Consider the following 72,089-nt stretch of genomic DNA (forward strand, 5'->3'; position numbering starts at 1 on the left):
TCTCCAGTGTGTGGCCGAGCACTGGTGGACCTCCGTTACTCACGTTACAAGGCCTGATTTCCTCTAAACATGGGAGGATTTTGTCGACCGATTCGAGCAACAGTACTTTCCAATCACATTCATTAACAATGAGCATTAGAGTTCAAGACCTTAGTACAGGGAGACATGTTTGAGGATAGTACGTGGCTCGTTTTGTTGCAATATCAAGGTTTGCACCATATTTGATTGTTAATGAGGGGCGAAAGGCCCACCGTTTCGAGAACGGCTTGCGTTATGATCTTTGAGGTTGTGTTATTAGGCATGAGCTCCCATCTTTTCAGGAGGTAGTACAAAGGGTTCAGATTTATGAGACTGAGTGAGCCAACATATAGAGCGATCGAGATCAGAGGAGAGGTCGAAAGAGGCAGGCCCCATCCAGTAGCTCCCAGAAGCATCGACGGCGCAGAGGCACAGGAGCCACCCATCTGCCAGAGCATCAGCAACACATCCAGCGCCACCCCAGTAGTCGTTTACAGGGACTTGTTATGGATGTGATGGGATAGGGCACCACGTGTATGAGTGCCCTCGCCCTCATTTACAGCAGCCGAGAGGACCATAGCAGCCTCCAACACAACAACGACCACAGCAGCAGCGACCCCATCTGTAGCGACCGCGACCACCTTAGCCATCGAGGCCCTATCAGTAGCAGAGATAGATGTATATGCCGCTGCAGAGGTAGTAGCAACACCAAGGACCTCAGAGGGGACAAGCACCTCCCCAACCAGCTCAGGCTAGGTTCTATAAGGCTCAACAGGATCCGCAGTCCTCCGAAAGAGTCATTGAGGGTATACTTCCAGTCTTTGCATGCATCGCTCGAGTTTTATTTGATTCCGGTGATTCACACTCGTTTATGTTCGAGGGATTCTACCGTTCGACTGGATTGCTGACAGAATCTGTTCGAGAGAGGTTGACTGTATCGATGCCCTTGGGGAAGACTACATTATTAGGCCGCTTCTTTTGGTCTTGCCCCGTGTTAGTGGGAGAGATTTTCTTGCCCGTCGACTTGTATGTGCTGCCAATATCAGATTTTGACGTTATCTTGGGCATGGATTGGCTTGTCGAGTACCACGCCAACTTGGACTATTCCGCAATGACATTCACATTCTGCATACCAAGCTTGCTACAGTTTCAGTTTGTTGCCGAGCTCAGAGGAGAGCCATTGTGTTGTTTGATATCTTGTGCCGTTGAGGAGTCTGTTGCCGCATGTATTGATCAATTGCCAATTGTCTGTGATTTCCCTGATGTGTTCCAGGAGATTTCGGGGTTGCCACCTCATCGGCATATTGAATTTCAGATCGATCTTGTGCCCCGTACCATGCCTATTTCGAAGGCCCCATATCATATGGCACCGATGGAGTTGAGGGAGCTACAGCGACAGTTGGACGAGCCGCATGAGTTAGGATTTATTCGTCCAGTAATTCACCTTGGGGAGCGTCAGTACTCTTTGTTAGGAAGAAAGATGGCTCGTTGAGGCTCTACGTGTATTATCGCGAGCTCAACCGGGTCACGATCAAGAACAAGTATCCACTCCCAAGGATAGATGATTTGTTTGATCAGCTGCAGGGTGCACAGTTCTTTTCAAGATTGACATACGTTCCAGTTGTCATCAGATTTGGGTCCGAGAGAAGGACATCCTGAAGACAACTTTCATGACGCGTTATGGTCATTTTGAGTTTCAGATCATGTCCTTCGGACTAACCAGTGCACCCATAGTATCCATGCAATTGATGAACGAGGTCTTCCGTCCGTATTTTGATCAGTTTATTGTGGTATTCATCGACGACATTATAATATATTCGAGTACCCGTGAGGAGCATATGCAGCATCTGGAGATCACATTACAGACCCTCCGTGCCCACCAGCTGTATGCGAAGCTGGAGAAGTGAGAGTTCTGGCAGGATGAGGTGAAGTTCCTCAGTCATGTGGTGATGAGGGAGGGTGTCGCAGTGAACCCCTCGAAGGTAGAGGCAGTGCTTCAATAGGACCAGCCCACGAGCGCGTCCGAGATCGGTAATTTTCTTAGTTTATTAATACCGGTGTTTCATTGGGGGCTTCTCTCGTATCGCAGCCCCATTAACCAGGTTGACTCGGAAGGGCGCAGAGTTTGTTTAGAACGAAGCCTGTGAGCCAGCATTTATGGAGCTGAAGGACCACCTCATGTCCGCTCTTGTCCTTACTCTTCCTTATGGGAGTGATGAATTTGTTGTATTTACCGATACTTTGTGTATTGTCTTGGGTGTTGTCCTGATGCAGCATAGGAGAACAGTGGCTTATGCTTCTCGCCAACTCAAGGTCCATGAGCTGAACTACCCCACACATGATTTGAAGTTGGTAGCAGTCATCTTCACACTGAAGGTATGGAGGCACTACCTCTATGGGGTTAGGTTCGAACTCTTCTCTAACCACAAGAGCTTGAAGTACATATTCTCTCAGTCTAAGCTGAACATGAGACAGAGGTGTTGGATGGAGCTCCTAAAGGTCTATGATTTTGATCTCCAGTATCACCCAGGCAAGGAAAATGTGGTGGCGAATGCCCTCAACCATCAGCCATGGGGCCTGGTGGCACCATAATGATTTCGAAGTGGAGGATGCTCAAGGATATAGAAGAGTATGACTCTGATTTTGGTCTGCAGTCTTCTATCGTTCAGCTATCGAGCCTATCGATTCAACCCTCTCTTGTCACAAGGGTGATTGAGCCTCAGCAGATAGACAAGTTGTTACAGGATTACCGAGCAGAGAAAGCATTTGAGAGTCAGACAGATTGGCAGATTGGTTCTGATGGTGAACTTCATTTCAGAGGCCGATTATGTGTCTCGGATATTCCTGAGTTGTGCAGAGATCTTATGACCAAGGCACATCGATCACAGTTTTCTATCCACTCCAACTCGACGAAGATATATCGTGATATGAGGAGAGTATTTTTGGGTGGGGATGAAGCACTAGATCGTCAGTTTTATGGCTGAGTGTGACACATGCCAGCGTGTCAAGGCCAATCAACAAAGACCCCCTAGTCCATTGCAGCCGTTAAGCGTCCCGACATGGAAGTGGGAGCACGTATCTACCGATTTTATCATAGATTTGCCGAGGACTCAGCATGGTCATGACATTATCTGGATTGTCGTGGATCGCCTGACGAAGTCGGCACATTTTCTAGCAATTCGTGAGACTTGGCATTCGGACCAGCTTGCTAAGCATTTTGTTGATGAGATCGTGAGACTGCATGGTGTTCTAATCTTGATCATTTTTGACTGAGACCCGAAGTTCACATCTTAGTTTTGGGGGAGCTTTCAGAGGGCGATGGGGTCTGCCTTACGATTCAGCACCGTGTATCATCCATAGACCAATGGGCAAACCGAAAGGGTTAACCAGATCCTTGAGGATATGCTCAGACTTTGCGCAATCTACTTCTCAGGTAGCTGGGATGAATATTTACGATTGGCTAAGTTCACATACAGCAACAGTTATCAGGCGACCATTATCATGGCTCCTTTCGAGGCTTTGTATGGTAAACCGTATAAATCTCCCAGTTGTTGGATCGAGGTCGGAGAGCGGCGTCTCCTAGATCCTGAGCTTGTGCAGCAGACGTCAAAGACTATCTATATCATTAAGCAGATGATGTGCATGGCTTAGAGCCGGTAGAAGAGTTTTACTGATCACCAGCGTCGTCCCTTGGAGTTCACTATTGGGGACAAAGTGTATCTCAAGGTCTCACCCATGAAGGGCGTAGTTTGATTTCGAGTGAAGGGAAAGCTTGTCCCGAGATTCATAGGACCTTTCGAGATCAATGGGTGTGTTGGCACCATAGCCTATCAACTTGCCTTGCCATCTCAGTTGTCTGGCGTACACAATGTTTTCCATATCTCGATGCTAAGAAGTGTGGGTCAGACATAGTTCCTATTATTGATTGGAAGCCATTGGAGGTTCGTGAGGACACTTCTTACATTGAGCAACTAGTTCGTATACTTGATCGGAAGGAGCAGGTCCTCCGGACCAAGGTCATTCCCTTGGTGAAGGTTCGGTGGGATCACCATTCTGTGGATGAGGCATCTTGGGAGCACGAGGTTGAGATTCGAGAGTGCTATCTCCATCTCTTTGATAATTGATTATATGTTGTAACTTGTATGTTGTCTCTATTTTTATATGATGATGTTTTGTTTCCTCTTCTATTTGAGTTATGTTTACTTGCAATGATAATGTAAATTTCAAGAATGAAATTTTTATTTGGAGGAGAGATTTGTAAGGCCCGTATCATAGTCCGTACCAATTTGTAGGCTTTCGCGGTCCTCCCAGTCAAATTCTGGCAACCCTCAACCTGTATCAAATGTTTGTGCATGATCCTATGCCGAGTCCTACATATTAGAGTCGACTTGACTCGAAACTTGTACCTTAGCGACCGCATCATCGCCGCGGTTTCAACACCGTGACTCACGCACCGATCTGATACCTAGGCCAAGAGATGTGGGCTCACGTTCATTCTGAAGAAATGCCGTGCATTGCGAATTCTGAGAGAATATTTACAACATGTCCCATCAATCAAGTCAAGTACATCCTCCATACCCCAATGCCACCTCACCTTATCCTAAGTACAAGCACCCATTCCCTCTTTTCCTCAAGTTAACTCTCTCTTTCTCTCTCTCTCCCCTTAACCATTCCTCTTTTACACAATTTTCAACTAAATCCACACCTTCCCATCCTCATTCCTTACAACACCCATTCCACCATTCTTTATCAATCCATCATTACTCTCTCTCTCTCTCTCTCATTCTCTAAGCAATCTCCCAACTCCCAATAGAGCTTCCAACGTCCAAGCTCTCTCTCCCAAATCCAAGTGTGGCCCATTTGCCTACCCTCTCATCTCCCATCTCAACCATTCATTCATCATCAACCTCCATCAAGATTAAAGATAAGGAGCCATGAGTCCAAGGAGCTAAAGAAGAAGGCCGATAGATGGGTGATCCACTGTAAAATTTCATTTTTTGGGACCACATGTGGTGGGACCCGTTTGAAGCATGCAACGTAAGAAATGGAGGGCACATAGTGGCGGGGTCCCTCCTCTCCATCATAATCTCTCTCTCTCTCTCTCTCTCCTTTCCAAGTATTGTGGCCCCCATTGTGATGTATGGTTTATGTATTTGATTTAGGCCATCCATGGGCCACCATGGTGCACGTGTGAATCCACGCCATTTAGCACCTTAATATGGGGCCACCTTGACGTATATAGCTCGTGGGCCACTTGTATGCAGACCCCACCTTGATGGACGTCCAGCCATGGAGTGTCTAGCAGCTAACGCTACTGGACCGCATGTAGCTGGTGGCGCATGGAAAGAAAACCCCCTTCCTTTTTATGATTATTATTATTATTATTATTATTTTATGATGATGGCCCTCTGTGGGACCCACCATCTTTAATCTGGCATTTGGCTCACCATGATGTCATACAGTAGCTATATAGCTGTTGTATTGACATCAACAGGGTCTGTGGGACCCAGTTGACGTGGTGCCCATCCCCACCGTCTAAGACAACAATGGTGGGGCTAGCTATGATGAGTGTGGATTCTCCACACGTGGGACGTGGGACCCACTTCCCATAACATATGCATTATATCCCAGCCGTCTATCCATTTGATGAGCTCATCTTAAGCTTGAGACTAAAAATGAAGCAGATTCATGTCTCTGGTGGGCCACGTACGTGAACCCCACCCTGATGTATATGGTTCATCCAACCGTCCATCCATTTGGTGAGCCAGTCCTAAGGCTTGGGAAGAAAAATAAGACAGATCTAGTATTAAGTGGACCACACTATAGAAAGCAATGGAGTTAAACGTCTACCATTGAAACCCCTTTGGGTTACAGAAGTTTTGAATCATTATAATATTTATTTTTCCCTCCTTGTTCAGGTCTTAGTGACCTTATGAACAGTCTGGATGGGAAATAAATGGTATGGTGGGCCCTTTAAATTTTTAACTGTGGGAATCATTATCACCACTGCCATTTGTGGTATGGTCCGAATGATCCTATGGATATGATTCATTTTTTTAATGCTCTATAATGATCTCTAACTATGGATGAACGGTGCATTTGAATCGACCCATTTGACTTGGCCCATTGATTTAGCCCATTTGAATCGGCCGTGTAACGTCTCGAAAAAATCTATACAAAGAACGGAGTATCACCTTAGGTAGAAATACCTAAGGACTGTACCCTGTCGTAATTTAGACAGAAATTAATTAAGTACTAAACTGAATTAATCGGTGGATTTAGCTCTAACCACCATTTACACAAATGGTAAGACCCAAAACCATCAATACCGCTAACTCCACACTACCTAAAAACCTAGGAGAAACCCCATGAGCCTGTCGCTCACGGGAGTACATTGAAATTTCATATCGGACCTAGACCGCATGTCAAAAGTCCGATGACCGTGAAACTATAGGGTTATATCCATCCTACTGGCTTGACAACCTTCACAGGAATCGAGCTCAGATTCTGTCCAAAAATGCATAACTTGAGCCCTGAGTAAAGTGTGTGGGAAATACGAATATCTTTAGAAAATGTAATGAAACTTAAGTGAATGGGGCCATTCACTCACAGGCAAAATAGAAGATTTCAAACCGTCAACTTCTGACTAAACTTCACCCATGGAAAAAGGAAATTTCCCTACATGTATCTGTATACTTGTGGCCCCGATCGACTAAGAACAACCGTTGATCTACGCAGGTCCTCCACGGTCGATCGGCCTATCTGATCCTACTGAAATCACATCCTTGCCTAGATCCATTGTCAGGGGACTTACCCTACGACGTAAGTGAATAATGGGCCTCCCCATGTGCCCTGTTTGTCAAAAACAGTCACCTGTTGGATACAAACTAAGTATACCAGGGCCCTGGGGCCAATTGCATCACTTCTGGGCCTATATATAGCCCTTATTTCACCCCATTTCTATTCCATACGAATTCCTCCAAACCTTACGAGAAAGAAGAGAGAAAAGAAGAGAAAAGATGAAGGAGAGGAGAAATCTTTAGAGATTGCTGCAGTTGTTCTCTCCCACTACTCCACGCCTTGAATAACCTTCCCATTTCGCTACACCATCAGTTTCAGCTACGATTTGGGTAAGAAATCCTAACCCTAATACCGTAGTTAAGATCCAGAATGATTGTTTATCAACCAAGCTAATTGATTTCACCATTTAGGTACCCGACATTCTGTTTTCGGGAACGTAGAATTTGAACTGAGTTCGAATCGAGTATTCCGACGAAAGGTGCGGACTATAAATGTTTAGGTTATGGTTGTTAATGCTTTTAATGTTAGCTAATGATTTATATCTAACTTGATTGCTGCCATGTTAGCTTAGATACGCTGTTTTCGATATATTTTACATGTATAAGCTATGTTGAACAAAATATGCATTCCATGTGTTTGTTGAAATGTTTGTTGTAAGTGCTATAGTTTATATCCCTGTCTGTTGTCAAATTTGTGGTGCCAAAATCACTGTTATGTTATATATAACTTGCATAAGTGAAGCTCTCTCAAGGATCAACATTCATGAACAAGCTAAGCTCACATCAAGCAAAGCTCACAAGTACAAGAATCAATCTTGAATGAAAGAACTGCTCATAAGACAAGACTCAAGCTGCAAGACTTCAAGAAGAGTACAAGGCAGTTGGTAAAGAACTCAAGACCCTTTCAAGATTGAGCTACATCAAGATTTCAAGATTGAACTCATCAAGACTTCAAGGCTCATACTTCAAGGTCACTTGTTCCGATTGTTTCAATGTCCTTTACTTCAGGATTGAGGTTTGATTGACCATAGGTTGACCTTAGAAGTAGGTCATTTTGGATACATAAGTCGAATGTTTATTTTACATGAGTTTTCTCTGTTCTTCGACTAGTCCTAGGTCTTCTTCGACTAGTCCTAGACTTGCTTCGACCAGTCTAAGAAATTCCTCGATCAGTCGTGAGTTTGTTACAAATTTTGGATGAAATCTGTTATACTTCGACTAGTCCAGGAAATTGTTCGACCAGTCGTAGGAACAGTGTCGACTGCATCTTCGACTCGAATTCCAGCGAAGTTTTTCAGGACCTACGACCAGTCGTAGGAGAGCTTCGACCAGTCGTAGAACGGTCAAAGCATATCCCGCCGAATTTTTCAAATATCTGTTATTGCTTCGACTAGTCGAAGAGCACTCTAGACCAGTCGAAGACCCGATCTTCTCACTTATAAATAGTGCACGAATCTCAGAAGAAATCATCGAATTAATTAATCCATTCAAGCCAATCTTCGTCGAACTTCTGAGAGATAATTCTGTGCTCCGTCTAAGCTAAGTGAGCTTATTTAATATTCACTTTCTTTAGCTTTATTTTAATTGATTTTGTTTCTGCTATTCCAATCTGATTTGATAAGAGGAATTATTATTCCCTTTCTTTGGAATCAAAATCAATTAAGGCAAGCCCTATTCGGTTTAATTTAAAATCTATTAGAATTAGAACCATTGTAATTGAGTACTGGACATTGAACTTGGACATTCAATCATCTGCTCTGATTTGGTTTTACTAAGCTGCTACAACGAAGGAGATATCAGGTATTTTACATTTAATTGTAAATTCCTTTCTGTTTTGGTTTCTTTCAAGATTTCCCAGAAAAATCTTGTTGTATTGGTTATCTGAGGATAGCAAGGAAAACTCAGAAGTGGAGTTTTTTAATTGTGTAAGCCCACAGACAAAGACACAATTGTAAAGGTTTTGGGTGAACCTGGGAAAACCTATTTTTAGTGAACACTAATATCCCCTGTGTGAGGATATTAGGAGTGGAGTAGCATTTTGTGTGGCTGTTATTTAACAGTTGGTGAACACACAGGCGAACCACTATAAACCCTTGTGTTGTGGTTGATTGATTTATTTTTCTAATCTTTAATTATTTTGTGGGATGTATGTATGGTGGTGAATGTTGTAATCATTTAATTCAAGCTTTGTGAGAATGTTGTAATAGTTTAGAATTTATTTTCTGCTATTCCTTTATCAGCTTGATATTTCAATTTCTTTTGAAAGTTGTTCCAGCAAGGTTGCCCTGCCATTTTTATAGTGTATGGCTGTCCCTAGAACAATACATTTGTAATTGAAATTTATTTCAATTCAGTTTGTATTTATTTCTGTATTCCTCTTTGGTTTGAGATTTGATACAAAGATCTTTCTAGAAATAAGGTTGTCCTACCATAAACTCTGGTTTTTGGTGTAAGGTTGTCCTTAGAACAACGTTTGTATCAACCTCTCAAGATCTGAATTTTGAGGTTATTTTACATTCCTGCATTGTGCTTTACTTTGGCTATCATATTCTTTTTAATTCCGCTGTTTTAAGTTTTATTTGGCATTGTCCTATTCACCCCCCCTCTAGGACAGATAGCTTGGCCTTTTCATTTGTATGAACACGTAAACATGATTTATGCTTGACCACTAATCTAGGATTCATCATCGCCATATGCATGTTAATCTCTCTGCATAAGGATTTGCTAAGATATATGTTGTAACTAATCTAGTCTATGCATTGGGTGAAGTATAGTTTAAGTGTTTAAGGAATTGCCTGAATGAGAAATTAACGATAATTTATATGTAATAAGAGTATTAAGATAGGATTTTTAGTTACCTCACTCATATGTATGGCTTCTTTCATGTGATCATATTTATCGCTACGCAATTTTGGACAAAAGTGCAAGTGTTTACTATTATGTGTAAGGTGTTTGATGAAATGCTCAAATGAGGAATTTACTCGGATTGTTTGTTAAATGCTGAGATATTTATCACATGTGTTTACTTCCTTCATCTGAGTAAGATTGGGGCTACAACGTGGCCCAAGCAATCGGTAACCGTCTCTGTTCGGGTGGCTGAATTAGTCTTGCCACACTGGATAAATTCGACGAATCCGGGTCGCACAACGATTATCGGCAGTGGTTAGGCCACGAGGGGTGCTTATGCACTCGATGTTGATTAAGTCAGCGTGTGCTCGTACCAATTGAACTTGTCTAATAAACCGATTGGCCCATTGCGCGTTTACCATGTATGGACACCACTGCTTGAATCTGAGGTACCCCCACTGATGTAAAGGCCCGCTTTAACCAAGGTACCACGATCTGCTAAGACTCATGAGCCAAGCATGGTGGTATGGGATACCGTGTTCAAGCTGTCGGCCTATGCCGAGGTGATTAGCCATCCCATACTGACCAGTGAGCAAACTCAGACTCATGAGCCGAGCATGGTGGTATGGGACACAATGTTCGAGCTGTCGGCCTACGCCGGGGTGATTAGCCACCCTGTAGTGACCATGAGTATAAACTTATGAATTTACCTATCCACTGCTTTCCATTGGGAGTGATGACGCCATAACTTTCCTATTGTATGTGCTTGACTAGGAGTGACAGACCTAGATGGATCCTTCAGTTCGGGTCAATGATATAAAGGGAGGTACCCTAACTTCCCAAATCTATTATATGAATAAACTTACTTAACCACTAGGCTAACATGACCATGCAGTACTCTACATTAGTTATGACATGCTTTAAAGGCGTGGAAGTTGCACAGGAGGCAGTGTTGTCATATGCGATATGGTGTCGGCATCGCTTGTCGAGGGAGGTTCTGATGTAAGCGCATGCATCATTACTTATACTTTATCCTGTATTAACAAGAGTAGCTAGGAAGTGATTGTTATGTTGCTTTATCATTACTTCTTGAATGACTTGATAACATGTTAACCTCTGCCTTATAGTACCACTTAAGTTGATCACTCACTCCCACTTTGGGACGGTGTTTTAAAATACCAACCAGACACTAGTTTAGATGCAGATGATGTTGAGGTCTATGCGGCGGAGCAGGACTTCATGGACGAGGAGGAGGAGTTCTCCTACTATTAACTTTTGGGTGGGTTTATATAAATCTTAAGCTGCTTTGCCAGGATACTGGGATACTTATCGAGTGGGACATCTTAAGTTTCCATATTTTGTACATTTTGAGATAGTTTTTATTTATATTAAACCCTGTTACTTCATCATACATTGGAGGTTGTGAATTGCTTACTTATTTTAATACATGTACGTCAGACTTCCATTTTCTTAATTACATTATCTCTGTAGTATGATATGTTGTTTTAGTATAATCTCACTCATGCTTAACGCATTGATATGGACGAGATCTAAACATCATTATCCATGTTGCATAAGTGATGTGCTGGATCTCGGGAGTAGTGCTTTGCTCGACCCTCGAAATTCAAGGCATTCAGGCCCATTTGACTTGGCCCATTTAATTCGGACCATTAATTCAACCCATTTTAATTAACACATTTGATTCGGCCCATTTGACTCGTCCCATTGATTCAACCCATTTGAATCAGCCCATTTGATATGGCCCATTTGATACAGCCCGATGTTATATATATATATATATATATATATATATATATATATATATATATATATATATATATATATATATATATTGGCCCATGAGTGAGGCCCAATGTGATGCATATATACCCCATAAGCGAGGCCCATGATGATGTATATTAGGCCCTTGTATGAGGCTATGGGCCCATTATACGATTGGACCTATGAGTGTCATTCCTTGGGAGCAATATTGGTTAAAGGTCCACAATGATGGGCAATGATGGTTGGACATTCACGTTGTGACCTTCCCTTAGGCCTTGTTAGGCCCATTCTCATCATTCTCTAATAGGTTAACCCAAATGCTTGGGCCCTATTGATTGTTCCATCATCGGCTGTCCATCTATGGACCCCATCTTGCGTCAAGGTTAATATCAATGTCGATTATTGGCCGATTGACGATACCGGCTACCGTTGCCGATTATGAGTTTGTGACAGCATATCATAATAATACATGTGAAATTGCAATAATGACCACTTTAGTTGAAGTAGGAATATGTCAATATGTCCTAGAGGGGGGTGAATAGGACTTTTATAAAATTTTATAATAATTTAAAATCCTATTACTCTAATCCTAACAGCAAGCATACATTAGGATTACTCAAGGGTAGCTCTACTGGCTTCCAAGCCCGGTAGAGGATCCAATCACAAACTATTAGAGAAATGAACAATGTGCAAATTAGTTTATGATGGATATGATTTTGTGTGTATGAGGTGTGATCTCAAATAATCAAATATGAAAGTACTTAAGGAAATCACATAAGTAATGGAAGACAATAACAATCTCAAAATAGTCATTTTTATAGTGGTTCAACTACTTGTCTACTCCACTCCTGGCAACCGCACTCAACTCTTGAGTGTACCAGATTTCGCTAAGGAGGTTTCACATGGTTCACCTCAAACTCAATGTTTTAAATCAGGTTCACCTTTAACCAGTACAACTTATACCTAGGCTGACATTTTATGCTCCCATGAGCAAGGGTCAACACATAGCACCCAATTTTAAGCACACTGGCCAAGGATCCACACAAGGAACCTCTCAAATTTATGCTCTCACAAGTAAGGGTCAACACAAAGCACCCACTCTTAGGCACACTAGCCAAGGACCTCCTAGAAGGCCCTAACTGTTTATGCTCTCCACAAAGCATGGGTCAACACAAAGCACCTGCTACATACACTCCTGCCGGAGGCCTCCTAGAGGACTTACAAGGGGTGAGAAACACCTTAGACCCAATCCTACAAAGAAATGATCACAAGGGCCCTCTGGACTCTATTGACTTACAGATAAGTAGATGAGCCCCATTCAACGCGTTGTTGAAGATCTTCCTTCTTTATTGACGAAGAATTTTCTTCTTCCTTGAACTGCAATTCAGAAGATGTACCAATGCATGACGATGGGTTGGGTCAAGGTTGTAATGGAATCCTACTCTATTGAAGGTATTCCTATTAGGGAAATAGAGCGATTTCAATCATTCATGCATTCAAGGCATCCCAGCTCAATGATTTGCCATTAAGATGATAGCTGGAGGATCCTTGAATGTGGAAGTTCATTCCCCAATCTACTCTATTGAATGTCAATGATGAGTGTGGATTGGAGGATGAACTTCCATGAGAGAAAGGGCTTTGGGTATATGATCTAATGTTAGACACTTAAAAGCACTCTCTTCTTTCTCTACTAGCACTTAAGGCCAAGCTCTCTATAAATAGGCAAAAGGTTCCAACGGATATAAAACGGTCACATTTATGACAGAGTTCGATATCCTCGAGTAGAGTCGATATCATCGAGCATATACCCTCGATTGCATCGACTGGCCGGTCGATGACACAAACTCAAATGTCATACGCTGGATTGCATCGACTGGCCGGTCGATGACACAAACTCAAATGTCATACGCTTTTGAAACATTTTGCCAGCTGGTTGAGGGAATCGAGACACGTGTCGATGTTATCAGATTTCGAACCCCGATTTCATCGATACGAGGATCGATTCCTCGACATTTGAAAATAAGAGAGACTTACCTTAGAAATATTTCTGGTCAAGGATATGATCTAGGTATACTCGATATCATCAGAATTTGAATATCGATGATATTGGTAGTCGGGTCGATGCATCGATAAATCTAAAGGATTTTCTAGTAAAGCTTGCTGGACAGTTTATGTCCATTCTCGACGCAATCGACCTAGCCTCGATACCATCGATACTTGAATATCAATTATATCGAGTGACCCTCGATCTAAGATAAGAAAGCACTTGAAAATATTACTGGTAAACTATGTCCAAGATCAATAGCATCGAAGGCCTTCTGATATCATCGAAAGTTGAATTCTGAGGATATCGAGGGATACTTCGATATATCAAAGATCTTTATGATTATCCATAGAAAAACAGGGACACAAAATCTCTGTTGTCAATGTTATCGAGTCATCTTCGATAGGCTCGAGATTGAAGAATCGATGATATCGATATTGCTATCGATACATCAATAATTCTATCTAGAAGTATATGTGGTTGTTGGACAACATATGTCTTCATTTGATAATATCGAGTGAGTTCTGAGGACATCAACAACATTTCTCGATTATATCAATCATACTATCGATAAATCGACAGAGGTAGAAAACTTAGAGATTTTTCTGAATTTTGAAAAAAGTTCTCTAACTCAAAAATCCTATGATATTCTAATCAGTTTTAAGGGTTTTAATTACCTGGTGTTTTGGGACATGGGATGTGAGGTTTAGATTTACCTGTGACGAGTTCAGGTATATATCCGGTTAAGGCGGACGATTAATTGATCTTCCTATGGAGTTTCTCTGTCTAGCGGACTCAACACTCACGCTAATTGACAAACCAGGACACTTTCAATCTCCCCCTTTGTTAATTACGTGACAAAATGTCAAAACACCCTAGAACAACATCTAAGCAAACATATCCTAAAGTGTTCCTAAATTGTGTGTACATGTATTTTACACAATTTTGTAATGTCTAGTGAAACTATACACACAATCAGTAGTTGCTCCCCTTAATAGCATTCTCCCCCTATCTTGGTGCAGCTGCTCCCCCTAACACTTGTATCACAATTCAAGTAGATATACAATTTTCCTTTCAGGGTGTTTGAATTGTTCTCTCCCTTTTTGTCAGTCATTAACAAAGGTAAATATAGCAGTTGATATTGACTGAAGTTTAGATAATATGAGAGAACCATCATTCAGAGGGGATATGCATAGAACAGATAGATGTAAAATAAACATCATATTTCAGCAACCACGTATGCATAACAGACAATATGTAAATCACAATATCACATGCATTATACATATCATAAACTAGATAAACCAGGGGATCTTAAAACATAAGCATGGCAGTAAATATCTGTGATTCATAACCAGCCATATCCAAAATATCCAAAAACATATATACTACCCAAGTTGGCAGTAGTATAATAGTTATCCAAACAAAATTACCTAGCCCATTCATAGGCACCCAAAACCAACCATCAGTTATTTAGCCCATCCATGGGCATTTACAACACAAAAAAAATGTTAGACTGTGCAAATTAGTGAGTTATCACATACACCCATGGGAGCGAAGAACATCCAAAAAGATACTAATGCTCATACGCGGAAATAGGAGTGAGGTGTATGTGACAGTGTCCAGAGATCAGCACTATGGAGCAGAGGAGGATGGTGCCGTGTCGTCTCGACTGCAGGTAATTAGATCAACCAACTATTGCACGGTCTACTGCACTCCATTTACCAGGCGTTCCAAGACGGTAAACCTTTCATTCACTGATTCCTTAAGCTGAGAGACATCGCGCTGTATTGCTCTAATCCTATCCTGATGGAACTTAAATCTTTTCACATGCCGGCGAGCTAATGTGGACGGTGCTTACTGGGGCGCAGGAGGTTCTTCCCCAACCATTCCAGCCTCTTCAGTGGGAGCATCGCCTTCACCTCCTTCTCCTTCTGTGTGAATTTCTTCCTCTGGCGGATCCTCGGGAAACTTATGGAACTTTAGGTCCATCCTTTGAATGTTGTTTTTGTTGAAGACTTGAAGGGGAAGTTCCGGATCGCTAGTAGATGGAAAACTAATGGCATTGCACACCGTGTGTATAATCTATGGATAGGGCAACTGAACATCCCTAGACGTATGAATGACATAAACTAACTAGTGCACAATAAGAGTAGGGAGGTAGACCTTGATTCTTGTGGCTATGGAGTAGACTATCATGGTCATAAACCCAATGAGATCGGAGCGGTTGGTGCCTCTAGGATAGATGTTTGAAGCGAAGATACCATGCAAGATCCGAAATCACGGTTCCATGAACTTGGATTTTAGTGAATTTCCTTGGTACCAAGGAATGTCACGACCATGGCAGAGGAACTTAGTGACCACTGATCAAGTTTCAGGATTTTCAAGATCCATATTCGGAAGACCAACAGGTGACAAGCTAAGACCAAAAATTCTAGCAATAGACGCGGGGGTGATCTCCATGTCTTCACCATCAATAGACACAATGATGGAGGGTGGATCAGACATAGGAGAATGACAGGAGGCGAAAAAGTTATACGTCCTTTCAAGTTGATATGGCCCACCAAAGTTAAGAACAGGCAACCAATCAATTATAGCAAAAAGATGTTCCAGATTATATGGTATTAAACAGTCCCTATCAACCTTTCTTTCATGGATAAGCTTCCTACCCGTGTACCTAGCCAAAAACAGATTCACTCTTACTGGAGTAGATGCCGGAGCCTCAGATTGGGACCCCCAATGCGATCCCTGTCTAGTGCATTGACGTGTAGGGGTCCCGCATTCAGGGGCCCTTGCTCTTTCTTTTAAGGTAAGGACTTTTTTTGAGAGGCTCTAGAAGACTCTACCAGACTAGACACCTTTCCTTTGTCCTTTCCTATGTGATGACATAGGGATTTGAGAGATTTTGGGATAATAGGATAAAATTTCCTTTAAAAAAAACTAAAAGTACACAATCCAAAAGTAAGATGGAATCTTGAAAAGATGGAATGGAAGGGTTAATACCAGTTTTAGAGGAACGTCGATGACTCTTGGATGAAGGTTCGTGCGAACTGACGAAAGGTGATGAGCAAGAAGAAAGAAAAATGATTTTTTGATTAAAAATGTGACTTTTCCCGCTTGGCCACCTTATATCGGGCAGCAATCTTCGATATCATCGACCAGTGTTTCGATGATATCAAGATACCCCACTCGATGGTATTGAGACTGACTTTGATATCATCCTCGATCATATAAATCTTCCCATTCTAAAGAGCCATCGATGATATCGACCTTTGATCGATTAATTGAGAATCGACATGACTTATCGACAGATATATCGAAAGTGAGAAATTTCCATTTTTCCACACTTCCACAAACTCTCATGTATAGTATAGAATATCTTTGAATCAACTGTATACACAGAAAAATTTTGTACAAGTATTATACAACCAAAAATTATAAACATCAAGATTTTTATATACAAAAGATGAGGTGAGAGACCTCAGATATAACTTTAAGAGTTTAACAAAAATTGCATCATTTCAGCAAATATCCAGATCTCGATGCATGATCTGGACATGTTTTTCTATGCTCAATATTTCTAGGCATTGGAATCATTTTTCCTTTACCTTCGATGACATAACAGTGGTTATTTGTGCGAGAACCCTTCATCACTGATTTTCCTAAGAGGTCTAGGATTTCACTTTTTTCTTTGTTGAATGTAACCACATGCTCATTGTCACATATTTGAGAAATTCTTAGAAGATTGTGTGTTAATCCTTTTCTATAAAAGGCATTTTCATTTTTGAGCAAATTTATTCCTTTAATAATTCCCTGTCCAATTACCTTAGCGGTGCTTTCATCTCCATAGGTGACTATCCCATCATTAAGGTCTGAATAATTTGTAAGAAGAGATTTTTCACCTGTGACATGTCTTGAACATCCGCTATCTAGGTACCACTTAGTTTCATTACCTGGTATATGGTTTGAATGAGTAACTAGACAATTCTTCTTTTCTTTTGGAACCCATTTTGTGACAGGATTTTTAACTGTGGTAGATTCAGCCACTTGATTCAGAACTTTCTTCGCTTTGTCATTTATTACAGGTGGTGATGGGTGTGCATTTCTCATATTCCTAGGTGAACATTTGATGTCTTGTATTTTCTTAGTTGGTTTGAATTTTTGTCCAGAATTATGTTCTGTCCTCCTAGGTGATAAGCATTCAAACTTATAATGACCCAAATCACTATATAAATGACAAAACGGAGTAGTTCTAGTGTTACTTCGTGAAGCAGCAGATTTTTTAGTCTTTTGTGATACTTTTCCAGAATTTGTTTTAGATTTTTCATATCCTATGCCGCTCTTGTCCTTTCCAGGTCTTCCAATACCTAAGAGTTTTTCTAACTTCTCACCACTCTAGGAAAACTTCTAAATCAATCAGGAGTGTATGATTTTCATTTTGAAGGAGCATGTTTTTTTCTTTTAATAGCTCAACCTGTTTGTTTAGTTTTTTAGACTTGAATTTAAGGAAGGTGTTAATTCTTTCAAGTCTACCGTTATCTGAATGATATTGTTGTAAGTCATTGATTAGATGTGTATTAATTTCCAGAGTTTTATCCAAATCTTTTTATAGCAATTCCTTTTTTATTTTCAGATATTCCAAGTCTTCTAACAATGTTGATGCTATGAATGTAAAGTTAATTGTAAGCATCTTATAGTTTATTTTCTTCTTCTTCTTCTTCCTTTTCAGTTTCCTCATTATCAGATGGAAATGATTCAGTGGCTTACGGTTCTTCCTCATTCTCAGTTTCACTGGGAATGATTGGAGTAGTGGAGATCATAAGAATTTTTAGAGATTTCTGGTCTCCATAACTCTCTGAATCGCTAGATTCTGAGTTTGACTCTTCTGTATCATCCCATGTGGCAGCCATTGCCTTACCCTTAGTTTTTCTATTTGGGCATTCAGTAAACAGGTGTCCAAACTTCTGACAGGCATAACATTTTGGTTTTTTGGTCTTTGTACCAAATTTACTTGCAGACTATCTGTTGTCCACCCTTTTTCCTTTAGATGGACGACCACAATTTTTCTGAAAGAACTTTCTAAATCGTTGAGCCAACAAAGCCACTTCCTCATCTTTGTCTTCTCTTTCACTTTCAATGTCCTCATTTGTTGTTTTCTTTAATGTTTTGAAGACAGTAGTTTTGAATTTTGGGGTTTGTTTGAGGTGTAGTTCAAATGTTTGTAGGGAACCTGCTATTTCTTCTACTTTCATTTCATCTATGTTTTTACATTCTTCAATGGTTGTTACTTTAAGATTGAACCTTTCCGATAATGATCTTAGTATTTTTCTATAAATTTTAGGAACCAGAACTTTCTCACCTAATCCACCCATGGCGTTGCAAATAATATTCAGTTTTGTGGAAAACTCCATAAAGGTCTCATGCTCTTTCATTCTGAGACTTTCAAACTGTGATGTTAGGAGTTGTAGTTTAGATCTCTTCACAGTGCTTGTTCCTTCATGGGTTGTTTCTAACAAATCCCATGCTTCTTTGGATGTCCCACACATACTGATTTGATTAAAAATATCATTCATAGCTTTAGCCTTAACAGTTTGGTTTTCTTTGTCGAATGTTATCCACGTCTCTTTAGATTTTGGTTTGGTGATAGTTGTGTTATTATCAAGTACTATTTGTTTAGATGGTGGCACATATCCTCTTTCAACTATATCCCAAACATCATGGTCTAAGGATCTCAGAAAGTAGTGCATTCTAGCCTTCCAGTATGCATAATTTGATCCATCAAATACTGGAGGTCTAGAGACCGATGAGCCCTCTCCTTTGGCCATATTCCCAACTTCAGTCAAGATCACTTTCTAGGTAGTGAAGCCCTTTAAGAGAGACCTTCTTTGATATCAATTGAAATTATGGTAATGACCGCTTTAGTTGAAGTAAGAATACGTCAATATGTCCTAGAGGGGGGTGAATAGGACTTTTATAAAATTTTATAATAATTTAAAATCCTATTACTCTAATCCTAACAATAAGCATACATTAGGATTACTCAAGGGTAACACTACTGGCTTGCAATCCTAGTAGAGGATCCAATCACAAAATATTAGAGAAATGAACAATGTGCAAATTATTTTATGATGGATATGACTGTGTGTGTGTGAAGTGTGATCTCAAATAATCAAATATGAAAGTACTTAAGGAAATCACATAAGTAATGGAAGATAATAGCAATCTCAAACATAGTCATTTTTATAGTGGTTCGACTACTTGTCTACTCTACTCTTGCAACTGCACTCAACCCTTGAGTGTACCAGATTTAACTAAGGAGGTTTCACATGGTTCACCTCAAACCCAAGGTTTTAAATTAGGTTCACCTTTAACTAGTATAACCTACACCTAGGTTAACATTTTATGCTCCCATAAGCAAGGGTCAACACATAGCACCCAATTTTAGGCACACTGGCTAAGGATCCACATAAGGAACCTCTTACGTTTATGGTCTCACGAGCAAGGATCAACATAAAGCACACACTTCTAGGCACACTGGCCAAGGACCTCCTACAAGGCCCTGACAGTTTATGTTCTCCACAAAGCATGGGTCAACACAAAGCACCTGCTACATACACTCCTACCGGAGGCCTCCTAGAGGACTTGCAAGGGGTGAGAAACACCTTAGACCCATTCCTACAAAGGATTGATCACAAGGGTCCTCTAGACTCTATTGACTTACAGATATGTAGATGAGCTCCATTCAACGCGTTGTTGAAGATCTTCCTCCTTTATTGACGAAGAATCTTCTTCTTCCTTGAACCGCAACTCAGAAGATGTACTAATGCATGGCGACGGGTTGGGTCAAAGTTGAAATGGAATCCTACTCTATTAAAGGTTTTCCTATTAGGGAAATAGAACGATTCCAATCATTTATGCATTCAAGGCATCCTACCTCAATGATTTGCCATTAAGATGGTAGCTAGAGGATCCTTGAATGAGGAAGTTCATTCTCCAATCCACTCTATTGAATGTCAATGATGAGGCTGGATTGGAGGATGAACTTCCATGAGAGAAAGGGCTTTGGGTATATGATCTAAGGTTAGACACTCAAAAGCACTCTCTTCTTTCTCTACCAGCACCTAAGGCCAAGCTCTCTATAAATAGGCAAAAGGTTCCAACGGATATAAAATGGTCACATTTATGATAGAGTTCGATATTATCGAGTGTATACTCTCGATTGCATCGACTGGCCGGTCAATGACACAAACTCAAATGTCATATGCTTTTGAAACATTTTGCAAGCTAATCGAGGGAATCGAGATATGTGTCGATGTCATCAAATTTCGAACTCCGATTTCATTGATACAAGGATCGATTTCTCAACATTTGAAAAATGAGAGAGACTTGCTTTAGAAATATTTCAGGTCAACGATATTGTCATGCCCCAAATTCAGAAATCAGATTCACAGGAATCACGATCGCCGAGTTCGGTGCCGACAGCCTCCGTAGTACCCCATTCTCGGCTCCTAACGTCCATATGCCAGATTCCGATCTTGGGATCCTACAAGGAGGATTTTTTTTTGTACATTTAACTCATAATAAGCATAACCACAAGGTTACCCAATTCACAAAGGCAACATCATCATCACATATCCACTAATATAATCATTTGAGTACATTGCTGAAAGGAAAAATACATAAATCGAAATCAAAGCTCCAAAGGACTGCTGCACGCTCTAGGCTCAATGCTACTGCAACCTAACATCACCTGCACGCATCTATCGTGCGTAAGCTTATAGAAAGCTTAGTGGGTAGTGAAAGTGTGTGCACAAGGTAAGTGCCAAGTAAGCAATATCAGAGTAATTAGAGTAAGTGGAAATACTGATAAACCCATAATGATACAATATCGGAAACACTAGAAAGATCATAAATCATACGAAATCAGAGTAAGCAGAATTATATTGGTATGCCCCTGAGTCATACGATATTAGAGTATGCAATTCAGATCAGCCATATAAATGAGGAGTCAAAGAGAACCAAATATCAGATACCGAGGGTACAAAGCAAGATGTAAATCCTGCTAAGTCCGTCTAGGCCATATAAATGCAGAAACATAGTAACCCAAAATGCTAAGTACTGCGGATGCAATGTAATGACCATGCTGGAGAGTGGAGTCAGGATGATAGTACGTAGTATCACAGACTACGGGGTCCACCACAAGGACTTCTATCTAAACCAGTCCCATACCTAAATTTGGATAGTCAGACTCAATGTGGTAAACTCCTAATCTCAGGTTAGTCGCGCGCCCAACCGAAATCCTGGTCATGCGAAGGTACACGTAATAAATAGTTATGCACCACCAGCCCGAGTGGATAGTGAAGGAATGAATGAACGAATGAATATGCAATTCCTACTTAATAAGTCTACATATCAGTACGGTTACTCTCTGGGATCATCACCGGGGTCTATTACGCTCCAAACCAGATTGCCGCCCCATCGCGCGTAATAAGGTGAGTGGAAGAGACCTCACTATCCGCCTGCCAATATCAGGCCCGGCTCGTCGATAGTGGACCCATTCCTCGAGCTGGTCAGACTCAGCCTAGCATTGCCCCCTCCTCTAAGGCAAGTAAGGTCACACCCCTTTCCAACCGACCACGACACAGTGGGAGACGCGGCCTAATGGTATAAGGCCCTTATGCGCTCATGCATCCACTCGGTCTAGACATTGGAGCAACCTCTGGAACTAAGAGGGTTTAGGGACTTTCACCCAGGGATATCTATAGCACCCCATGTAGAACAAATTTTCAGTGTCCCATCTGGCCATCCACGATATGCCTGTGGAGGCTATGACCCTGATGTCGCTAGGGCGTACAGTAATCATAATACAAGATGCATGAGTCATACAATCCAGTTATGCATCAATCTTGCACATACCGTGCGCTCATGTGAGATAACCTCCGCTTATCAAGGAGTTTCATAACAACATGCTCAATGACATATACAAAGATCAACCACACCTCATAACAAACATGCAGATGATGCGTATGGGTAGATATCATGATGCTATGCTGTCACATACCCATAATTGGTATCAATAACCGGCATCGACAATCGACCTTGACAATGTGGACATTTAACCAACATTTTCCCCGAGGAATGATGCTCATAGATCCTAACATATAGTGGACTCATGACCTCACACGAGGGCCAAATATACAACACCATGGGCCTCACTCAAGAGCTTAATACACATCACAATTGGCCTTTCATATGAGCCTAACATACATCACAATGGGCTTCATTGCTTGACCCTCAAATGCATCACAATAGGCCTCATCACATAGGCCTCGACGATCGGCCTCGGTAATCAAAATCGGCCTCGACAAACAAAATCGACATTCGAAATCGGCCTCGACACTTGATCTCGACAATCGAAATCAGCATATACCATCGGCCTCGACCAATCAAAATTGACCTCGATACTCAGCCTCGACAAATTTGAATCAGAATCGGCAAATCAGTTACGGCAATAGGAATCAATCGATAATCAGAATCGGCAAATCGGTCACGTCAATCGGATCGGTCGATAATCAGAATCGGTAAATCGGTCACGATAATCGGGATCGATCGATAATCAGGTCAGCAAATCGATCATAACAATTGGATCGATCGATAATCAGAATCGGTAAATCGGTCACGATAATTGGGATCGATCGATAGTTAGGTCGGCAAATCGGTCACAACAATCGGACCGATCGATAATCAGAATCGGCAAATCGGTCATGACAATCGGGATTGATAGATAATCAGAGTCGACAAATCGGTCACGACAATCGGAATCGGCAATCGGTCACGATAATAGGGATCAATCGATAATCAGAATCTACAAATCGGTCACATCAATCGGATCAGTCGATAATCAGAATCGGTAAATTGGTCACGACAATCGGGATCGATCGATAATCAGAATCGGCAAATTGGTCACGATAATCGGGATTGATCGATAATCAGAGTCAGCAAATCGGTCACGACAAACGAAATCAGCAATCGTTCACGACAAGAGGGATCAATCGATAATCAGAATCGACAAATCGGTCACATCAATCGGATCGATCGATAATCAGAATCGGTAAATTGGTCACGACAATCGGGATCGATCGATAATCAGAATCGGTAAATTGGTCACATCAATCGGATCGGTCGATAATCAGAATCGGTAAATTGGTCACGACAATCAGGATCGATCGATAATTAGAGTCAGAAAATCGGTCACGATAATCGGATCGATCGATAATCAGAATTGGTAAATCCGTCACGACAATCTGGATTGATCGATAATCAGGGTCGGCAAATCGGTCACGACAATCGGCACCGATAATTAGCAGATAAACAAAGCGGGGTCCATAGATGATCAGCCGATCAACCATAGTATAAGGATTGACACCTGACCATGGTTATATCAAATCCGATAGCATGGAGTTATCCGTCTACGGCGAATGGGGCCCACTTATTCGGGTTATTCTATGAAGAGAATGGGCCTAATAAGGCCTAAGGGAAGGTCATAATGAGGACATCTAACCATCATTACCCATCAATGTGGACGTCAAACCAACATTGCTCCCAAGGGGAGACCTATATACGACTAAACATATAGTGGGCCCATGACCTTACACATGGGCCTAATATACAACACCATGGCCACAAATATACATCACAGGTGGGCCTTGCTGAATGGGCCACAAATACATCGTAATAGGCTACATCATTTGGGCCGAAATACATCGCAATGGGCCACAACATATGGGCCAGAAATATATCACAATGGCCATAACATATGGGCCAGAAATACATGACAAGTGGGCCCTGCACATGGGCCTCAATACATCACAGGTAGGCCTCAAATATACATCATAGGTGGGCCTTGCACATGGGCTAGAAATATGTTACAATGGGCCTCATCATATGGGCTTCAAATACACAACAGGTGAGCCCCGTCGTATGGGCCTTAAGTACACATCATGATGGGCCTCATGGGTGGGCCACACCAACAGGCCTTAAGTGGGCTCGGACCACACCACAAATTATTTCAATAGTTGTAGGTGTAACATGTGTATCACTGTATACTACCATTCCATGGGACACATGGCCCACCGACGATGATCAGCACTGACCAAACATTGTCCAGGTAAATCAGCATCATGGTGGGACGTACATGGCACCGTCCATATGGACAGTGCAGATAAGACATATACATACAAGGTGGGTCCCACCAAACTTGCTGACTTCTCACGTCAGCAATATATAGCTGGTGTGTGTGGTAGGCCAGCCAATCCTCTCACTCAACAGGTGGGTTACCACTGTCCACGTGGACGGTAGGGATATACAATACATTTTGAAGGTAGGACCCACCCTCACACATGTATCACGTGTGGGGTGGGCCCCGCACCCTGCAAATAGATGGACGACATGTATATATATCATACATCATGGCGGGCCTTACACCACACCATCCACATGGACGGTGTGAAGGTAGAATGCATACATCAAGGTGGCCCCCACCTCCAAACGTGTCACACGTGTGGAGTGGGTCCCACGGTCCAATGAAGATGAGAATGAAATCCATTAGGTGGGTCCCACGTGATGGGCCACCCTTCCCAATAACATAATAATATAATATTACATATTATAATAATATTATATATATATATATTTGCTTTCTTTTATTGCAGGTGGCTAGTACACCCCCACTGTCAGTTCACCACCCCCACTGTCAGTTCACACTTCATTGCTGGCCATGTCCAAGGACGCTAGACGGACGGTGTGGATATGTACGCATCAAGGTGGGTCCCACCGTCCTGCTGTGTGGACGGTGAGGATGAAACACATGTAGTTGGGTCCCACGTGGTGGGCCATCCCAAATATATATATATTGGTTATATATAATATGAATATTTATTATTATATATTATTATTTATATTATTATTATTAAACAACAACCAGCGTCCACATAGATGGACGCTAGATGAAACACATACATTGATGTGGCCCATCGTCCAAGCCATGGACGGTGAGGATCCACACATGCATCACAGTGAGGTCCACCATGATATGGGCGATGTGGATGAATGCCACACATGCCGAGTGGGACCACACGTGTGGGACCCTCCAGCAATGAATGGGCAGTGATATGACGGTGCCCACCTCTCTTAATGACGCCAATGCAACAGCTATTTAGCTGTGCAAGTACAGCAACCAATTCACTTCCAAAAAGGTGGGTCCCACGTGGGGACCACCATAACATCTATTCTCCATCCGATCCGTTCATAAGGTCACAGAGACCTGAATCAAGGGGCAAAACAAATTTCAGGTAGATCCAAAACTTCTGTTACCCAAAAAAAAGGGTTTCAATGGGAGACGTTCAATTACACTGTTTCCTATGATGTGGGCCACCAAAGTTGCAAATATGGCTGATCTTTGAGAGGTCCCACTGTCTCAAAGGGGGTCGAACAAATTCACAGTGTTGATGAACAACACACATCCCGGTGGGGCCTACAAGTGGGACCCATGTCCCTGGCATTCAAGCCCAACACAGGAGTGCTGTGCAGCGTCCTGTGGCGCCAGCAGCAGCACTTGCTGCCTCTTGGTCTTTTTTTTTGAAAAATAGAGTTTTTCTGAGGTTTTTCTCCTGTGGGGCCCGCATCAGGTGAATCCACGCCATCCATTGGATTCCATGGCTCAATACCGTCTAAAAGATTCCAATATCCACTATGTTTTGGCGATTAGCACATCAAGGTGGGTTTTCAATAGCAGCAATACTGTTTTCTATGGTATGGCCCGTCAGGAAATCGGATTAGGCTCATATTTTGGCTCGACGCCTAAAATGAGTTGGGGAATAGAATGGATGGCGTGGATTACACATATACTTTAAGGTGGGGCCTGCACGAGCAGCCCATCCAAAAGATTCAAACCAAACTGATATTTTGTCTTCACATGGCACGTCCAGCGTGCATCCCACTGTCTGGTCACCCCTCACTACACGTCCAGCATCCAGGGACGCTGGACGGTGTGAATAAAACTCATTCTAGGTGGGTCTCACATGGACAACGTGGATCACCATCAAGGTGGGCCACACCTCATCAGCAACATAAAGAAAATAATACAAATAAAAATAGAAGAAAGAGAGAGAAGGAGAAGCACCCACCTTCCTTATTCCTCCTTGATGTTCCAAAGCTCCAATGGGGCTCCTTCAATGGTGGAGATGAGTTTTTTTTTTGGCAGGATAAGGGGATCTAAGGTGAGAAAGGGCTAGGGATTTTGGAGAGCTTGGGACGTCCAAGGTCTTGCTACAATGGTGGAAATGGAGAATGAAAAAGGGAAGAGAGAGATGGAGAGAGAGTAATGATGATAGTTCTCTCTCTCTCTATCTTAGCTAGGTAATAAGTGTTTTGGGGAAAATGGAATAATTATGGGCTAAGGTCATTATTGCTTTGACTAGAAATTATGGATGGCTTAGGGTGATGTCACCTTAGCCTTGGGAAAAGTGCCATTGTGATAGGTGGGCCCCACCAAAACACAATCAATGGTCCAAATAGAGCGCGACCTATATCCTTTGATGTATAACTCAGATTGTTGTATGAGACGCGGCGTTGGAACCACAGCGACGATGCGGTCGCAATGACATAGGTCTTAGGTCAAGCCGACTCGGAATTACAGGATGACACTCAAGGTCACGCATAAATACTATCTACACATCGTAGGTCGCCGGAATTCGATTGAGAGGACTGTGGAAGCCTATGGAACGGTATGGGCTAGGATACGAGTCTCATAGATATGATCGAGGTATGCTCGATATCATCAAAATTTGAATGTCGATGGTATCGGTAGTCGGGTCGATGCAATCGACCCAGCCTCGATAAATCCAAAGGATTTTTCAGTTAAGCTTACTGGACAGTTTATGACCATTCTCGATGCAATCGACCCAGCCTCGATACCATCGATACTTGAATATCGATTCTATCAAGTGACCCTTGATCCAAGATAAGAAACCACCTGAAAATATTACTGGTAAACTGTATCTAAGATCGATAGCATTGAAGGACTTTCGATATCATTGAAAGTTGAATTTCAAGGATATCGAGGGATACTTCGATATATCGAAGGTCTTTATGATTACCATAGAAAAATAGGGAAGCAAAATCTCTGCTGTCAATTTTTTTGAGTCATCTTCGATAGGCTCGAGATTCAAGAATCGATGATATCGATATTACTATCGATACATCAATAATTCCATCCAGAAGTATATGCAGTTACTGGACAACATATGTCCTCATTCAATAATATCGAGTGAGTTCCGAGGACATCGACAACGTTTCTCGATTATATCGATCATACTATCGATAAATCGACAGAGGTAGAAAACTTAAAGATTTTTCTGAATTTTGAAAAAAGTTTTCTAACTCAAAAATCCTATGATATTCTAATTAGTTTTAAGGGTTTTAATTACCTGGTATTTTAGGACATGAGATGTGAGGCTTAGATTTACTTGTGGCGAGTTCGGGCACACATTCGGTTGAGGCAGATGATTGATTGATCTTCCTATGGAGCTTCTCTGTCTAGCAGACTCAACACTTACGCTAATTGACAAACTAGTGCACTTTTAACATGCACATATGCATTATCTGTATGTTTGTTATGTGATGTGATTGGCCATTGCATATACCATAACGTAGGTGGTTTATGGGACAACCTGATAGGCAGAGTGATTTCGCATGAGCGCAGAGTATGCGCAAGATTGATGCATGATTGGACTATGTGATTCATGCACTTTACATTTGTGTGATTATGATTACTATATGCCTTAATAACATAAGGGTCGTAGCCTCCATAGACACATTGTGGGTGGCCGGATTGGATACCGAAAATATTGTTTCCAGTGTCGGGGTACCATACATGTCCTTGAGTGAAAATCCCTAAACCCGATGGTACCAGAGGATGATTCCAATGTCGAGACTGAGTGGATACATGAGCGCACGAGGGCCAAATACCAGGAGGTCGCGTCTCCCACTGTGTCATGGTTGGTTACAAAGGGGTGTGGCCTTATCCACTCAAGGGTAGGGGGCATTGCTAGGCTAAGTTTGACCAACTCATGAATGGGTCCACTATCGACGTGTTGGATAGGTATTGACAGACTATTGGTCAGGCGGATAGTGAGGTTTCTTACGCTCACTTGGACTACAGGCTTGGGAAAGGGGCAGTGTTAATTTGAGTGTACTAAACCCTAGTGATTATCCAGAATGAGAACTGTACTGATATTTGATGCTCTAGTGATGAGCTATATTGATATATAGATTTGGATGAGGATTGGCATGCTTGAGTTACATCTCGCATCGCATGGTCTTAGTATGGCTGATAGAATTCATATCTTTCACTGTATAGCCTTGGTATGGCTGATTACATTCATGTACCCATCAGTGTAATTTTGCATTACTCTTGCATTGTATTCTAAGCACGTTCATATTACGCACACACTTACACCACCCTCTAAGCTTTCTATAAGCTTATATATGATTAATGCGTGCAGGTGACACCAGGACGTAGCCGTAGCTTCGCCACAGTAGAAGCGTGCAGTCGAGCTTCAGGAGTTTCCATTATTATCTTTGTATTTTCCTTTATACACATCGTACCCTAAAGTTTTTGATCATAGTGGTATGATGGTATTCTTGTGGTTATTGTTCATGGGTTGTGTTTATGGTTATACTTATACCAAATCAAAATCATATTTGAAATCCTACTTGCAGAATCCCAGGATTGGAACCTAGTGTATGGGTGTCAGGAGCCGAGAATGCGGTACTATGGAGGCTGTCGGGGCTGGATTAAAAGATCAGGAATTTTGTTAATCCGGTTTCTGAGTTTAGAGTGTAACAATGGTCACAAGCTTGGAAAAAATCATGAGTGTCCGTGAACATAGTGGGCCAATAAAATCCACACTATAGAATTTTAACCATGGTCTTTTTAGTAAAAAAGTGACCACCACAGTCCTGAGAGTGACAGAAGGAGATGACACTTTGGTGTTCATTGTCTGGCACACATCTCCTTAAGATTAGTCTGGGCAATGTCTAAACAAATAAGGATCATCCCAGAAAAATTTAGGAACCTCGGTGAAGAATTTTTTCTTATCTTGCACAGTCCAATGTGTCGGCGTGAAACCTGTAGCAAGATGATTAATAATATCAGCAAATCAATGTGAATGGGAGAGTTTGAACAGTTGATCATTAAGGAACATATCATTGATATGTGTTGTCTCAGGGGAATTAGGGAGATCATGGTGAGAAAGATGGTCAGCCACTACGTCTCTACTCTCTTTTTATCTTTTACTTCTAAATCAAATTCTTAAAGTAGGAGGATCCATCTTATTAAGCGGGGCTTAACATCATTCTTAGAAAGAAGATACTTAAGCACCGCATGATCTGTGTAAACGATGATCTTGGATCCAATCAAGTAGGATCTAAATTTGTCCAAAGCGAACACTATGGCTAAGAGTTCCTTTTCCGTAATCAAGTAGTTTACTTAAACAGGATTTAGAGTTCTACTTTCTTAATCAATAATGTAGGACTTCTTTTCTTTTTTCTGGCCTAAAACCGCTCCAAGAGCATAGCCAGACGCGTCACACATAAGTTCAAAAGGAAGGCTCCAATCGGGTGGTTGCATGATAGGTACAGTGGTTAACATGCCCTTAAGCTTAGTGAAAGCTTCCTGACATTGCTCAGTCTACTCATATGGTGCATCCTTTTGAAGTAGATTACATAAAGGACAAGAGAGGAGACTAAAGTCCTTTATGAATCTTCTGTAAAAATTGGCGTGTCCTAAGAGGGATCGCACGTCTCGTATGTTCTTGGGGGGAGGTAGGTTGGAGATAAGATCAATTTTTGCCTTATCTACCTCGATTCCTTTGTATGAGATGATATGTCAAAGACAATTCCCTTTCGAACCATGAAATTACACTTCTTCCAATTGAGTACCAAATTCTTTTCTTCACATCTTTTCAACACACATTTAAGATTCTTTAAGCAATTGCTGAAAGATGGACCAAAGACAAAGAAGTCGTCCATGAAGACCTTTAGATATTGCCCCACCATATTAGAAAAAATACTCACCATGCATCGTTGAAAATTGGCAGCAGCATTACATAGTCCGAATGACATCCTTCGAAAAGCAAATTTGTCATAGGGACATCTAAACATGGTCTTTTCTTGATCTTCAGGGGCTATCTCTATCTGGTTGTTGCCCGAATATCCGTCAAGGAAACAGTAATAGGAATGACCAACTAGCCTTTCTAAGATTTGATCAATAAAGGGCAAAGGAAATTGCTCTTTCCTTATGACGGTATTCAATTTCCTATAGTCAATGCATATTCTCCAACCAGTAGTGACTCTAGTTGGCACGAGTTCATTGTCAACATTGGCTACGATGGTGATTCCAGACTTCTTAGGAACCACCTAAGTTGGACTCACCCATTGACTATCGGATATAGGGTATATGATACCCACATCTAATAGTTTAAGAACCTCATCTTTAACCACTTCCTTCATGTTTGGATTTAATCTACATTGTGATTACCAAGAGGTCTTCACATTATCCTCTAGATAAATGTAATGAGTACAAATTGAAGGGTCAATTCCCTTGAGGTCCACAATCATCCATCCAAGGGCTCTCTTATACTCAATGAGAGTAGATATGAGCATATCTCCTATTTTCGCTCAATGTGGGAAGAAATTACCACCACGTATGTCTCATCTTGACCTAGATAAGCATATTTCAAATCAGAGGGTAAAGGTTTTAGGTTAAGCTTCAGTGCCTTGAGGTTAGACGATAGAGGCACTTCATCAGTTTGGGGCAACTCTTCAAATTGTGGCCTCCACTGGTTAACTTCAAGTATCAGCATAGTATCAAGCATGACACCCATCTTCCTAACCATGTCATCATCAAAATTATGGGAGTGGGCCAGGCATGTCTCTAGAGGATTAGAGGATAAGGTCAAAGGTGTTCTATCTTCCACGAAAGAGTCAATCATTTTAATGTCGTGGAAATCGTCATCATCCTTTAACCATTTGCCAATGTCATATTCCCAAAAGATATACTCATGACTCTATTCTTGCAATTAATGATTGTTTTTGAAGTGGCAAGTAATGAGCGACCAAGAATGACGAGAATCTAAGTGCTCATGTTACTAATGGGTTAAGTATCCAGGATAATAAAATCTACAGGGTAGTAGAATTTTTCAACCTGGACCAACACATCCTCAATTATCCCTCTCAATGCACGAACAAAGTGATTAGTGAGTTGTAATGTGGTTAAGGTGAGTTTTAATTACCCAAACCTAACTATTTGTACACCAAGCAGGGAATCAGATTTACGCATGCTCAATGCGGTAATTCCCAATTACACAAGTGATGGTTGGGGTACTGGGATCTTTAAATTTCTGTGTCACATCTTGCTTTAGGATGGCACTCACTTTCTTAGTTAAGAAGATTTTCTTTCGAATATTTTTCCATCTTTTAGTCATACACAAGTCTTTCAGAAATTTAGCATATGAAGGTATTTGTTTAACGACATCAAGTAGAGGAATATTGACCTTCACTTGTTTCAACACCTCTAGAATATCTTGAGAGTTAGAGAGAGGTTTTGGTGCAACCAACCGTTGGAGAAATGGAACAATCGGCTTCCCTTGAGGTTCCGGTTCTAATTCTTATGGGGCATGGCTAGATTCATCATTGTTGTCCTCCTCTAGTTCCTTAGAATTTTTATCCCTAACCAGAATGGTTTTGTCAATGATCTTCCTACTCATAAGAGTGGTGATAGATTTAGCTTGCTTCATCTGATTTGAAGAGCTTGGATCACTTATCTCATATTACGGTTTAGGATTGGAGAGAGGTTGAGCAAGAAGCATCCCCTTTCCCCCAATTGTTAAGTGCGATTATATTCTTTGAATAGATGACATAAGTGATCCCAAAGCTGATCTAATTTCCTGGTTGAGTAGCTCTTGGTCTCTAATATGTTTTTGAACCAGATCCTCTTGAGGTTTCCCTTGATTTGGAATTTGATTAAAGAAACCTTGAAGAGTAGCAGTTTGTCCATTCCTCCAACTTAAATTTAGATGATTTCTCTAACTAGGATTGTATGTATTAGAGGTAGGTCCATTGAAAGGTCTTTGGTAATTGTTCATAATATTAGATTCCTCATTCAACACCCCTTGAAAGGTAGGTATTATTGGACAATTTTCAGCTATGTGAGTGTTGCAATCACAAATACCGCAAATAATTTTATTAACCTTATCCTTCTTTAATTCCATGGCCTCAAATTTCTTTATGAGATTAGTCACAAATTAATATCATCATCCTCTTTCAGAAGGTATAATCCTCTCCTTTCTTTTGATTGAGTGGGCCTAGAAGTGGTACTTGATTTTGCGTATGTGTCCCATGATTGTGCATTTTCAGCAAATCTGTCCAAGTAGTCCCAAACATCATCGACATTTTTATTCATGAATTCTCCATTGCACATTGTCTTGACCAATTGGCACATGAAAGATATCAAACCATCATAGCAAAGGTGTGTAATGCGTCATGTTACAAAACTGGGTTGTGGGCATGAACTGAAAAGATCCTTGAACCGCTCCTAAAATTGGAAGAATGTTTCATCCTCCTTTTGGGCGAAGTTCATGATTGACTTTCTAAGGGTGTTCGTTTTAATGAGCATGTCTTAACTTTCTCTTTCAAAGAAAATGGAAAGTGTTTCAGTCTGACTGTGTCCTCATATATGTTTGGAAAATATAAAGTGGCTATGATATCATCAAACTCTTTCAAGTGCAAATATGGACTTTCAGATTCAAGTTCATGGAATTTTAGGAGTTGGATCACCCCTGGCTTGATATCCATGTATCCCGTATTTTCTGAAAAAACCATGCATGAGGGAATGCTCACCTCTGCTATTTGTAAATAATCTTGTAAAGTACGAGGCAAGGGTGCTTGATGCACCTCATTCTCATCCTGGACTTCCCCAACCCGAGGTTGAGGTTGTCCTTCTAATTGATTTGCATTCATCACTTCAATTAACTCTGAGGATCTCAAGTGGTATCTAATCCTACAGTGGATAGTTAACCCCTCAACCAATCCTCCCTTAGTCAAGAGACATCGAGTGTTGTCACAAAACCACTTGGGCATGAAACACTCGCAACCCTCAATCTCAGATTCTAATCTAAACCTAAAAGAAAGAAAAGAATAGAAATCTAGAATTAGAAAGAGAGAAGAGTTGGAAAGAAGTTACTAAATTAGAAGTTCCTAATCAAGATCCTGCAAAACAAAACAAAACAAGTTAGTTTCTAAAAATTGAAATTCTAAAATTAGAAAATTAAACTAGTTTCTAAAAAAGGAAAGTGTCTAAACCTAAAATTAGAATGCAAGTTAGTTTCTAAAAAAAAAAAAAAAAATCATAGAATTAAAAAATTTCTAAAGATAGAAAAATAAAACCCTAATCCTAAAAATTGAAATTTTAAAATTAAAAAGAGATTACCAATTTAGAAAGTCTATCTCAAGGTCCTACATAACAGGAAAGTTAGGTTAGTTTTTAAAAAATTCAAATAGAAAAACCTAATCCTAAAATTAGAAATCCCTAATCTTAACTTAATTCTAAAACTAGTTAATCTCATAAAAACGCAACCGTTAATCCCGGGCAATGGCGCCAAAAACATGTTCACAACCCTAAGTGTAGGGTCGTGATGTAGTAATAATCTCGGTAAGACCGAGGTCGAATCCACAGGGACTAAACCTCGCACATATTCTGAAAGTAACTAGAACTAGAACTAGAAGAAGATATAATTTAAATCAGGTGAATATAAGAGAATAATGGTGAATTATTAAACTAAAACTTGTAGAATTCAAAGGTGGGAAACTAGGGTTTCCAAGGATCCACTTGTAGAGATCAAAGAGATCTATGCTTGATTTAAGAACACAATTGAATTAGAGTCCCATCTTCATCCAATTGGAAGATATTTCATTAAAAACCAATTCTGAACATTCTTTGATCTAGTTCTTAATGGATGAGAGGTATGAGAACTAGAATTGATTTCATCACAAAAACATGCCCATGAGACAAAGCAAACAACAAAATTTTAACCAATCCACAGCCAATCTAAGAGAATTATGAATGTTAGGAAGGGTTCCATCATCCAACCATGTCCAGGAGATGATGGCAAACAACAGGATTATTATGCTCATAACCTCGATACATGCACAGAAAATACTCAAAGCTATCGCAGATCTATTGTAATTTAAGTCACAACAAACCATTAAAAACTATGAATATTTCTTATAATCAAACCAAAATCAAAGAGAGTTCAACTTAACATGAATCAAAGCATAGAAAACAACCCATCACACTATAAGCTTCACCTCTTAGCCCTAGCTAAGAGGTTTAGCCAATCACAAACATGATCAAGCTAAAGTCTGAATAAAAACAAAAAGGAAACAATGAAGGAGAAAGAAGACTTATCTACAAGCCGTCCACCTCTCTCTCTCTCTTGCCTTTACTCGACATCTTCACGTCCTTCCTTGGATGGTTCTCACACTCTCTCTCCTCTCCTTTTATAGACATAAGGAGGAGGTGCTGAAGTCAGTCAGTTGTGTGTAGCCAGAGGTAGTGGAGAACTTTCGCAACTCTTTATGCAGCCAGCGTGCGTAACAATGCAAGCCAAGTTGCATTCGGATGGAGTTTGGGACAGATGAATGGCTTGTCCTTGGAATCCACTTCCTTGATGGTGGTCAACCCCACCTTGGACTCCATCTAGACGGTCCAGATCACTGATCTGATCACGGATGGTGGGTCACAACTACCCGAAAATCCCAGATTTCCCGGACATGCGTATCCTTACGTAGGGAGTTGTGCTAGTTTGCTTGGTGGTCCCATGACACAGATCAAATGCAAAATCCACTGTCCATTGGATTCTTGGATAGATTTCGGTCAGAAATGGGTGGTTTTAGTCGAGATTTGGTGTGACCCACTGTATCAAATCACGTTGTCGTTCATCCTTCGTTTGACGGTGATCTACGTGTGTACACGTGCATGGGAGAAAAAGGACTTCATGGGTTTGGTCGTCCTCACCCCATGAACACAATGAACGGTTCAGATAGTCCAAATGATGAATAATGATGGGCCAGCAATCATCACTGCAGGACTCCAGTCTGTTTGCTGTGTAAACAAAGAAGTGTAGGTCGGTTCAAAGTCAGTTTGACCTGACCCGACGTCCAATGTCGCGCGAGTGCACCTGTCGTGGTGCACGGGTTTCACATGTGTGAGTCCCACATTGTTGTTTTCTAAAAATTTGTACTGTCCATCTACTTTCTCATCTAATTTAAGGGTTGAGACCAAAATTGAAGCATATCCAAATATCAGGTGGGCCCCAGATCAGTGATTTATGGTTGATCTTGTCCATTGGACCACTTCCACAAAAGTCCAACAGCTGAAAATTTACGTGTATGGTTACTTTATGATCCTTAGGTCAGATATAAAGTTTCGAGTCAAACATATAGTGAGAACCCTATGATTTGCATTTAGGACGATTTTTAGGCCTCTTCATCGTTAATCACTTGGTTTTCTCTGATCTTTGGCGTGTGAATTCTTCAATCTCGGTCCCATAAGATCCGTCCCTTACCTTGGTGATTCTTAAGCATCAAATTCATGCTTTTATTACCCTTTTTCAATCCAAGCACTTAAATTCACCTTGCAACACAAACACGATTAAAATAGAATGTTTAAGTATTATCATGTACGTAAAACTAAGTAATAATTGGGGTCTAATATGCAATATTTGTCCTGTAACAAGCAGCTGGACCATGGGGATGAAACCCATGAAACATGGTAGGCCCCACACAGATGGATGGATGGATATAACGCAACTCAAGATCAGCCCTAGAACTTGCTGACGTCCAATACAGAAGCCACATGCTGCTGGACTGCTGGGCTGCTAGCCAACGTCCAGCAGATGGATAGTGTAAATGAAATACAAGCATCACATGTGGGTCCCAAATGCGCGTGGCCCACCTAGTTTGGATCAATCTGATATTGGTGTTTTCCTATCAAACAGTCTAGCGGTTGTTACTATTGGACATCCCACGACTGGACAATCTAGATGTAATTCATCCATCAAGTGGGGCCACGTACACATGGCCCACCAGCCACATACATCATTATCATCACCATAATAAGAAGAGAGAGAGAGAGAGAGAGAGAGAGAGAGAGAGAGAGAGAGAGTGGCTGTTAAAGGAGGGACTCTGCCACTATGAGTCCCTCACATGATCTACACCATACAATCATACATGGGTCCCATGCATGCATGGGCCCATTATAACAAAATAAAAATCTGAGGTGGGGATGACATCCCCACCATGTAAATGAGGGGTCTAGATGACCCTTAGAAGGCATAGATTAGAGTAGAGATCATCATGGTGGGGTCTATGGAGAATGGACACACCATGGCTCATGCATGTAAGAAGATGGGCTAAAGGCCACATCAAGGGGATCATAAGAAGATGGGTTAAAGGCCACATCAAGGGGATCATGGAGGATGTCCACCATGGATTGGTGGGTCCTTCAAGTCCCCAAGAAAATGAATGAAAGAAATCTAAGGGAGAAGATGAAATCTAGCTCTAAATAGCACCCACCTTGGATCTTGATCTCATATTTCCACCACTATGTTCTAGAGCTACAAGGGATGAGATTCAACAGTTAAGATGGGGTCTTGATGGTTGGATTGAGGGGGGGTAAGCTTGGAAGAGGACTGGAATTTTTTTGGAGATGGGTCTCTCTCTTGCTAACAATGGAGGAAATAAGAATGAAAGAGGGAAAGAGATAGATGAAGGAGAGAGAGAGGGGGGGTAGGGTGGTAAGCTCTCTCATAGGTAGGTATGATTAGGTGTAAGAGAAGCATGGCTAAAGAGGCATGCTTGTAATGATTGCTTAGCAAGCATGAGGCTATGAAGGGTAGGGTACGGTGATGTCACCCTTAGGGTGACATCATCCTAATGATGGTTTATAGGACAATGTGCAATCTGGAATAGGTGGGTCCCGCAACGTGTGGTCCACGGCCATTATAATATGCGGTCCACATCTTATGATTAAGCGTCAATTGGCGCATGAGATGTGGCGTCGGAACCATGGTGACGACACGATCGCAATGCATAGGTCTCGGGTTGAGTCGACTCGAGTTTACGGGATGTGACTTAGGGTCATGTACAAATGCAATCTATAGGTCGCGGGTTGTCAAAATTCGACCGGGAGGACTGTGGGATCCTAAGGAACGGAATGGCCACTAGGACATGGGCCTGTCAGCTCTCCCCTCCTACTAAAAATTTTGTGTTCGAAATTTACTATCATGCAGAACAAAGTAAGGGAAGAGAAAGCATCATCACATATATATAGTAATCAATATAATATAAAGCATAATTAATCTACAAACAAATGGGAATAGCGCTTTCTAATCTTAGCCTCACACTCCTAAGATGCCTTCTCAACAGAATGATGACCCTACTGAACCTTCACCAGAGGAATGACCTTGGTCGGGAGGACCTTCTTCTTCTGATCAAGGATACAGACTGGCTGCTCAATGTAGGAAGCATCCTCACAGACTTCAAGAAGCTGCTAATCAATCAAAGGAATGGTGTCTAACCCACACTTCCACAGCATCGAAACATGAAAAACATTGTGGATGTCAGACAACTCAAAAGGTAAGGCAAGCATATAGGCCACAACGCCAATGCGCCCAATGATCTTGAAAGGTCTAATAAATCTTGGGGCGAGCTTGCCCTTCGCTCCAAATCGAACCACGCCCTTCATGGGTGAAACCTTGTGATACAATTTGTCCCCAATAGTGAACTCCAAGCGACGACGCCAACGATCAGCAAAACTCTTCTGCAGACTCTAAGCTATGCGCATCCTCTTCCTGATAATGTCGATAACCTCTGACGTCTGCTACATAAGCTTGGGGCATAGGAGACAGTGCTCTCCAACCTTAGCCCAACAACTGGGGATCTACAAGGCCTGCCATACAAAGCCTCGAAGGGAGCCATACCAATAGTCGCCTAATAGCTCTTATTATATGCGAACTCAACCAGGTGCAAATGCTCATCTTAGCTACCCGAGAAGTCGATCATATAAGCACGAAGCATATCCTCAAGAATCTGGTTGACCCTTTCGGTCTGCCCATTGATCTGTAGATGATACACGATGTTGAACTGCAAGGCAAACCCTATAGCCTTTTGGAAGCTCCTCCAAAACTGAGACGTGAACCTTGGGTCTTAGTCGGAAATGATCAAAATTAGAACACCATGCAGTCTCACGATCTCATCAACAAATAATTTGGCAAGTCAGTCTAAAGGCTAAGTCGTACGAATCACGAGAAAATGTGCCGACTTCATCAGACAATCCACGACAACCCAGATGATGTCATGACTGTGCTGACTCCTTGGCAAGCCCATAATAAAACCTGTGGATACATGCTCCCACTTCCACATAGGGACACTCAAAGGCTACAATGGACCCGCGGGTCTTTGATGATTGGCCTTGACATGCTAGCATGTGTCACACTCAACCACAAAACTAGTGATTTAACACATCATTCCTGCCTAAAAATATTAATGCCTCATATCACGATACATCTTCATCAAGCCAAGGTGGATAGAAAACCGCAATTGATGTGCCTCAGTCATAAGATCTCTGTGCAACTCTGAAACATGTGGGACACATAACCGGCCTCTAGAGCAAAGTCCACCATCAGATTCAATCCGCCAATCTGACTAACTCTCAGATGCCACCCCTGCCCAATAGCTCTGCAATGATTCATTTGCCTGCTGAGCCTCGATCACCCAGTGATAAGAGAGGGTTGAATCAATAGGCTCAATAACTGCACAATAGAAGACTCCAAGCCGATCTCAAAGTCAAACGCTGACACATCTTCAAGCATCTTTCACTCCTGAATCATCATATACACCACCAGGCCTCGTGGCTGACGGCTAAGGGCATCCGCCACCACGTTTGTCTTGCTTGGGTGGTATTAGAGATTAAAATCATAGTCCTTTAAGAGCTCCATCCAACATCTCTGCCTCATTTCAACTTGGACTATGAGAAGAGATACTTCAAGTTCTTGTGGTTGGAGAAAACCTTGAACCTGACCCCATAAAGATAGTGCCTCCACACCTTCAGCACGAAGACAACTTCTGTCAGCTCCAAATCACGCATGGGATAGTTTAGCTCATGGACCTTGAGCTGGCGAGACACATAAGTCATTGGCTTCCCATGCTGCATCAGGATAGCACTCAAACTAATACGTGAAGCATTAGAAAATATAATAAAGCCTTCACTCCTAGAGGGAAGAGTGAGGATAGGAGAAAATATGAGGTAGTCCTTCAGCCTCACAAATGCTCGCTCACAAGTGTCACTCCACATAAACTCTGTGCCCTTTCGGGTCAACCTAGTCAACGGTGCTGCAATATGAGAGAATCCCTCGATAAATCATCAATAATATCTCGCCAAACCAAGAAAACTGCAGATCTCAGAATTGTTCATGGGCTGACCCCAGTGATAGCACTACATCAATCTTCGAGGGGTCTACTACGATACCATCCCTCATCACCGCGTGGCAGAGGAACTTCACCTCCTCCTACCAAAACTCACACTTCTCCAGCTTCACATACAACTGGTGGGCACGAAGGGTCTGTAATGCAATATCCAGATGCTAGTAGTGGTCCTCGCAGGTACTTAAATATAACAGAATGTCATCGTTGAAGACCACAATAAATTAATCGAGATATGGACGGAAGACCTCATTCATCAATTGCATGAAGACTGCGGGTGCATTGGTCAGTTCGAAGGACGTGACCTGAAACTCAAAATAACCATTGTGCATCATGAAAGCCGTCTTCGGGATGTCCTCCTCTCGGACTGGAATCTGATGATAAACCGACCGCAGGTCAATCATTGAAAAGAACTGTGCACCCTGCAGCTGATAAAAAAAATCATCAATCCTTGGCAGTGAATACTTGTTCTTGATCGTGAGCCAGTTCAGCTCACGATAATCAATGCAGAGCCTCAACAAGCCATCCTTCTTCTCAACGAAGAGTACCAGTGCTCCCCACAGCGAACTGCTCGGATGAATGAAACCCAACTCATGCAACTCGTCCAACTGTTGCTTCAACTCTTACAACTCCATCATGTCATACAATACGGGGCCTTCGAAATAGGTGTGGTACTAGGCATAAGATCAATTTGGAACTCAATATCCGATGCGGTGGAAATCCCGGAATCTCCTGAAATACATCGGGGAAATCACAAACCACTGGTAATTGATCAACATTCACTGTTATGGGCTCCTCTACTGCACACAATATCAAATAAGACAACAGCTCTCCTCTGAGCTCGACAATAAACTGGAACTGAGGCAAGCCGGGTATAAAGAACGTTACCGTCCTCGCAGAGTAGTCTAAGACGACGTGGTACTCGGTGAGTTAATCCATGCCCAGGATAACATTGAACTTTGACATCAACAACACAAACAAATTGGTGAGCAAGAAGGTCTCCTCGACTAAGATTGAGTAAGACAAACAATATCAGCCTAGAACTATAGTCTTCCCCAAGGGCATCGATACGATCAACCCCTCACTGGCAGACTTTGATGGCAATCCAAAAGATTGGCAAAAATCCTTAGATATGAATGAATGCGAAGCACCAGAATCAAATAGGACTCGGGTAATGCATGTAGAGACTAGAAGTATACCCTCAACGAGTCCTCCGGAAGACTACAGGTCCTCTTGAACCACGTAGAACCTAGCCTGAGGCGATTGGGGGGGGGAGCATGTCCCCTTTAGGGTCCCTGCTGTTGCTGTTGCTATGGCAGCTATATTACTATCTCGATTACGAATGGGGCCTCTACGGTAGAGGTGGTTACGGTCATTGCTGTTGTTGTTGAGGCTGCTAAGGTGCTCTCGACTGCTGCTATTGCTAAGGGTGGAGGCACTCCGGCATATGGTGTCCAACTCCATTACACCTAAAATAAGTCCCTGCGAAAGACCTCTGGAGTGGTGCTGGAGGTGCCCCTGGTGCTCGACGGGTCGCGCACCTTTACTGCTATTAACGCTGCTATTGTTGGGGGCCACCGGAGGGGGCTTGCCTCTTTCAGCCTCTCTTTCGATTATGATCACTCTACATGCCGACCCAATCAACCTCATAAATCTGGGCCCTTTGTACCACCTCCTCGAAAGTCAAGAGCTCATGCCCAACAACACGTCCTTGAAGACCGTAACGCAAGTGTTCTCAACACGGCAGGCCTTCCGCCCCTCATCGTCAACCAAATACAGCATGAACCTTGAGAGTGCCACGAAATGGGCCACGTACTGAGCCAAAGACATGTCTCCCTAAACTAGGGTCTCGAACTCCAATGCTCACTGCCGGTTGAATCAGTCGATGAAATCCCCTCATGTCCAGACGAAATCAACTCCTGCAAAATGGGTGACAGAGGTCCACCAGTGCCTGGCCTCCTCTTCGAACAAATACACAGCCAAGCGGACCCACTGCTGGGTCGTACATCCCATGGTCTCAAACATCTTCTCCACTTGGGAGTGTCATCTCTGTGCTGCAGTTGGATTGGGCTCTCCCTGAAATTGTGGGGGATCGAGCCGAAGAAAGTCTCACCACAAAGTGCTCATGTGCTCCTACTCGCCCTGCTCCGAGGTCTTAGTGGGACACCTACCCTACCCATGGAGGGCTGCTATCATAGCCTAAAGCATCTGTTGTAATTGGTCGGTGCTAACTGATATAGTAGGAGCTGCGCTAGTCTCGGATGGAGGTGTGGGGTCTATGGGAGCCTCTAGCGGGGGAACGGGAACTTTAGGAGGCAGAATAAGAACCTTGGGTAGAGGAACGGGATCCTCAAGTGATAGAGCAGGGGCCATCGAGTGCCTCGCGCTTCGTGTGCCTCGTCTAGGCAACATGGTCTACAACAAAGAACAAATGTGTCTATCAACCTTAGGAACCCTCAAAGGCTTAGACGTTAGGAAACCAAATCAGAAAGATTACGCCCTAGGGACCTACTTATCCCATGCTCATAGAAGATATGTGATGTTGCCATGAGTTATTCCCAAATTATGCTCCCATACCAACTCCTGTCATGCTCCAAACTCGAAAATCGGGCTCATAAAATTCCTGATCACCGAATCCGGCGCCGACAGTCGCTATAGTACCCCATTCTTGGCTCCTAGCACTCATATACCAGGTTTTGATCCTAAGATTCTATAAGGAGGATTTTCAATATAAATTTATTTCATAAAAAGCATAACTACAAGCTTAATCCACAAACAATAATAAGAACATGATCACAAAATCCACTATGAAAAAAACAACTTTAGATACAATGTGCATAAAAGGGAAATACAATGATAATAAAAAGGCTCTAGAAGCTCAGCAGCACACTCCTACTCCTGCTCAACTACAAGTACATCCTGGCATCATCACCTATACGCATCTATCATGTATAAGCTTATAGAAAGCTTAGAGGGTGCTGAAAGTGTGTGCGTAAGGTAAAAATGCAAGAATGTAATATAAGAGTAATGAGGAAATGTGTTAGTAAGTCCATGAATGCTATCAGCCACACCAAGGCCATGCGATGCAAGGCATGAATGCTATTGGCCACACTAAGGCCATGCGATGCAAGGCATGAATGCTATCAGCCACACCAAGGCCAAACGATGCAAGGCCTACATAGCTAATGTCATGTGAAAGATGCAGCTCGAGCATACTAATCCAACTCATCTTTAGAGTATCATATATTAATACAGTTCTCTCTGGATAATCACTGGGGTCTAGTACACTATACATCAGATTGTCGCCCCACACTGGACGCATAACCATGGAAGTGAAAGAGACCTCACTACTCACCTGACCAGCAATCTACCAATATCTACCCGGTATGTCGGTAGCGGACCCATTGGTCATACTCAGCCTAACAATTAACCCCCTACCCTTAGTGGATAAGGCTATACCCTTTTTCAACTGACTACAAAATAGTGGGAGACGTGGCCTCCTAGTATTTGGCCCTCATGCGCTCATACATCCATTCGGTCTAGACATTAGGGCATCCTCCATGGTACCATAACGGTTTGGGGACTTTCACCCTGGGACATCTTTCACGCCCCCATGCTTAACAAGTATTTCCAGTATCCAATCCTTCCATCCACTCTATATCTGTGGAGGCTATAACCCTTATGTCGCTAGGGTGTACAGTAATCACGATGCACAATGCAAGATACATGAGTCACACAATCCAATTATGCATTAATCCTACGCATACCGTGCGCTCATGTGGGATAACTCTGCCTATCAAGGAGTACCATAAACAACTTGCCTAATGGCATATGCAATAGTTAACCACATCTCATATCAAGCATGCAGATGATGTGTATGGGCATGTATCATAATGTTATGTTATCACATAGTCATAATCAGTATCAATAATCAGCCTATATACAAGGCGGGGTCCATAGACCGACAGCAGACCCATAACATGAAGGTCAATCCTCAATTGTGGATATAACGAATCTGATAGTAGGGATCCCTCGATCTATGGTGATAATGAACTCTCCTCATAATAAGGTTGGGCCTAGGTGACCTACTTATAATCTTAAGGATCCGGAACAGGCTTTCTTCACCATACTATCATATAGCCCACTAAATGCCCTAGGGGGCCCAAATAAGTCCTATATAGACGCCAAGATTAGAATAATCTCACTAACAACCAATGGGGGCCCAACATTTTAGGTTAGCCCAATAAGAATAGATGGATCATGAAATTATCAATGGGGCCCACTGATTAGGGTCAACCCACTTAGAGAAGGATGAGAATGGGCCTAACAATGGCCTAAGGGAAGGTCACAATGTGGACATTTAACCATCATTGCCCATCAATGTAGACATTTAACTAATATTGCTCCCAAGGAGTGGCCCACATAGCGCCTAACATAAAGTGGGGCCCATGGCCTCACATACAACATAATGGGCCTCACACAAGAGCCCAATATACATCGCAATGGGCCTCACACAAGGGCTTAATATACTTCTCAATGAGCCTCATCATACGAACCTCATATACATCACATCGGGCCTCATGATATGGGCCTCATATACATCACATCAGGCCTCATCACATGGGCCTCATATACATCACATCAGGCCTCATCATATGGGCCAATATACATCACAATGGGCCTCATCACATGGGCCAAATATACATTACAATGGGCCACAAGTACATCACCTTAAGGTGGGCCTTGCAGATTCCAAATGGGCTGCAAATACATCACATTGGGCCTCATCAAATGGGCCGCACATATGGGCCACACAAATATCATATTGGGCCACATATATGGGCCACACAAACATCATATTGGGCCACACATATGGGCCATAAATACATCACATTGGGGTGAGTCCTACCCATTTCAAATGGGCCCCACCAGATGGACATCTAGGATTAAACACGTACATCACGTGGGGGCCAGTAATGAACGGTGCGAATATACAACACATCACAAGGTGGGCCCCACCTGTCCAGGAAACAGACGGATGGTTGGATATAAAACACATATCTCAAGGTGGGCCCCACCCATCCAGCAAACAGACAGTATGGATAAACATCATCTGGGCCCCACATCCCAGCCAAAATAGATGGACAACATGGAGAAACACATACATAAGGGTAGGTTCCCACTGACAAGCAATCTGGACAGTGACGATAAGGCCCATACATCATGGTTGACCCCACATGGCACTGTCCAAAGATGGACGGGGTGAATATAGAATACATACATCAAGGTGGGCCACACCCCCACACGTGCAGCACGTGTGGGGTGGGTCCCACGTCCCAGCAAGGGACGGACGACATTGATAAAGTACATATATCATGGTGGGTTCCCATCGTCCAGCAGCTAGACGGTGGGGATGAAACCCATGCAGCATGGTAGGCCCCACACGTGTGGTCCCCACTCAAATGGACGGATGGATATAACACATAACTCGTGATCAGGCCCCAGAACTTTCTTGTCATGCCCCAAACCCAGAAATCCGATTCACAGAAATCCCGATCACCGAATCCGGTGACGATAGCCTCCGTAGTACCCTATTCTCGACTCCCAGAACCCATATGCCATGTTCCAATCCTGGGATCCCACAAAGAGGATTTTTTAACGTACATTTATCTCGTAAGAAGCATAACCACAAGTTTACCCAAATCACAAAAAGCAACATCATCATCACATATCCACTAATATAAACTTTGAATATAATACTGAAAGGAAAAATACATATGTCAAAATAAAATTAAAGCTCCAGATGACAACTGCTTGCTCTAAGCACAACGCTGCTGCGACCAACGCCACCTGCACGCATCTATCATGCATAAGCTTATAGAAAGCTTAGAGGGTGGTGTATGTGTGTGCACAAGGTAAGTCCCAAGTATTCAATACAATGCCATAATCATATAATGTCGAAAATACCGGCAAGATCATGAATCATATGATATCAGAATAAGCAGAAATACTGACCAGTCCATGAGTCATACCATATCAAAGTACGCAATCCAGATCAGCTATGCAAATGAGGAGTCATAGAGAGCCAAATATCAGATGTCGAGGGTACCTGCTGAGTTCATCTAAGCCATATAAGTGCAGAAATATAACAACCCAAAATGCCATATGCAGGCAGATGTAATGCAATATACGATGTGAATGAAATGACTAAGCTAGAGTGTGAAGTTGGGATGATAGTACGTAGTATCATAGGCTACGGGGTCCACCACAAGGGAATTCTATCCAAACCAGTCCCATACCTAAATTTGGATTGTCAGACTCAATGTGGTAAACTCCTGATCTCAGGTTAGTCGCACGCCCCAACCGAATCCTGCCATCGCGAAGGTACACGTAACAAATAGTTGCACACCACTAGCCCGAGTGGATGGTGAATGAATGAATGAATGAGTATGCAACTCCCATCCAATAAGTCCACATATCAATACTGTTTATCCCTGTGATCATCACCGGGGTCTAGTACACTCTACATGTAAATCGCCGCCCACTGACGCACCACCATGCAAGTGGAAGAGACCTCACTATTCGCCTGACCAGTAGTCAGCCAATATCTACCCGGCACATCGATAGCGGACCCATTCACGAGCTAGTCAAAATCGGCCTAGCTATGTCCCCTGCGCTCAGGTGGGTAAGGCCACGCTCCTTCTTAACTGGCCACGACATAGTGGGAGATGCGGCCTCCTGGTATTTGGCACTCGGGTGCTCATGTATCCACTCGGTCTCGACGTTGGGGCGTCTCCTGGCCTCGGAGGTTTAGGGATTTTCACCCAGGGCCATCTATGGCAGCCCGATGCCAATAATAGATTTTTGATGTCCCATCTAGCCATCCACGATATGACTATGGAGGATACGACCCTGATGCGCTAGGGCGTGCAGTAATCACAACACACAATGCAAGATGCATGAGTCATACAATCCAGTCATGCATCAATCCTGTGCATACCATGCGCTCATGTGAGATAACCTTAGCCAATCAGGGAGTCTCATAGACCACCGGCACTATGGCATATGCAATGGTCAATCATATCTCATAATAAACATACAAATGATGCATATAGGCATGTATCATGATATTATGTTATTACATACTCATAATCGGTATTAATAACTGACATCGACAATCGACCTCGATAATGTGGACATTTAACTAACATTGCCCCTAAGGAATGACCCACATAGAACCTAACATATAGTGGATCCGTGGCCTCACATAAGGGCCAAATACACAACACCATTGGCCTCACTCAAGAGCTTAATACACCATGATAGGCCTTTCACATGGGCCTAACATACATCACAATTGACTCCATCGCTTGGACCTCAAATGCATCACAATGGGCCTCATCACATAGGCCTCATATACATCACATTGGGCCTTAAACACGGGCTGAATACACATCATAATGGGCCTCAAATACGAGTCACATATACATCACATTGGGCCTCAAACATGGGACGAATGCATATCACAATGGGCCTCAAATACGGGCAGCATATACATCCCAATGAGCCTCGTCAATCGGCTTCGATATCTAGCCTCGATAATCAGAATCTATATCGACACTCAAAATCAGCCTCGATAATCGGAATCAGAATTGGCCTCAACAATCGCCCTCGACAATCGGAATCGACCTCGATAATTGGCCTCGACAATCGGAATCGGTATCGACAATTGGAATTGACCTCGACAATCGGAATCAGAATTCGGCGTCAACAATTAGCCTTAACAATTGGAATCGACCTCGATAATCGGAATCAGCCTGAATAATTGGAATTAGAAATCAGCCTCGATAATCGAAATCAGTATCGACAATCGAAATCTGCCTCGATAATTGGAATCGGTATCGACACTCGGAATCAGAATCGGCCTCGACAATTGGCCTTGACAATCAGAATCGGCCCAAGGGAAGGTCACAATGTAGATGTTTAACCATCATTGCCCATCAATGTGGACATTTAACCAACATCGCTCCCAAGGGGTGGTCCACATAGAGCCAAACATATATTGGACCCATGGCCTCACACAAGGGCCTAATACACATCATAATGGGCCATATTCATGGGCCAGAAATACATTACAATGGGTGTCATCATGTGGGCTAAAAATACATCACAATGGGCCTTACCAATTAGGCCAGAAATACATCTCAATGGGCTACGACATATGGGTTGTTAATATATAATAGATGGGCCTCAAATATCTAACAGGTGGGCCTCAAATAGCCAATAGGTGGGCCTTAAAAATACATCACAAGTGGGCCTTACACATGCAGCAAGTGGGCCTACTCATCACAGCTGGGCCTACTAGCGGTCTAACCAAAGAATGGTGTGGATAACATACACATCACGGTGGGTCGCATCATTGAGTTGCACCACTGGGCCTCATATATAACAAGTGAACTGCATCAATGGTTCGCACTAATGGGCCTCATATACAATAAGTGGGCCGCACTAATGGGCCTCATATACAACAAGTGGGCCACATAAATGGGCTGCACTAATGGGCCTCATATATAAGAAGTGGGTCTCACAGATGAGAGCTTAGATTACATCCAAAATCATTTCAATAGTTGTAGGTGCAACATGTGTATCACTGTACACATCATTCTATGAGGCACAGTCCCACTAATGATAATCATCACCATCCAAATATTGTCTAAGGAAATTAGCACTATCCAAACGTTGTTCAGGTAAATCAACACTATTCAAACATTGTCTATGTAAATCAGCACTGTCAAAGCATTGTCCAGCACTGTCCAAGCATTGTCCAGCATCATCCAGCACAATCTGGATAGTGTGGAAGAAATAAATACATCATGGTAGTGTCCACGGTCTAGATGGGACCCACAAAACCTGTTAACATTAGTAAAGTGGGCCCACTATCCTGAAATCAGATGAACAGCTGTGATAAAACAATTCTATCATAGTGGGGTCCATTGCACTGACGATGTAGATAAAACCCATGTATCGCGGTGGCATCCACCATCCAAATAGTTGGACGGTATGGATGTAAGGTAAATGCATCATGGTGGGTCCTACCGTCCACAGATGGACGATAAGGAACACAAAACATACATCATGCATGGAACCCACAGAACTTGTAGACCGTATAGCAGCTGCCAGCTACGTGGGTCCCACACAACGTGCTGACGTCTTCAGCAGGGAGGGGCAATGTCCAAAAACGAACAAACGGCTGGGATGTAATACATGCATCAAGGTGGGTCACACCGTCCAAACCATTTAGATGGTAGATGACATGGATGAAACACATACCTCTGGTGGGTCCACATGTGTGGCCCACCAACACTGTAGAGAGCAGGCATCCATGCTTACCATCCAACAGCACCTGCTGCTGGACGTTGGATAATATAACACATATATGATGGGTGGAGTCCACGTCCCATGTACGGACGTGGTGGATGGGTACATCATCAAGGTGGCCCCTCATTCATCAAAATGGATGGACGGTCTGGGTGGAATGCATACATGGTGGGGTCCACAGACGGGTGGGCCACATCATAGACCAACTTGAAATTTATTTTTCCCTTTCATACAGTCCAGCAGTAATCTTGCTAGACACCTGAATCTGGACGGTCAGGATCAGGTGGGCCCGTGGCCCGAACAAAATGGATGGACGTGTGGATGTGGGACACACATCATGGTGCATCCAGCACACCCACATCAAGGTGGGTCCACGCGGTGGCCCACCAAAGCTTTGGATCAGCTTGATATTTGTATTGTCCTTCATCCAGGCCTGTCCAAATGGATGGGCAGCAATAGTAGGTCTCGCAATCAGATGGTGTGGATCAAACTCATCAAGGTGGGCCACATAAATACACATTATAAAAAGGCAAAAGAGGGTGAGAGAGAGAGAGAAAATAGAGAAAAAGAGAGAGGAATTGGATAGTGGTGGAGGGACCCCGCCACTATGGGCCCTCTATTTCTTACAACACAAACATTAAGATGGGTCCCACCACAAGTGGGCCCTCAAATCACAAAATCAAATAATGAAATCACCCACCTATGCTTCTTCTTGGACTTCTTCTTTCATCAACACATTCTAGAGCTCCAATGGATGAGATTCAATGGTCAAGATTGGACTTGGATGGTGGAGATGGAAGGTAGGAAGGTGGACCACACCAAGCTTCTCCATGGAAGCCATGGACGTTGGAGTTGCTTGTGAGATGGAGTTTTGAAAATGAGAGGGAGATGAGAGAGAGAGAGAGAGGTGATGTAAGATGGTGATGGGTGAAAAGGTGAGTGATCGGAGCACTTGTGTAAGGGAGAGAGTTGTCTTTAGGGGAGGGGTGGTTGTATTGGGGATGGGTGAGTGATGGGGTGTGATGTGTACTTGATTGATGGATTGATGTGATGTGTCGTAGAGATTCTCTCGGTATTTGTAACATGTGACATTTTCCTCAAACTGAATGTGGGCCCACATCTCAGGCCCAGGTATTGCCTCGACGCGTAATAAGCGGTGTCGGAACCGCAGCGACGGCGCGGTCACAAGGATATAAGTTTTAAGTCAAGCCAACTCTGATATACAGGACACGAAATTTGACTAGGAGGACCGCAGAGGCATACGGAATGGTACGGGCTAGGATACGGGTCTCACATTGCTGATGACCAATACAGCAACCAAATGTTGTAGGACTGCTGGGTTGCTGGCTAGTGTCCAGCAGATGGACGATGTAAATAAAATACATACATCACATGTCGATCCCACGTACACGTGGCCCACCTGGTTTGGATTAATCTAATATTTGTGTTTTCCTATCAAACAGTCCAGCAGTTGTTGCTACTGGATGTCCCACAGCTAGACAGTTTGGATGTAATTCATCCATCAAGTGGGGCCTATAAGTGCTAAGTTGTAAATCTAGCACCCTAAGTTGTCAAATTTTGTTGTGTCAAAACACTGCAGTATGGTTAACTTGTTTTAATAGATGGACAGTTCACCTTCAAGTTCAAATTGATGGGAAGTTCACTTTCATTCAAAGATGAGCGTGGTGTTATCTACATCGATGTTATATGTGCTACAAGTAAGCATATTCATCTACAACATCATGTTGAAATCATCAAGTCGAGGTACTCAAGTTCAAGTGCATCACCACTTCGATCTTCAAGCTTAAAGTTTAAGCTTATGTTAAAGCTCAAGATCAAGTCTCAAATTCAAACTCAAGTACACTACTTCAAACTCATGTCACAAGAACAAGCTCAAGTACACTTGCTCGACTCTCAAGACACGAGTTTAAGACAAGTTTAAGAATTCAAGGTCAAGCTTTATGTGCTTCACAATGCCCTATCTACCGAAGCGACCATTAATTCAATTTCAATACTCACATTTAAGATATACATGACTCTAAAAAGACATTAGGATTAGGTCATTAACATTGCATATTTAATTTGAGTCATTATACTTTATTTAGGCTTTGCTTCGACTAGTCCTAGTCTTGGTTCGACTAGTCCAAGCACTGGTTCGACCAGTCCACATTTAAATTCAAACTTTCAAAATTTTTTGGTAGGTCCTCGACCAGTCGAGTACCTTGCTCGACTGGTCGTGGATACCAGTTCGACTAGTCAAGTGTGCCTCAACTCGAACTCCAACAATGCGATTTTTATTCACTCAACCAGTCGAGGGTTTGTTTTATCCGATTGTGCCAGAAAATTTGAAATGTCGTTCGGCTAAGGCCAGTCAAGCAGAACCCAGGACCAGTCGAGTGAACCGATTTATAGCCTATAAATAGTGGACTTTTCTCAGAATTTTGCATTCATTCCAAGCCAATTCAAGTCACCACTCTGAGAGATGAGCCCCCACTATTGAGAAGCTATTGGTTAGTAGTTTTAGATTCTTTTATAGCTTTTCTATTTGATTTTATTAATCTCTTTATTCAAATCTATTCTATTAAAAGGACTGTTATACCTTTTGAGATCTAAAATCAAATTTAAGCTAGCCCTAGGTTAATTTAATTTAAAATTCATCTAGACCTAGAACCCTTCCACTTGTAAGATTGAACATTGAACATCTACATCTACAAGGAATCAGTTCTACCAGGCTACATTGAAGAAGAATCTTGAGATAAGTATTATTTCAATTTTTCTGTATTTTTAGTTTATGAGATTCAGCTAGGAAAATCTCTATTGGTTTTGACCGAGATAGCCAGAAAATCTCGGTGTGTGGGGTTTTTGTAATTGTGTAAGCCGATTTGAAAAATACAATTGTGAAGGTTTTAAGGAAAACCTTGGAAAACCTTATTTCATAGTGAAAGCCAATATCCCACGGGCGAGGATATTGGGAGTGGAGTAGTGATGTGGCTATTTTCAAATAGTTGGTGTATACACATGAACCACTATAATTCTCAGAGTTTGGATGATGGTTGTGATGTATGTGTGGTGTTGAATGTTGTAATTTTCTTTATGCGCTTGTGGTGAATGTTGTAATAATTTAGTTTATTTCTTTCGCCTCATTCTCAGTTTGAGTTTTTGATACTTATAACGTTCGAGACATTAGGTTGTCCTACCATAAACCTTGGTTTGTGGTGAATGGTTGTCCTTAGAACTCAGTTTATATCAACCTCTTAAGAATAGTGCATTTGATGTTGTTATTTAATTGCGTTATCTGTCTTTGTATTCCACATTTATTTTTATTCGGCATAGTCCGATTCACCCCTCACCCCTCTAGGACTTTGAGCTCGGTATTTTCAAGTGGTATCAAAGCCTAATAGGTCATTCAATTGAATTAATTTCCTAAGCTAAGCAATCTTGAGCCTTTAATATGTCAAATTTTGATAGCTTCTCTATTACCAGGCCTCCACCTTTTGATGGCTCCAATTATGTTTATTGGAAAGCCAGGATGAAGATATTTTTTAGGTCCATCGATGAGAGTATATGGCAAGCCACAGTGACTAGATAGAACCCACCCACGTCTGAAGTTCTAGGCACTGATGGAACTAAGTTTGTTAAAGTTACACCTTATTATTCATGGACCCCTCTTCAGAAAAATGAGAGTAGTGCTAATGTCAAAGCTTTAAATGCAATCACTTGTGCACTATCACCAGATGAATTCAAAAGAATTATATCTTGTGATACTGTAAAGCAAGCCTTAGATATCTTAGAAATGACACATGAGGGTATGACTATCGTAGAAAAGTCATAACTTCAAATCCTCACCACTAGGTTTGAGGAAATACTATGAAAGAAAGTGAAACATTCACGGACTTCTATATTAAATTGAATGACATAGTCAACTCAATGTGAGGTCTTGGAGATGGCATCCTAGAAGGTAAAGTTTGTGTAAAGATACTGCACTTATTGCCTGAAAGGTTCAATTCTAAGGTGACTGCCATTCAGGAACTTCATGACACGGATAATATGAGGGTTGAAGAACTTGTTGGTTCTTTATAAACCTATGAGTTGAATTTCAAGGCTCCCAAAGGTAAGTCCATAGCCCTTAAGTCATCTAAATGTATTTCTCAAGATAATACTAGCAATTCTGATTGTGAAAATTTAGAGGATGATATGGCACTATTAGCCAAAAAGTTTTATAAGATTTTCAAAAGCAAAAAGAGAGTTGATTTTCAAAAACCCTCTAAGAAGAAAAAGAGTAAATCTAAAAGTTAGAAATATTTTAAAGACAGTCAATGCTTTAACTGTCGTGAATACGGGCATTTAGTAAACAAGTGCCTAAAGAAGGACAAATCAAAGAAGAAAGGTATGTTGGCCACATGGGATGAATCGTCTTGCTTGGAAGCCTCTTCTGAGTCAGATGATTCAGAACCCGAATCTACTAATGAGGTAATGGCCATAATGACTCTAGCCAGAGTCACTTACATAGATAGTTGTGATTCAACTTATAATGAAAATCTGAGGAGTGACCCTGAAAACGATGAAGATTTACAAATGCATATAATGCCCTATACAGGGAAAGTTGTAAGATAGCTATAAAATTTAAAATTTAAAAAGAAAAGTTTTTAAAGTCAAAAGAAGATTTTGAAAACTTAATTTTAGAAAAATCACATCTTTCTGATTGTTTTAAGAAGACTAAATGTGATTTAGATTTCAAAATGTCCCAAGTTAAAAATCTAAAATCAAAAAATGAAAAACTAAAAATAGAATTCTCTTCTCTTTTGAGTTCAAAGGATACTTGGAGGTATTCCCAGGGTGATCCTAAACTAGAAAAATTGCTAACCGGATTAAGGAAATATAGAGATAGATCTGGTTTGGACTATGATAAAAATATGCCTCTAAAAAATAAGATTACTCCTCCTAAAAGTCTGAATCAAAATGGTTTTAAAAATCCTAAAACTTTTCAAGTTACAAAACCTAAAAACAACCATATCAATTTTAGAAATAAAAATTATAACCCCTTAACTGAAAAAATTGTGGATCTACTTAAGGAGCTTCTAAAATCTAACTCTAACGGTAGAATGTATAACAAGTATAAGCACAGAAAAACCAACAGTGCTCCAAAACCCAAAATGGTAATGAAACAGGTCCTAAAAATTACTTGTCTGGTTGCCCACACTGCTTTTAAGGCTTCGAGTCAATCAAAGTGGTACCTAGACAGTGTTTGCTCTAGACACATGACAGGTGACAAAGATTTATTCACCAACTTCAAAGATATGACTAATGGTTCAGTCACATTTGGTGATGGTAGCAACTGTAGAATAATTGGCCAAGGTACGATTCAACTCTTCAATCTTCCTCCTTTTGAGAATATTTTGTTTATAGAAGGTCTTAAACATAATCTCTTAAGCATTTCTCAAATATACGATAATAAACATAGTATAAAATTCACTAATTAAGTATGTGAGATTTCTAATGAGAAAGATTCTGTGATATTGACTGGTCGCAGAACATCTGAGAATTGTTATATAGTTAGTGACTCTAGCTCGTCTAAATTATTGTGTTACATGGTCCAAACCAATGAGACCAAATTATGGCATAAACGCCTTGGGCATGTACACTAATGAAATCTATATAAACTAAGCAAAGGCGAGTTAATAAGAGGTCTACACAAATTAAAGAAAATGGATAAAATTTGTGGCGAATGTCAAATTGGGAAACAAACTAAGAGTAGTTATAAAAAAGTGAACTCCAGTGCCACATCTAAATGCCTTGAACTCCTCCACATTGATCTCATTGGACCTACCACAATGGAGAGTCGAGGTAGAAAGAAATATTTTCTAGTAATTGTGGATGACTTTACCAGATATGCATGGGTAGCTTTCATGAGAGAGAAGTCTCAATGAAGTGAAAAGGATATTCAAGCGTATCCAAACTGAGAAGGAATCAAATGTTTCAAAAATCCGAAGTGACCATGGATCGGAATTTGATAATATCAATTTTGAGAAGTTTTGTAGTGATCACGGGATATTGCTTGAATTTTCTACACCAAAGACACCTCAACAAAATGGGGTTATTGAAAGGAAAAATCATGTGCTTCAAGAAATGGCCAATGTTATGTTAAATAGCATGAAATTACCTAAAAATCTATGGGCTGAAGCTATGAACACTACATGCTATGTAATAAATCGTGTTTATACTAGAAAATCAAATTATAAGACTACATATGAACTGTGGTTCAATAAGAAGCCCACAGTTAAATACTTTCGTGGTTTTGGCAGCAGGTGGTATATTTTGCGTGACCGCAAAAATTTAGAAAAGTTCGACACTAAAAGTGATGAAGGAATTTTTCTAAGGTATGCTCTAAATAGTCGAGAGTATCAAGTTCACAACAAGAGGACCAGTGTTATTCAAGAGTCCATTAATGTGGTTATAGAAGATCACCTGAATATACCTGTCTCTAGTTCAGAAGATGATGAAGTCTTTATATTTGATAAACAAGACTCTTCATCTAGTCAAAATGACACTGAATTGCGGTCAGTTAAAAACCATCCAACTGATCAAATTCTTGGAAATCCTCTCACTGGTGTGCGCACTCATAAATAATTAGAAAATATATGTAATTATGTTTGCTTCACTTCCCAAATTGAGCCAGCCAATGTAAAAGAAGCGCTTACTAATGAAAACTAGATAGTAGCCATGCAAGATAAACTAAATCAATTTGTAAGAAATGATATGTGGTATTAGGTTCCTAGACCTAATGATAAACATAAAATTGAAACTAAGTGGATCTTCAAAAATAAATTTGATGAATTAAAAAATATTGTAAGAAACAAGGCAAGACTAGTTGTACAAGGGTACACTCAGATAGAAGGCATCGATTATGATGAAACCTTTACCCCAGTAGCTCATCTTGAATCTATCAGATTATTTATATCGATTGCTTGTTTCAAAAAATTTAAAACTTATCAAATGGATGTCAAGAGTGCTTTCTTCAATGGTGATCTACATGAGGAAGTTTATGTAGAACAACCAAAGGGTTTTGAAGACCCTAAACACACTGATCACATTTATCGCCTGAAAAAGGCACTCTATGATTTAAAACAAGCTCCTAGGGCATGGTATGAGAAACTGACTACATTCTTACTAAGTCATAACTTCGTTATGGGGAGTGTTGATAAAACCTTATTTGTTAAGAAATATAATGAACACATACTTATAGTGCAAATATATGTTAATGAAATTATCTATAGCTCTATGTGTTTTAACCTGTCTACTGAGTTTGCAGAGTTGATGAAGTTCAAGTTTGAAATGAGCATGATTGGAGAACTGAATTACTTCTTAGGTTTGCAAGTAAAACAACTTAAAGGCAATATTTTCATTTCTCAAACCAAGTATGTTCTAAACTTGGTTAAGAAGTTTGGTTTTGAAAATGGTAAGCATTTTGATACTCCTATGAGTACAACTCTTAAGCAATCAAAAGATGCAATAGGTAAGAGCATAGATGTTAGGTTGTATCGCAGTATGATTGGTAGTCTATTATATTTAACTACGAGTCGCCCTAATATTGCAATCAGCGTAGGAATTTGTGCTAGATATCAATCTGAACCTAAGGAATCCCACCTGATTACTGTCAAGAAGATTATTAGGTATGCCACAAGTATAATTAATTTAATTTTATGGTATCAACTTGATACTAATGTTCAATTAGCTGGTTACTTGGATGCTGATTGGGCTAGGAATATATACGATTGAAAATCCACTAGCGGTGGTTGCTTTTATGTTAGGAACTGTTTGGTTTCCTAGCATAGCAAGAAACAAAGCTTCGCATCCCTATCCACAGCTGAGGCTGAATATATTGCAGCTGGAAATACCTGCACTCAGCTTGTGTGGATGAAAAGAATGTTGAACGATTACGGAATTGCGCAAGACACAATGATTCTATATTGCGATAACTCTAGCGCAATCAATATATCTAAGAATCCCATCCAGCATTCTCGTACCAAACATATTGACATTATGTAGCACTATATTTAGGAATTAGTGGAAGAGAAAATTATTTCTTTAGATTATGTGCAGACTGAAAACCAACTTACTGACATATTCACTAAAACCCTTGATAGAAATAGGTTTTCCAAATTAAAATTGGATATTGGTATATGTAATTCATTTTGAGATATTCATGATTACATGCTTATACTATTGTGTATTTTTGTGTAATTTATTTCATTTTAAATTTTGATAAAAATATAGAATATATGCATTTTTTGTGCTCTCACGACCGATCGAGCACATACTTGACCAGTCGTGGTGCGCGGGCCGAACCCCTTTTTTAGGGTGAAAAATCACTTTTTCTCTAAAATCTTCATCTTCCTCTCTCGGCCCCTTCTCCGACCCATCAAGCCCATCTTCGATTCATGTAAGTAAGTGCTCCATTCTCCATTTCCTTTTGGATTTAGGATCCTTGAGTCTCATCTTGCTTGAATCGTGTTTTTATTTCAAGTTCTATTGTGGTTTGTTGGGTCTTCTTCCTAAAAAACTGTTGGGTTTGAAACCCTTAAATCCTTTCTTGCTCTTTCTTCTCTATTCTTATAATGAAAGGTAGACCGAAGAAGAAATCTACTCGAACATCTTCTTCTCGTTCCATTTCGGTTCATACTCTTCGTCCACTCGAAGAGGACCCAGAATATGTGCGGGATATCCGTCTCCGCAACATCATTGTTAAGCAGACTGTCAATGCTAACTATCTTATTCAATTCAATATTATTCTCCTCTTTGTCGCTATAGGATGGGATAACATTCTGAATTGGGGCAAATCGGCATACCGCTCCATTGCACATGCTATGTTTGCGTGTATAGGTAATGTGTCTATTGAAGATTTAACCATCACTATCATGTTTAGAGAAGTGTATAGGTGATGTCTCTATTGAAGATTTAACCATCAGTATCATGTTTAGAGAAGGTTCATATAAAGTAGATCGTCACTTAATTTCTGGTTTGATGGACATTCTAGTGAATGATGAAGGAATTCTCATTCTGACATTGGCTGAAAATTTGAATGAGTTAGAAAAATGCCTATTAACTAGAAATCTATGCAACATGGACTTGGAATGGAGTTTTGGAATTGCACACCGGGCCAGTCAGATGTTATCCAGATACAGAGTTTTACATCGCATTTTTATTTTCAATGTATACCCTCGATCTAGTAACAAGACCGAACTGACCACCTTCATGGTGCATATTCTTCATTTTGTTGTATCTGGCATTCCAGTGAGTCTTCCTTCCTTGATATGCTATTTCATTATTCAATTTCAACTTCATCTAGGGCATAGTGATATTCCTTTTACTTATTTGATGACCACTTTTACTTTACATTGTTGTGTGGTCATGCCACCTAGAGAAGCTCATACTTCTCATCTACCCCTCAACAACTCAAATATCAACAAAATGAATTTAAAGTTAGCACCCGGTCAAGTTGACAAGGGTGTTAAAGAGGTTAGAGAAGAAATTAGAGAGGAAGATATGCTTCCTACTGAAGCTGATATGGAAGATATTTTTAATGAATTATAATCTGATGATGTTGAGGCTGATCCTAATTTTTAGTTTTCTGGTTTTGATGAGTGCCTTCACTCATTGGAAGAAAAGGTCAATGGACTAAAAATTTCTCAAGACAACCAAATGAAATATATGGATAAGTATTTTAGATGCATCAATAAGGTATTGCACCAAATTGATCCATCCATTCCACCTCCCTATTTGTCTTGTTCTGATTAGTTCTCTTACTTTTGTTAGACATGTAATAATTCACTTAACATTAATTTGATTGGTGACTTTGAATTTTGGACATGTTTAAGTTCTAATGTTGATACTCCTCTTATCATTATTTAATTTGCTAACTTTCACACTCTTTCTTACTCTCTTCTCTTATTTGCTACCACATTTCACATATTTCTATCTTTTCTTCCTTTGTCATTCTGTGACAAAAAGGGGAAGAAATTGGGTATTTGATTGCTTATATCTTATATCTTAATTGTTTTTTTGATAATATGGTTAGTGGTTATTTAAATGAGATGTATAGATGTGGATTTGCATGAACTGTGTGGAAAGGAATACTGTGTGGAAAGGTTTTTTTTTTTGGAAATGTATATCTATCTCCTAATACAGGTCTCTACCGAGCTTAAGTTGAGAAGGAGTTAATCGGGGAGTTTGTGGTTGTTAGATTTTTTTTTTCAACTGAGTGAATCTATGTATTAGAATTGGTTAATCTTCTGTAAGTTTATTTTGTCACAAATTTGACAAAGGGGGAGAGTGTAAGTGCTAAGTTGTAAATCTAGCACCTTGAGTAGTCAAATTTTATTATGCCAAAACACTGCAGTATGGTTGACTTGTTTTGATTGATGGAAAGTTCACCTTCAAGTTCAAATTGATGGGATGTTCACCTTCATTCGAAGATGAGTGTGGTGTTATCTACATCGACGTTATATGTGCTACAAGTACGCATGTTCATCTATAACATCATGTTGAAGATCATCAAGTCGAGGTACTCAAGTTCAAGTGCATCACTACTTCGATCTTTAAGCTTAAAGTTCAAGCTTATGTTAAAGCTCAAGATCAAGTCTCAAATTCAAGCTCAAGTACACTACTTCAAACTCAAGTCACAAGAACAAGCTCAAATACGTTTGCTCAAGTCTCAAGACATGAGTTTGAGACAAGTTCAAGAATTTAAGGTCAAGCTTCATGTGCTTCACAATGCCCTATCAACCGAAGCGACCATTAATTTAATTTCAATACTCTCATTTAAGGTATACATGACCCTAGAAATACCTTAGGATTAGGTCATAAACATTGCATGTTTAATTTGGGTCATTGTACTTTATTTAAGCTTTGCTTCAACTAGTTCTAGTCTTAGTTCAACTAGTCCAGGCACTGGTTTGACTAGTCCAGGGCTTTTCTCGACCAGTCTAAATTTCAATTCAAAATTTTGAAATTTTCTGGTAGGTCCTCGACCAGTCGAGTACCCTACTCGACTAGTAGTGAATACCGATTCGACTAGTCGAGTGTGGCTCGACTCGAACTCCAGCAACGTAATTTTTATTCACTCGACCAGTCGAGGGTCTGTTTTATCTGATCATGCAGAAAATTTAAAATCTCGTTCAATTAAGGCCAGTCGAACCGAACATAGGACCAGTCGAATAAACCAATTTGCAGCTTATAAATAGTGGACTTTTCTTAGAATTTTTTATTCATTCCAAGCCAATTCAAGTCACCACTCTGAAAGATAAGCCCCCACTATTGAGAAGCTATTGGTTAGTAGTTTTAGATTCTTTTATAGCTTTTCAATTTGATTTTATTGATCTCTTAATTCAAATCTATTATATTAAAAGGCAACTCTGTTATAGCCTTTGAGATCTAAAATCAAATTCAAGCTAGCCCTAGGTTGATTTAATTTAAAATTCATCTAGACCTAGAATCCTTCCACTTGTGAGATTAAACATTAAGCATCTACATCTACAAGGAATCAGTTCTACTGGGCTACATCGAAGAAGAATCTTAAGATAAGTATTATTTCAATTTTTTTATATTTTTGGTTTATGAGATTCAGGAAGGAAATCTCTATTTGTGGTTTTGACTGAGATAGCTAGAAAATCTGTATGGCCTGTATCCTAGTCTGTACCATTCCGTAAACTTCCGTGATCCTCACTGTCGAATTCCAGCAACCCATGACCTGTAATTGCCATTTGTGCACGACCCTAAGTTGCACCCTGTATATCCGAGTCAACTCAATTTGAGACTTATACCATTGCGACTACACCGTCGTCGTGGTTCCAACACCATGTCTCACGCATCAATGCGATACCTAGGCCAGGAGTTGTGGGCCTGCGTTTATTTTGAGAAAATGTCATGCGTTGCGAATCCCAAGAAAAGAATCTCTACCAAACATCACATCAATCAATCAATCAAGTCAAGTACATCCCATCACAACCCATCTCTCTCTTACACAAGCCTTACCCAAAAGTCAACCCTCATGCCATCTCTCCTTACACCACCATACCTCTCATCACATTCCTTTTACACACCTATCCCTCTCTCCTTACATCTCCCATCTTTCACACATTCTCTACCATTTTTCCTAACAACTAAGAGAGAAAAAGACTAAGGAGAGAAGAGCCAAGTGTGGCCCACTCCCTACCACCAATCTCCCATCCTAGCCATCCATACTTCATCAACCTCCATCAAAGTTGAAGCTTAGCAGCTAAGGAAGCCAAGGAGCCAAGAAGGAGCGAGATCGGTGGGTGTTCATGGTGCTAGATCTTGATTGTGATTTAGGGTCCACATGATTATTGGGGCCCATCTTGATGTATGCATGAACATGGAGGAGATCATAATAGCGAAGCTCCTCCCATCTCCACCAATTCTCTATCTCTCTCTCTCTTTCCCTGATTGATGGCCCACCCTGATGCATGATTTTTTTACCCACGCTGTCCATTTAGTAGGCCCACCTTGCTAACCTCACTGTTGTCCGTTTGGACAGGCTTGGGTGAAGGGAATAACAAATATCAGTTTGATCTAAAATAGGTGGGCCATACGACGTGGACCCTACCTGATGTTCATGTTTCATCCATGTTGTCCACCATCCAGCAAGGGATGGTGGAGCCCACATGAATTATGTGTAGTATTCTCATCGTCCAGCAGCAGGCACAGCTGAAGGGGAATTTCAAATATCAGCTTGATTTAAAGTCTGGTGGGCCACCACGTGGACCCACCTTATTGTAAGTGTGATACTCACACCATCCATCCACTCCCTTAAATTTCATCTACATTGCAACATGTGGGACCCACCAAATGAACGACATGAGCTTGCACGGACGAGGATTAGCTGCTAACAGGTTGTCTGAAGTGACACTAAGTTCTATGGGGCCCTACCATACTATATGGGTCCCATCCTCACCATCCAATCTACTAGGACGGTAGGTCCTTCTCTAAGGTATGTGTTCACCCATCTGTCCATCCATGGGGCCTACCTCCTGCACGTGTGGAATTCACACCGTCCAACAAGGATGGTGGGATCCACCATGATGTGAGTGTTCTATCCAAGCTATTCAGATACTAGACGTGGACCCACTGCATGCATTTCATCTACCCATCCATCTGTGGGGCCCACATGTGATGTATGTGCTTCACCCACATGTGTGGGCCCACTATGATGAATGTGTTGTATCCTCACCATCCAATCTCTGGACGGTGGGAGGTAGGATTGGCTAGAATACCTCACATGAGCTATCAACTGCTGGTTGACGTCAGCAAGCTCCATGGACCCCATGATGTATATGTTCTTCCAGCCGTCCATCCCTAGCTTGTGGTCCACCTTGATGACACGTGTGTCCCACCACGTGGGACCACCACAATGCATGTGATTCATTTGCACCATCCAATTCGCTGGACTGTGGAAACCCAACTGTGATGTAATTGTTATATCCTCACCATCCATTTGGACGTGAGGCAGATTCAAACCTCTAGTGGGCCACGTGTGTGGGACCCACCGTGATATATGTATTGTATCCTCCACACCGTTCATCTATTTTCTGGGGTGGGGCCCACCTTAATGTATGCATTGTATATCAGCATTGTCCATGTGGACGTGTTGTGGGATGCACCATAATGTATTTGTTGGCCCACCTTGTTAATATGTTATATATATCCAGGCCATCCGTCCACTGCTAGGACATGAGGCCTGCCTTGATGCATGTGTTGTTTCCACAACGTCCAGCTTGCTGGATGGTGGAACTCCACCTGATGCTCGAGGTTGCAACCACACTGTCCATTTGTTGGACATGGGCCCACCATGCTATGAGTATTTTATCTAGGTCATCCATCCCTGGACGTGGACCCCGCCATGATGTATATCCACACTGTCCATAAGACGTGGGCCACACGAGATGTACGTGTATGACCCAAATTGTCCATGTGTATGGGGCCCATTTAGAATGTGCAGGGCCCACCTTGATGAGTTGTATGTGCGGCCCATTTGATGAGGCCCGATGTGATGTAATTGGGGCCCAGTCATGAGGCCCATTGACATGTATTTGAGGCCCAGGTGAGAGGCCCATTGTGATGTATTTAAGGCCAAGATATTAGGCCCATTATGATTTATTTATGGCCCATTGATGAGGCCCATTGTGATATATTTTTCGTCCATTGATGTGGCCCATTGTGATGTATGTGAGGCCCATGTTATGAGGACCATTGTGATGTATGAGACCCTTGTATAAGGCCTATCATGATTGTATAAGGCCCATTATGATTGTATGAGACCCTTGTGTAAGGCCCATCCTGATTGTATAAGGCCCATTATGTTGTGTATGAGGCCCTTATGTGAGGCCATGGGCCCACTATACGTTAGGCTTTATGTGGGCCACTCATTGGGAGCAATGTTGGTTGAATGTCCACATTGATGGGCAATGATAGTTAAATGTCCACATTGTGACCTTCCCTTAGGCCTTGTTAGGCCCATTCTTGATATGAGTTGACCGTCTAAGCCCATCCTTGATATGAGGAGAGTACATCATCATCATATAACATGCTTAGTATAGCTCCACGATCCATGCGCATACGCATCATATGTATGCTTGTTATGAGGAGTGATTGATCATAACACATGTCATTAGGCAGATTATTATGGGACTCCCTAAGAGACGGAGTTGCCTCATATGAGCAGGTGACACGCGCAGGTTTAATTCATGACTGGATGATATAACTCATGTATCTCACATTTTGTGATATGACCACCGTATGCCCTAATGACATCAGGGTCGTAGCCTCCACAGGTATATCGTGGATGGCTAAATGGGATACCTAAAATATTTTTCTACATGGGGTGCCATAGATGTCCCTAGGTGAAAGTTCCTAAACCCTCTTAGCACCAGATGATGCCCTAATGTCTAGATTGAGTGGATATATATGAGCGTATGAGGGCCATATACCATTAGGTCACATCTCTCAATGTGTCATGGTCAATTGGGAGGGGGTATGGCCTTACCTACTTGAGGGATTAGGCAATGTTAGGCTAAGTCTGACCAGCTCATAAATGGGTCCGCTATCAATAAGTCAGGCCCGATATTGAAGGTCTCTTCCACTTATCTAGTTGTGCGCTCGGATAGGGGTGACAAGCTGGCGTATAGTGTAATAGACCCCGGTGATGATCCCGGAGATGTACAGTACTGATATGTGAACTTATTAAGTAGGAGTTTTACACTCATCATTTTACTCATCCATTCATTCATTTACTACCCACTCGGGCTGGTGGTATACAACTAATTTTTATGGGTACCTTCGTAATAGCCAAGATTTCGGTTAGGGCGCGTAACCATCCTGAGATCAGGAGTTTACCACATTGAGTCTGGCTATCCAAATTTAAGTATAAGACTTGTTTGGATAGAAGTCCCATGTAATGGACCCCATAACCTGCAATAGTACGTACTATTATCCTGACTTCACACTCCAGCTTAGTCATTTCATTTGCACCACATATTGCATTACATCTACGGCATAGGGCATTTTGGGTTGCCATGTTCTTGGATTTATATGGCTTAGATGAGGTTGACGGTATTCGTGGACTTATCAGGATTTGCATATTGTATTGTATCCTTAGTATATGATATTTGGCTCACTATGTCTTCGCTTGTATAACTGATCTACATTACTTCCTCAGTATATGATATTGGCTTATTATGTTTTTGCATCGCATAGCCTGGATAAGCCTGATGGTACTTATGAACGTATCGGCATGTTTTTGAATTACTCTGATATTGCATACTTAGCACTTACCTTGCACATACACTTACACCACCCTTCAAGCTTTCTATAAGCTTATACACAATAGATGCATGCAGGTGGCATTAGGTTGCAGCAGTGTTGAGCTTGGAGCATTCAGCTGTCTTCTATAGCTTCGATTTTCAATATACGTATTTCCCTTTCAGCACTGTATTCAACTTTTATATTAGTGGATATGTGATGATGATGTTGCCTTTATGATTTGGGTAAACTTATGGTTATGCTTCTTATAAGATAAACGTACATTGGAAAATCCTCCTTGTAGGATCCCAGGGTCGAAATCTGGTGTATGGGCGCTGGAAGCTGAGAATGGGGTACTACAGAGGCTGTCGGTACCGAATTCAGCAATCAGAAATTTTATGAGCCAGGTTTTCGAGTTTAGGGCGTGACATTTCACACGTGTAAACCATTGAACCTTGTGACGGGACCCACTTTGCATTTTCTTCGTTGTGCGACGCGTAACTTATTGATTTATACAAATTCAAGTTGCGTAGTCCCGCACAACTAATATGAGCTGCATGGCCATGCGCAACTTATCAGGTTCGTGCAACTCTGTTTGGGTTTGGACAACTCTTCTATCTTCTGCTTTTCTAAGGCTCTATCTTCTATTGGTGATCGAAAATTCTGTGAGCCTGGTTTCTAAGTTTGGGGCGTCACAAAATCTCGATGTGTGGGATTTTTATAATTGTGTAAGCTCATTCGAAAAACACAATTGTGAAGGTCACCACCTTGGAAAACCTTATTTCATAGTAAAAGCCAATATCCCGTGGGTGAGGATATTGGGAATGGAGTAATTGTGTGGCTGTTTTCGAACAATTGGTGTACACACACAAAGCACTATAATTCTCAGAGTTTGGATGATGGTTGTGATGTATGTGTGGTGCTGAATGTTGTAATTTTCTTTATGCACCTGTGGTGAATGGTGTAATAATTAAGTTTATTTCCTTCGATTCATTCTTAGTTTGAGTTTTTGATACTTACCAACGTTCTAGACATCAGGTTGTTCTAACATAAACCTTGGTTTTTGGTGAAAGGTTGTCCTTTGAACTTAGTTTGTAAAACCTCTCAAGACTAGTGCATTTGAGGTTGTTATTTAATTATGTTATCTGTCTTTGTATTTTGCATTTATTTTTATTTGACATAGTCCTATTCACCCCTCCCCCCCCCCCCCCCCCGCCTCTAGGACTTTGAGCTCGGCCTTTCAGGGCCCATGAAAACGTGGCCCACCAACCACATACATCATCATCATTACCATAATAAGAAGAGAGAGAGAGGCCATTAGAGGAGGGACTCTGCCACTATGAGTCCCTCACATGATCTACACCATACAATCGTATATGGGTCCCATGCATGCATGGGCCCATCATAACAAAATAAAATTTTGAGGTCGGGATGCCATCCCCACCATGCAAATGAGGGGTCTAGATGACTTTTAGAAGGCATGGATTATATTAGAGATCATCATGGTGGGGTCCATGGAGAACGAACTCACCATGGCTCATGCATGTAAGAAGATGGGCTAACGACCACATCAAGGGGATCATGGAGGATCTCCAACATGGATTGGTGGGTCCTTCAAGTCCCCAAGCAAATGAAAGAAAGAAATCTAAGGGAGAGGATTAAATCTAGCTCTAGAGAGCACCCACCTTGAATCTTGATCTCCTACTTCCACCACTATGTTCTAGAGCTCCAAGGGATGAGATTTAACAGTTAAGATGGGGTCTTAATGGTTAGATTGAGGGGAAAAAGCTTCGAAGAGGGCTGAAATCTTTTTGGAGATGGGTCTCTCTCTTACTCACAATGGAGGAAATGAGAATGAAAGAGGGAAAGAGAGAGATGAGGGAGAGAGAGAGGGGGGGTAGGGTGGTAGGCTCTCTCTCTCATAGGTAGGTATGTTTAGGTGTAAGAGAAGCATGGCTAAGGAGGCATGCTTGTAGTGATTGCCTAGCAAGCATGAGGCTATGGAGGGTAGGGTAGGGTGACATCATCCTAACGATGGTTTCTAAGAAAATGTGTAATTTAGAATAGGTGGGTCCCGCAACACACGGTTCATGGCCATTATAATACATGGTCCACATCTTATAATCTAAGCATTAGATTGGCACACGAGACATGGCATCGGAACAACGGCAAGGATGCGGTCGCAATGGCACAAGTCTCGGATTGAGTCGACTCAGGTTTACTGGATGTGACTTAGGGTCGCGTATGTAAATCCCATATCCTAATATGTACCATTCCGTAGACTCTCGCGATCCTCATCGAATTTCGACAACCTGGAACCTATAACGGATGTTTGCACGCGATCCCAAGTTGTATCCCAATAGATCTGAGTTGACTCGACCCGAGGCTTGTACATTGCGACCGCACTATCACCGTGGTTCTAACGCAGTGTCTCGTGCACCTATGCAATACCCAGACTAGGAGTTGTGGGCCCGCATTTATATTGAGAAAATGCCACGCGTTGTAAATCTTGAGAAGAGAATCTCTACAATCTAACAAATCAATCACATCAATCAAATCAAATACAACCCATCACTCACCCATGCCTCTCTTTTCCCCAAAGTCAAACAACCCATACCCCTCAAGTCAAGTACACCCATCACTCACCCATCACACCCATCCCTTTCCCTTACAACCTCTCTCTCTCTCTCTCTCTCTCTCTCTCTCTCTCTTCCCTACCCATTTTCCAAGCAACTAAAGGGGAGAGATCGTCTAAGCTCTAAGGAGAGCAAGGAGAGCTTTGTGTGTAGCCGACTTCCTACCCCCCTAATCTCCCATCTCCACCCTTCAAATCTCATCATCCTCCATCAAAGAGAAACCTTAGGAGCTTGGCATTCCAAGGAGCCAAGAAGGAGCGAAATCAATGGGTTTTGTAGGTTTAGATTGCAATTTTTGTGATGAACCAAGTGGGGCCTACCAATTGATGGTAAGGATCCCATTTGAGACCCATCTTAATGTATGTATTGTAAATGCTAGGAGGACTCGTAGTGGTGGAGCCGTTCATCACTCATTTTTCCTCTCTTCCTCTCTATCTCTCTTTTACCCTATCGATGGCCCACCCTTGACATATGTATTTGATCCATGTTGTTCATCTAGTGGACCATCTAGGCCATCCACCAAGTGGGCCCACATAGGTGGTGAAATCCCACTATAGTGTGAGTGTGATGGTGTGTGGTGAACGCTACAGCCAACGTCTAGAGAACGCTGCAGCAAGCAACATCCAACTTGCTTATAGTAGAGAGGGGCTGTGGGGCCACAGTAGGCCCCCTCCCATGATGTATGTATTTAATCCACGCCATCCATCCAATTCCCTAGCTCATTTTAGGCCTTAATTCGAAAAATGAAGCCAATTCAAATCCCTGGTGGGCCACGCCATCAAATAGACTATTTTAATAGTGATAAATTGTTAGGGCCTGCTGTGTTGTTTTTGTGCATCAAAACATATCCAATATTGGGCTCATTGGACCTATCCTGAGCTCCTGAACCCAGTAAGCGAATTGGATCGCCATTATGTGGGCCCCACCTATGAAAATCCATTACAAAAAAAATAATAATAATAGCAACAAGCAAACGCTGCTGCTGCCAGCGTCCAAAAGACAATGTAACAAGCAGCATCTTGCTACTTGGAATAGAGGTCAGGTCCATGGGCCCCACCACAGGTCTCACCATGATGCATGTCGATCATCTACACCATGCATTTGATGAGTCCCCTCTTAAAAATGGGGTACGCCAAAAATCAGCCATACACGAAACTCAGTGGTCCACACTACAAGAAGCAGCAGGGGATTGAACGTCTACCATTGAAACCCTTTTTAGGTCACAGAAGTTTTGGATCTATATGAAATTTATTTTTCCTCTTTATTTAGGTCTTTATGACCTTACGATTTGATTGGATGGAAAATAAATGTTATGGTGGGCCCTACATGGGACCCACTGATGTAAGTGTTTTACCCACACTGTCCCCATGTGTGGACCCCACCATGATTTATGTACATTATCCACACCGTCCAGACCTTGGATAGTGGGAACCACCTTGATGTATTGTATACCCACGTTGTCCATCCTTTTGCTGGATGTGGGACCCATTCACACTGGTTGCACGTGTGGGGGTGGGGCCCACCTTGAAGTATGTGCTATATATTCATACCATCCATCCCTGGACAGTGATTTGGGTGGCCACCATGATGAATGTATTATCTATCCACACTATCCACATGGGACGTGGGCCTCACGTGATGTACGTGTTTGATCCAAGTCGTCTGTTCATTGCTGGATTGCAGAGCAAGGCCCACTTGTTGTATGATCTGGGCCCACCTGAACAGTTCAAGCCCACTGTGATGTGTGTGTTGCATACACACTGTCCATTTGGTATGGCACATCTTGCAGGCCCACCATATTGTATAAGTTCTATATTTATGATGCCCATGTATTTTCTAGGACATATGGGCTGCCCCATGCGGCCCACTTGATGTATATGGGGTCCATGTGATGTGACCCACTTTAATATTTATGAGGCCCATTGTTGTGGCCCATTGTGATGGACATGAAGGCCACGAGATACAGCCCATTACGATGTGTAAGGCTCATGTGATGCAACCCATTGTGATGTATATGTGGCCCATGCAATGTGGCCCACTTGATGTATATGAGGCCCATGTGATGCGGTCCATTGTGATATGTGAGGCCCATATGATGAGGCCCAGTATGATGTATGTAAGGCCTATGTGATGAGGCCCAATGTAATGTATATGTGGCCCATGCGATGCAGCCCACTTGATGTATATGAGGCCCATGTGATGCAGCCCATTATGTTGTATGTGAGGCCCTTATGTGAGGCCATGGGCCCCACTATATGTTTTGCCCTATGAGGGCCACTCCTTAGGAGCAATGTTGGCTAAATGCCCACATCAATGGGCGATGATGGTTAAATGTCCACATTGTAACCTTCCCTTAGGCCTTTGTTAGGCCCATTCTCATTATTCTGGGTCAACCCAAATCATTGGGCCCCATTGATGTTTCATGGTCCATCATCACCATATAAGGATGGCTCCGTGCTACTGAATTTGGCATATCCACGGCCGTGGGCAGATCTTTATATTTTAGTTTAAATCGGTTATTCATCTATGGACCCCACCTTGCATATAGGCCGATTGTTAATACCGATTATGAGTATGTGACAACATAGCATCATAATACATGCCCATACTCATATCCTTTGCATGTTTGTTATGAGATGCGGCTGACCATTGCATATGCCATAAAGCAGGTTGTTTATGGGACTCCCTGATAGGCCAAATTGTCCTATATGAGCACACGGTACACGCAAGTTTGATGCATGACTGGATGGTATAGCTCATGCATCTCGCATTTTGGGATATGACTACTGTACGCCCTAGCGATATCAGGGCCGTAGCCTCCACAAGTATATCGTGGATGGCCAGATGGGACACCGAAAATATTTTTCTATATGGAATGCTATAGATGTCCCTTGGTGAAAGTCCCTAAACCTCTGTGGCCAGGAGACGCTCCAACGTCTAGACCGAGTGGATACATGAGTGCCCAAATGCCAAAAACCAGTAGGCCGCGTCTCCCACTGTATCATAGTAGGTTGGAAGGGGGTGTGGCCTTACCCGCCCGAGGGTAGGGGGCATAGATAGGCTGAGTTTGATCAGCTCATAAATGGGTTCACCATCGACATGCCGGGTAGATATTGGCTGACTACTGGCCAGGCGGATAGTGAGATCTCTTCCACTTACATGGTTGTGTCCAGTGGGTGACGATCTGTGTAGAGTGTACTAGACCCCAGTGAAGATTCCAGAGATGTACAGTACTGATATGTGGACTTATTGAGCAAGAGTTGCATACTCAGCATTTTACTCATTCATTCATTCATTCACTATCCACTCGAGCTATTGGTGTGCAACTAATTGTTATCTGTACCTTCGAAATGGCTAGGATTTCAATTGGGGCGTGCGACCAACATGAGATTAGGAGTTTACCACTTTAAGTCTGGTTATCCAAATTTAGGTATGGGACTGGTTTGGATAGAAGTCCCTTATGATGGACCCCGTAGCCTATGATACTACGTACTATCATCCCGACTTCACACTCCAGCTTGCTCATTTCATCCATACCACATATTGCATTGCATCCTTAGCACATAGCATTTGGTTAACTATGCTTCTATATTGCATAACTTGGATAAGGCTGATGGTATTTATGGACTTACCGGCATGTTTCCACATTGTTCTGATATTTCATACTTGGCACTTACCTTGCGCACACACTTACACTACCTTCTAAGCTCTCTATAAGCTTATACATGATAGATGCGTGTAGGTGGCATTAGGTCGTAGAAGCGTTAAGCTTGGAGTGTGTAGCTATCTTCTGGAGCTTTGATTTTTGATATATGTATTTCCCTTTCAGTATTGTATTCAACTGTTTATATTAGTAGATATGTGATGATGATGTTGCCTTTGTGATTTGGGTAAACTTGTGGCTATGCTTCTTACGAGACAAATGTTGGTTGGAAAATCTTCCTTATAGGATCCCAGGATCAGAATCTGGCGTATGGGTGTTGGGAGCCGAGAATGGGGCACTACGTAGGCTGTTGGCACCGGATTCGGTGATCAAAAATTTTGTGAGCCTAGTTTCCGAGTTTGGGGCGTGACAACTCTCAAATGCAATCTATGGGTCGCGGGTTGCCGAAATTTGACCGAGAGGATCGCGGGATCCTAAGAAATGGAATGGTCACTAGGACATGAGCC

The 72,089-nt window shown here is 41.8% G+C and overlaps 1 non-coding gene across 1 annotated transcript; it reads left to right on the forward strand.

The window, feature by feature from the left end:
• The first annotated feature begins 33,101 nt into the window (after nucleotides 1-33,101).
• LOC131238391 (small nucleolar RNA R71) lies at nucleotides 33,102-33,208 on the forward strand. Its single transcript, XR_009167796.1, has one exon. It is a non-coding gene; the product is annotated as a small nucleolar RNA R71 (small nucleolar RNA).
• The last annotated feature ends 38,881 nt before the right edge of the window (nucleotides 33,209-72,089 follow it).

This window comes from Magnolia sinica, chromosome 2 (genome assembly GCF_029962835.1).
Source record: "Magnolia sinica isolate HGM2019 chromosome 2, MsV1, whole genome shotgun sequence".
NCBI lineage: Eukaryota > Viridiplantae > Streptophyta > Magnoliopsida > Magnoliales > Magnoliaceae > Magnolia > Magnolia sinica.